At 36.2% G+C, this 72,089-nt stretch overlaps 2 long non-coding RNA genes across 2 annotated transcripts; both read left to right on the top strand.

Annotated features, from left to right (window-relative positions):
- Positions 1-23,700: 23,700 nt before the first annotated feature.
- LOC148132802 (uncharacterized) lies at positions 23,701-37,872 on the top strand. Its single transcript, XR_015746917.1, has 2 exons — positions 23,701-23,781; positions 37,626-37,872. It is a non-coding gene; the product is annotated as an uncharacterized LOC148132802 (long non-coding RNA).
- A 13,972-nt stretch (positions 37,873-51,844) lies between these two features.
- Positions 51,845-62,175, top strand: LOC148132801 (uncharacterized). Its single transcript, XR_015749337.1, has 5 exons — positions 51,845-52,478; positions 53,804-54,354; positions 58,094-58,143; positions 59,584-59,746; positions 60,561-62,175. It is a non-coding gene; the product is annotated as an uncharacterized LOC148132801 (long non-coding RNA).
- Positions 62,176-72,089: the final 9,914 nt, after the last annotated feature.

Genomic DNA, 72,089 nt, shown 5'->3' with positions numbered 1-72,089 from the left:
AAGTCATCCCATGTAATCTCTTTTTATCGTATTTGCTTAGGGCACAACATTGCTGCATCTTCACTTTGATGATTTTGGTAAATTGATATCTGAGAAACTCTCTTGATTATCTATTCACAGGGCAACTTTGAATTTGTGTTCCGTGACTGAACATGCTAAAGTCAGACATTGTGGACAGTGATGGGATTCAAATATTTTTTACTACTGGTTCTGTGGGCGTAGCTTGGTGGGCATGGCAGGGGAAGGATACTGTAAAATCTCCATTCCCACCCCACTCCAGGGGAAGGATAATGCAAAAACCTATTCCCTCCCCATTCCACCAACCTGCTTTCCAGCTCCGTTCTCCTGTGCAGGGCAACAAAAGAAGTCCCAGATCAGCTGGGACTCAGGAGACAGAAAATAGATGGTGATGGGGCCAATCAGAGGTGGTATTTGCCAGTATTTAGCAAGTTCTCTGAACTACTCAAAATTTCCACTACTGGTTCTCCAGAACTGGTCAGAACCTGCTGAATACCACCTCTGATTGTGGATAATCTAGGAGCAATACTCATGGGCAATGTAATTAATATAGAAACCATTGTTGGGAAGCTATTAAGAGCTAGTCAGATGAGAAAGGCTCAGGGGCATGATAATACTGAGTGGAGCTGTTGCATCTCTGGGAGATGGAATCATATCCAGAACTCTTGACAGTGAGTGTTTGTAGCATCCTAGAAAAAGACCCATCAGCCAATTGCATTGCTAACATTTGGTTTTGTGCTTTTAAGAGCTGTAGTTTGGAAAGAGTTGTTCAGTAGATGTACCTTGCTTTTTCCCTCTTTTCCTTTTACAGTGCAACAATGTCATATGACTCCTTTTACACTTTTTAGTAAGAAAGTTTAATTTATTAAATTAGGATTAAAGAACTGTAAGGTCCCTTCTAACTCATATATTTTATAATAAATGTATATAAAATATCAGTTCTGATCTGAAAAGTTTCAGGAATCTGGGAACTAGGTTTCACAAGATGTTACAATCAGAGGGTAAGCCATGTAGTGCAGGGGTCCCCAACCACCGGTCCGCGGACCGGTACCGGGCCGCGGAACAACTCCTACCGGGCCGCTGGCTTGCTGGGCGCCATCTTTTTTTCATGAAAAAGTGCTTCCGGTGAGCTTTTCCGGGTAGAAAGCTCACCGGAAGCACGTTTCATCAAAAAGATGGCGGCGCCAGCGCTTCGGTGAGCTTTTCCGGGTAGAAAGCCATTTCTACCCGGAAAAGCTCACCGAAGCTAGCGCCGCCATCTTTTGATGAAAACGCGCTTCGTGAGGTCACCGGAAGCACGTTTTCATCAAAAAAAGATGGCGGCGCCCAGCTGATGCCAGTACCGGGCCGCGGCGCCCAGCTGATGCCGGTACCGGGCCGCGGCGTCAAAAAGGTTGGGGATCACTGATGTAGTGCAACAACCAGAATCTCACACATGCTAACATTATAAAGAGGTTGGCATTTTGAAGGAAGGTTTACATAAATAAGTAAAGGTAATGGCTAGTGAGGCCTAATCTAATAAGCTTAAGATGCTTACCACTGATATATTGATCAACTTTTTATCAAAATGCTTCTTTTTAAAGAAAAAAAATCCAAAATCATCATTTTTTTGGTAGTTGGTGTGTAAATGTACAGTTGAAGAGATGTGATGATGTGGTAGCACCCTACATATGTGGTTTTACTAACAACCTTGACAAATATCACTCATTCCAGATGAATTTCAGGAAAATGTTTTTCTACAACTTTAATGTAACTGAATACAGAGCCACTGCAGAAATCTTAATTTTAGGCACTTCCAAAAAAATGTATGTTAATTTGAATGTTAAGTTGAATGTTAATTTAGGTTTTGGCTCAAAAATTTATTTCCCTTATCATAAGACATAGTATTAAATAATATATCATATTTCAAATACAAGTAGAGCTTAGTGTGAAAATTAATTGGATTTATGTATCTCTGGCTAATACACTTCTTTGCTGCCTACGCTGAAAGAAAATGTATCTCAGTGGAATTAAAGCTGTACATTTTAACACAAAGAAGTGTAATTTTCAAGTGGTTTGGTTTTGGTGCTTGTCACTTAAAACATTGTAAGCAAATCCTTAAACATACAGCTCAAGAGATGATTTAGTGAATGCTTAAAGTAGGATTGTTCTATCAAGGTTTAAAGATATTTCTAAAGTATGCAGAACATCAGTCTCTAGTATGTCAGATAAAAGACAGAAAAGCTTTTGAAGTCAAGCATATCTGATTTCTTTTAGTCAATTTATAGCCATTTCTTTTAAAAGTGAACAAAATGTTGGGAATAAATTGTATAGAGCAGCTTAAGACTTTCTCCATCAGCACAATGTTCTGAAAACAAAACAGAACATGATCAAACATGGTATTGGGGGAGAAGCTGTCACAAGAAATGTCAAGTTTGAAAATGGTTCAGGTTTCAGAAAAAAAATCATTACAATTTTTCAACGCATCTATATGAGAGAAGCAAGATTGCAGCAGCTCAGAATATTGAAAACTGATTTTAGGATCCCTTTCTTCCTCCCTCCTGGCCACATGATTCAGAGTGGAGCATATGCAAAGCCACTCTGTGCTTCCCAGGGCACATATACACGTACACACACATAGATGTAGCATGAGAGGAGAGCAAGTATATAGACCTATGCATGTCTGTATGTATATATACCTCATAGGCACCCCATTCAGATTAGACATTTACATACAAACACTGGCAATCAGAGGCATCTGCAGAATGTAATGATTTTGTCAAAATGCCAAAATAATCTTTGCAGCTTCATGATGTATGTACAAAAGAGGTGGAGTTTATACTTCAATCTCTGCAGACAATCCAGAGGAATACCATGATATGGAAAACCACTGAGAGATCAACAATTGCCCCAACACCATTCTAGTTCTCTCAAAGTTCATTAATATGGGCCCTTCCATCTCTATATCGCACTGAAACCCAACTGAAAAGGATCCAGAGAGTCTTTCTCAAGGACCTTCTGAAGCTGCAAACAGACTACCTTTTCAACAACTTATTCTAAAAAGGAAAATTGGAAACTGGAAAAACATTACTCAGTACTGCTGGGTGTATTGATGGTTTCTTGAAGACAAGGCTTACCATTGCTTCCTTTAAGAGAGGCAGAAAACTCCCCTCACTGAAAGATGTATTAACTAGTGATTGAACCCAACTATGTATATCACCTGCTGGGCAGCCTTAAATAGCATGGATCTAAAAGATAGGTGACTAGATTAATAGAGGCAAGGGTTCGCTTCACTTCCTCAAGGCATACAAGGTAAAACACTTTCCAGATAACAAAACAAGATCATGCCTCAGTCAACTTACAAGGTTTATGTAGACTGAGCCTAACTTTAGGCAGATCTGATGAACTTTATCTGACAGAAAGTCAGAAACCTAGGATATTCCTCACAGAAGTCTTGAAAATATTCCTGATATTTCTCTCTTTCCAACAAGAAGTTGAGCACCTTAAACAAGGCTGCTGCCCAGCCTTGGACAGGTGGGTGCAATAAAATTAGAAAAACATACTTGTGCTGCTTTTATTGCCATTATGTAATCTCTAATAAGGCTAGGACACAGTGACTCAGTGGATAAGATGCTGAGCTTGTCGATCAATAAGGTCAGAAGTTCAACGGTTCACATCCCTAGTGCTCCTCTTACTTGTGCCAGCTTCTGCCAACCTAGCAATTCAAAAGCATGTAAAAATGCAAGTAGAAAAATAGGGACCACTTTGGTGGGAAGATAACAGTGTTCCGTGTGCTTTCAGCATTTAGTCATGCCGGCCACAAGACCATGGAATCGTCATCAGACAGCGCTGGCTCTTCAGCTTAGAAACAGAGATGAGCACCACCCCCTAGAGTCAGGAACGACTAGCACATATGTGCGAGGGAACCTTAACTTTACCTTTAATCTCTAATGGAAGTTCTTACACATGTATGGTCACATGGTATAATTATTGAACCCAGCTGCATATGAAATTAGATAGACTAGGATTAAGCATTCACAACAATGTAAAAAATTGCAGACAATTTCAGTAACAAGATGGATAATTTTCACTCGAAAACTGGAAAATTCAGCATGTGCTTAATAGATTCATCCTTCCCTTCCCGTGAATAGCTCTGCTCCTTGGAAATACTGAAAAAGCATGGCCACCTGGAACTTTGGAAATGAAATGTGTTTGAATATTAGTAGCACGGGTTGGTAGTTAGGCTGTTGGTTTGAGCTCTGAGGTTGGCAATTTGGTTGCAAACATTTCGTCACCATTTGAGGAGACATCTTCTGTCTCCTCGAATGGTGATAGAACATTTGCAACCAAATTGCCAAGCTCAGAGCTCAAACCAACAGCCTAACTTTGGAATGGTCTACCAGCTACTTTTTACTATAAGAGAGCTGAATGGTATAGTAGAGTCTGAAGTGGCCATAAGTGCCCACTCCACCCCATTTTTATGAGTTATATTAATGTATTTTCTTTTTCTTTTTTATTGTTCTATTATTTTGCTTTCATTTTGTTTAAACTTTATTTTTATTTCTTCGTTTATTATTGTTGTGAGTTGCCTAGAGTAGTCCCATAATCAGCACTGACAAATTCACCATTAGTCAATTGCAAAAGGCAGATTTAATTGGAACAGCGTGCATCCTGCAATGATATCCGTAACATCATCAAACAAATGCCAAATAATAAGTAACAACTGTTGCAGACTTATAGCCAGCACTGCTAAAATTCAATTTGAAATTTCAGTTCTCAGAGATTTAAGAGTTCATTCTCCACTGAGTGCACAGTGTTTCTGTTTTTCAAAGAAACTATTGTCTCATTGATTTTTAAAAAATCATTTTTCCTGTTAACTGAAAATTTGCTAGTGAATGTTAAATTATTCTGACAATCCAAATTGCAATAGATGCAACAGCTGTTTAAACATCAGTATTAATTTAAAGTGCTTCATGAGTTCATACTTAAATACTTAAAGAGGTATTGTTCACCCTCCCAACCTTTAAGGTTCCCACAATTTCTTTTGACACTAGGACACTTATTCAGCTATTAAATAAATGACTTACAACCCTGTCCTCAACCTTAATAGTTACAAACTGAGTTTTAAATTATTATGTTTTAAATTGAGAAGTCTGGTCTCTGCTTTCTCAGAACATAGTAATTCATTGGTAATAAGCCAATCTGAATAGAAGTGTAAATACAACTGCACAGTTTTAGGCAGTTATATTTCATCATTTACTATAGACATGATCAAGGGGTGCGTAAAGCTATTAAAATATGGGCATTTAGATTCACATCTTTACTTTTAATCCAATGAATGCTTCATGATAGTTTTAAAAAAAACTAGGAATTTTTATACATTATTTTAGAGTTAAAAGTTTTCCACAAGTGGTTCACAATAAAAAGCCTTTAAAATTGCAGGAATTGGTAAAAGTAGAGAGTTATCTAGACATTTTCCCATCTGCACTATGAACTTAGTCATAGTAATTATCTTGATGGATGATTAATACTAGGGAAGAGAGAAGGAGAATGTAACACTACAGATGTTCTTGTGTCTCTTGTCAATGGTGAACATCAATGACACAATTTCTTTTGTAGGTATGATTACCTTGCTTGCTATGATCTTCAAAATAAAAATAAATGTTTGGACTAAGCTGCAAGAGCAAATAGTTGTAATGCCAAGATCTCCAAATAAAAAAGAAGAAAACAAAGTATAGTAAATGAGTGCATAAACTGAGGCACAAGCTGAAAGTTTGGGCCTGTTGAGGTATTCCCCATTAGGAGAATGATTGCGCTCAGGGAAACGTAGTGAGAGTGATGTTGAATAGCACACAACCAGCATACAGATACACTGAATAGTAAAATGTAGGTTTTACTTCCAACGGGTAAACAAAGTCCAACAAACAGTCCAAATCATACATGGTTAAAGCAGTTAGTATCAGTCCAGGGATAATTCAAACACGAAGTCAAGTATCATAAACAAAGTTCAGTAAATGGAGTGTGCTAACAGTTTGCAAGACTCACAGCAATTCAAGCAGAATGACAATCAGGCAAAAAACAATAGGGAAATGCAAGAAGAAACAAACCAGGTTTCTGGTTCCATCTTATGGCCGTTGGAGGAAACTCAGCCAATCACAATTACAGCATTCTCTTAAAGATACAGTATTAAATTACTATCCTGGTTTATATATTGCCAACCCAACTGTTAGGTGATGATCATTCCTAACATTCTCCCCTTTGGGTAGGACAATATATAAAGCCTTACAGTTTAAGTTCATATTCCTCACAGCAAGCCTTATGTTTTACAGTGTCTTGGGCTTTCGTAAAATGATGTGCAATGTTATTTTCTGACATGAAATACTCCAGTGTAATCATTTTACTTTGAACACATTGTCTCACATTTAGATATTGTAGATTGGTGTGTTTTGATCTTGTCTTTACAGTGAGATTGGAAGCCATCTGAATTGCTGATTGGTTGTCTTCATATACAGCTATAGGTTCATTTACATTAATTCCCATGTCTGTCATTAGTTGTTTATAACATACTAAGTCTGTACATAATAGAGACAAACATGAGAATTCAGCCTCCATTGTTGATAAGCTTAGATGTTTTTGTCGAATAGACCGCCATCCAATTAACACCTTTCCTAATAACACTACAGTACCTGACGTTGATTTACATGTAGGTATGTCTGTAGCAAAACTTGCATCGGCATATGCAGATAAACTTAGTTCATACTTAGGCTCCAAATATAATGCATAAAGCATTGTTTGTTTAAGATATCTCAACACATGCGTAGCAGCTTGCCAGTACCTTTCAGTAGGCTCAGCATTAAACCTGGCTAATTGGTTAACACTATGTGCTATATCTCGCCTAGACCAATTACTAAGATAAGATAAACAACCAATTAAAGATTGATAAATATCTTTATCAAAAACAGGACTTTGCCTATCACTGTGGCTAAACTCCTGGCTCATCGGTGTTTTAGCTGGTTTACAAAGTTCCATTTTAAAATTCTTTAGTGACTGGTTAATTTTATCTGCCTGTGAGATTTTATATTCTCCCCTAGTTTTATCTATTTTTAAACCAAGATGCTGTTTAATCTCACCTAAATGTTTTATTTTAAATTTCTTATCTAACAGTGAAATAATCCCAGTAGCTTCTTGCTCAGTTTTAGTGATTATGCTATGTCATCAGTAAACAATAGCAACAATGAAACTACACCATCACTTTCCTTTTTGCATAAACATGGATCAGCCATGCCAACTACAAATCCTATCTTTCTTAATTCCTTTACTATGCACTGATTCTATTCATATCCTGATTGCTTTAAGCCATATAGACTCTTTTTTAATCTCCAGCAATCAGTTTTATTATTAGTTTTTATACCCAAAGACTTCTTTAAATATATAGTATGTTGCAACAGTGCATGAAGATATGCCGTCTCCACATCTAAATGGTTTATTGTGTATTTATTCTTTGCTGCCCACACTAATGCTGCTTGTAATGTGGTAGCCTTCAGACTAGGTGCAAACACCTCATCGTAGTCATTGGCTGGCTGATCAAACCCTTGTGCTACTAACCTGGCTTTATGGGTAGAGTCCCATTTACACCTGTCTTAATTTTATAAATCCACTTACACCCTATGGCATGCTTACCTGGTAGTAACCTGGCATTTTCATATACCTCCAAACTTTGTAAAGATTTCAGTTCCTTATCCATTGCTTCCTGCCAAGCAGCCTGATCCTTAGCAGGATAAAGTTTCAGTTCATTATAATTAGGAGGAACTATATTTACTTGGCATACTATGCTAGCGTGATATCTATCTGGTGGTCGTGTTACACAGGTTGAATGTCCAAGTAACTCAGGGCTTACTGGTGGACTCTCCTGTTCCACCTGCTCCTGTTCTTCTACCCCCTCCTGTGCCTGTTCTTCCTCTTTAATGGCTATTGATGGTTTAACTATCTCATCATTAGGGACTACTTGGGTGTCGATAACTACATCATTGTTGGATTCCTGTTCTAGTTTATTCCACCCAGCGTGCTCAAGAAATTTAGCACTAGCGCTACAGTAAATATGAGCTGTGCCTTGATCCCAAAATCTAAACAATCTATGTTTGGCCTCGTAACCTACGAAAAATAATTTCCTAGCTCTATGTTGCCCTTTCAGTCTTACTTGTGAGGGAATATGCACCCCTGCTGGAGCTTCAAATGTGTGTAGATAACTTAAATTTGGTTTTCTGCCATGCCAACGAGTGAATGGCAATTCACCGGTTCTTGTGTTCACCACATTGTTTAAAACATGGTTGCTACACATTATGGCTTCACCCCACAGTGTTTCAGGCAAACCTGAATCAGATAACATAGTGCGAGCCATGGCTTGTAATGTTTGTCCTCTTCATTCCATAAACAAGTTACGTTGTGGCCTGTAAGGTGCAGAACGCTTATGCTCGATACCAGCCAATTTTAACATCATTTGGAATCTATTGTTAATAAACTCAGTCCCGTTATCTGTAACTACAGTAATTACCTTATGTTTCATTTTTCTCTCTGCAAACCTTAGCCAATAAAAGAAATGTTGGAATGTTTCTGTTTTGTTTTTCATTAAATAGCAGAAACCGTACCGTGAGTAATGGTCCATTATACTCAAAACATAGCAGGCACCTCCCAAACTGGGTTTCTTAGGACCAATTATGTCAGCAAACACAACCTCTAAAGGTTATTTGGTCTTAAACCCATTCAGTTTGTTTGCTGGTGTAACCTTGCTTTTCTCCTGGTTACAGGCATTACAGTTTAAGTACTTGCTACAGGGTTCTAATTTTACTCCCTCTGACAATTCAATAGTTTGTTTGAGCATTTTGAAATTAATGTGCCCCAGATGTCTATGCAGTAAATGTATACATTTGTCATGTGGCTTAACATTGTTATAAACTGAGTTAGCCATCTGCGACTGGTCATCATGTATCACATATAAATCATTCTCTAAAGTAGCAGTAACACTTTTACCCAGTTATCTTCCCTAAAGGTTACTACATAACCAATATTAACTAATGACCTTACTGATAACAAATTAAATTTCAGTTTAGGTACATATAACATAGATAAATGCTCATTTACACATGAACAATATGCAGTACCTTCACCAGATGCTTTCATCTTCCATCCATTTCCCAATGATACTTGTTGCTTACTCGTGGACATCTTTACAAACCTCTCCTTATTTCTAGTAATGCACTGCGATGCTCCACTATCAACTAACCACAAATCATGGTTTACAGTTGAATTGCTAGACATAGCTAAATTAACATTCTTCTTAGACTTCTGGTGATTACCAGTATTCTGTCATTTTCTCTTCTTACAGAATCTCGCTATATGCCCCCTAGCCCCATAAGAAAAACATTTCCTAACAGTATAGGCAGTTGAAGACAAATCCTCTTCTTGTGGTTGTTTTTCTCCCAGTTGGTCTCTTTCCAGCCTTCTTCTTGCCTTTTCTAACAATCATCAGGTTATGTCAGTCAATGTCAGTTCATTTCTGGTCAGGACTTCCAGTGAAGATACGTAATCATCATAACTCTCATCCATTGAGGAAAGAATGATGTAAACTTGATGCAGCTCTGAAAAAATCAGTTCCTTTTCATGTAGCTCTTGAAAAGTTCTTTTCATAAAGTTCAAATGAGCTAACATATCTTCACCTTTCAGAAGATTGCTCTAAACAGTTTATGTGTAAGATGTATGTGTGCACCTACACTGTCATGAACATAAATCCTCTTCAAATTCTCCCAACACCTAGCAGCAGATTCTTCTCTACGAATATGGACTAGTGGCTGGTCACTCAGTGTTAGTCCAATTATACAAAGAGCTCGTTCGTTGTTCTGTTTAAAGTCAGCTAACTTTTTGGCATTGTCCTCATTATTTGGATCCCAAGCATTTACATCTGGTGGATTCTGAACTGCAGCCCATAACCCTTCCCTACGCAGAAGTAGATTACACTTCATAGACCAGGAAACATAGTTTGTTCCATCCAACTGGGTTATCAGTGATAGACTTGTTGATGGGTCTTGTGCCATCTTTACCAGGACAGTAACCCACAATTAAACAGTAAACAACTGTCTGTATATGGTACTGTGTATTCACACTAACTCTCAGTTATCTGAGCCTGGGCTCATAACCAGTGTTGAGGTATTCCCCGTTAGGAGAATGATTGCACTCAGGGAAATGTAGTGAGAGTGATGTTGAATAACACACAACCAGCATACAGATACACTGAATAGTAAAATGTAGGTTTTACTTCCAGTAAATGGGTAAACAAAGTCCAACAAACAGTCCAAATCATACACGGTTAAAGCAATTAGTATCAGTCCAGGGATAATCCAAGAACGAATTCAAGTATCATAAACAAAGCTCAGTAAACGGAGTTTGCTAACAGTTTGCAAGACTCACAGCAATCCAAGCAGAATGACGATCAGGCAAAAAACAATAGGGAAATGCAAGAAGAAACAAACCAGGTTTCTGGCTCCATCTTATGGCCATTGGAGGAACCTCAGCCAATCACAATTACAGCATTCTCTTAAAGATACAGTATTAAATTACTATCCTGGTTTATATATTGCCAACCCAACTGTTAGATGACTATCAACAGGGCCCTTATAAGGTCTCCCAAAGTTAATTACGACCTCCAGAATTACTTCACTTGTAATAATTTTTAATGCATTAAAGAAGATAATTAAGAAACACATAGGGTATAGTCATATTCTAAATAAAGTCAAATAAACTTAGTTTTTGCTTAGAATCCACTGATTTCTTTTTCCTAGCACCTTCTCTTTTTTGGCAGTTGGCCTCCCTGGCATGCTACTAAAAGTTATAGGGTAGCCTTCAGACTGAAAAACATGAAGAAACTCTAGATTTAATACTTTTCTCATAGTTTTAAACATCATTTGTATAAGAGTCTTAACTTCAAGAACTTTTTTTGCATATACAGAGAGATGTTTATAGCTCTCTGGAGTGGGAGTATCATTTACCTGATGAAGCCGGGGCGGAAAGACTTCCTTAAGCCAATTGCAACCATCATGGAGGAATATTTTAAATTATATTTTCTCTAGTTTTATGGGTTACAGTCAAAGTAAATGACACGGGGATAGATGGAATCAGACTCAGAGTTTTCAGAAAGTGGCAAGGAATGTGGGATGTACGCAGATCGGTCCATGAAGTGATAATGTTTTGAAGTGGATATTAGTCCCCTTATATACCATGGTTTGTTTGATATATTGTATATTGAAGAAGGCAGAATAAAAGAAAAACCACAGCTTAGTATTTAATTGGAATATGGATATTGTCTCATCAAATGGAGTCTTACGTTTCTCAGAAAGCTTTTTCACAGAGCTTTTCTCTGAGAAACGCTGCTCCTGAAGGTGGCAATTGAATTGGTTTTGATACTGAATCATAGTCTGATATTTATTTTCAATAGCAATTATTATAAACTGAGGAAATTCATCTTAATAGATGCAGCATATCCACTTGTTTGTTTGTTTGGTTATCATCATATAATATTCATTTTTTTCAACAACATTATCAATTATATCTAATACTGGACTTGTGCCCTATGAACTTATGATATCGCAATCTGCTGTCCAGGGATATAAAGGGACAAATTCAAGGTGTTTACCATTCTTTCTTCATATATAGATCTTCATTTTAAAAGCAAAATAAGGTTAATGTTCCAAGCATAAAATGGGTTCAAATAAAGTAAACTGAATAACTTCTAACATGCTGTTTGATGTTGTAGTCAGTTCTGGAGTCCTTGGCAGTCTAGTATTGAAGATGTCTTCTAGTCTGATAATATAACAATGTTCAAACAATCAAGCTCAGATTGAGGTCTCCACAATTCAACTATGAGCCACATATATTCTCTTCTGTAATCAATTATGCTCCCATCTTCTCTAGGTGAAAACTCACAGATTACAGTATTCTCAAAGAGATCTCACAGATGTGCATGAGATTCTGTTAGACTCTTCCTTGAAATGTCTTCATTATTAACTTTCAAAATTACTTAAGGCAGCACTTTTGCAAACTTTTTTCTTCATTACCCAAAACACTTGTCAGAAAGTCCTTATTTAAATGTTCATGGGTGATGGTAATTGTCATTATCCAAACAACTTTGACCCAATTTTGGGTAATTTACTTAGGTTGGGAAGCACTGACTTAAGGCAATTTATTTTCCTCAAATTCACCATCAGTTAGACTCTACGTTCTACCATTGCAGTCAAATTGCTACACCACTGTGTTACAAAGGGAGGTGGGATATGTTTCTCTCTTATTCTTTTCTTGGATATGTTAGTTCTGCCTTGAGACACAAGTTTCATGGAGCAAGCAAGCTACAATTCATTTGTTATTTGTTTGACTTTGTAAACATGAAGAAAGAAATTGAGCTACTGTCACAAGTTTGTCTTGTAAAATCATTGCAAGACAACTCACACTATTATTTCTGATTTGAATTACAAAGCAAACAGAAAACCATACCAATCCCTTAATTGCAACCTGAAGCCAAAAGGTGGCAGTACTCATCCATTCTTCAATGCTTGGAAAAATCCAAAAATCAGTGCCAATAGTTCTCCCCTCAGCCTCACCACTTCATTAAGGTAGAAAACATGTATGTAAGTTTAATTTGTTTTATTTTGGTGTAGCAAAATACTAGCATTTATTGTATGTTTTGCAGGCACACCCAAGATACAGCTCTGTGACTTCTGCTAGAGGATTTAATTTGTAATGTATCTTTAGTTGAGGAGAATACTATTTTAATCTGGCTAAGGCAGATCGCATTGTAGATCCTCTGTCCTGCGATCATGTGGTTGAGGTAATTAAGGCAAGGTTTTTGTATTGTAAACTATGAAGAGAGCTAAAATAATTTAAATAGGTTTGATTGTAATCTTTCTTCTGCACCATATTGACAGATTCAGAAATCTTTCGTGAACATTTTCTAGAAGAGTGCAGCAACGCCATGCCATGCCGTGCCATCCCATGAACTAAAATCCATTAAAGCAATATAAAACATAACCTTAGATTAGGGATGGGGAACTGAAACTGACTCAAGAACTTTACTGAATCTTCCAAAAATTTTCCAGACTAGATTATATCAGGGAACATGGCTCAAAGGGATTTATTTGGCTCGCCTTTCAATAACATTTTTCTGCCTTCATGCCTATTGTATCTACCCAAAGCTATAATCTAGATGGATAGCTTATAAATGTAATTAAAATGAGTAACAGAATTAATAAAACAAAATTAAAAGCCTTATGTTCTGAGAATTCCAGCCTTTCCTATCACTTTGGCCTACTGCTAATGGGGGAGAAGGCAATACTTTGGGCAAAGGAGAGATCCTGTTCAAGATTCCTCTATTTTCCCCCTTAAAATGAAGTCTTTCTGTTAATTGTGCAGTTTCTGTTCAAAATTCTGACACCTACATCTTTTGAATGGATGGTACTGTTTAAAAGTTGCAGAGGGTTATGAGGGATGGCATAAAGCATATTCTCCCCACAGAAAAGATTATTTCTCTCTCTCTCTGCGTGCTTAGAAAGAAAGAGAGAGAGGTAGGCCACCACTATCAAGAAATCTGTTTAAAATCTTATTGCAATATCTTCTAGTCTTCAAATCCTTAAGGCATCTGCTCCAACAAAGTCTTAGCATACAAATATTTTCTTTTTAATCCTCTCTCTTCCTCATCGCTTAAAACCAATTTTCACCTAAAAAAAATAGGTTTCTTAATATCCAGTTATTTATTCCGTAGGAAAAGAGGAAAGCTATCCTTTCAGCACCATCAAACAGCCGCTTTTTTCCTCTTCTGGCAGGTATTATTCAGAAAGTCATATTTTTCAGGAATTTTATTAAATATGTCTTAGAGTCCTAGGAGCCAAGAAAAACTTTCTCCTCTCAAGCACTTTCTCCACTTCCTCCTGCGCATTCTTACCCGGCTGCCAGCTTCTTTGTGGCGGCCATTACGGACCGCCGCTGCACCGTCCTGGGAAAAGGGGTTCTACCGCCGGGGAGGGGTCTGCAACACCCCAAACCCCTCTCCGGATCCCCCTACCTTCAGCTGCCCCTGCAGGGCAGCCTAGCTCGCACTCCGTCTGGGTCGGAGCCCCAAGCGGCTAGCGCGGCAGGGATCGCGCAGCTTCACAAATCCCTGCCGCTCATGGCCGACAAACCGGAAGACTTTTCTTTCTCTTTGATTGATATTACCCCAGAAGGAGAAAGTGAGAACTCTGCCTTGGTTTGGACTGACTGATAACTTTGGGACTGTTTTATTTTTTTATTTTCTTTTGAATATTCTGGTTGTTGTAAGAAGAAAGAAAGGGAAAAGAAAAGAAAAGATTTATAATGGCTCTTTCTGTTGAGGAACTAAGAAAAGAATATGAACAAGCAAAAAAAATGGTAAAGATGGTGTGGAAGAAGCTTTCCTTTTTTTTAGAAATGGCGCTTACTAACTATCAACAAACATTACAACAGATGAAGACAGCAGAGGAACAAGAAAGAAAGGAAGGAGCCATTTTTAATGAATCTCAGAATTTGATCAAGAAAGAAGGAAGAGAGAGAAAGAAGAAAACTAAAGGACTTAAGATCTAAAAAAACATTTAAGAAAGGGAAAAATAAGGTGCAAAACCAATATGATGATTAGTAAACAAAAGGGAAAAGGAATACGACAGAGAAGGGAAGTCGGTAAGGCAGAGGTTAGAAGAAGGGGGTAGAAAGGTTTGTTGGGAGAAGAAAGAAAGGGAAAAGGTGGAGAAAAGCTACAATGTTTTGAAATTAAATGGAAAAAGAAATTTTTTATGGATAATGGATAAAGTATATTTTTTTTAAAAAAAAGATTTTGCAAGGTACATAAGATGAGATGGTAGTATTGTAATGGTTTAAGAGTTGATAAGAGATTAAAATGTTAAAATGTTTAAAAATGATTGGCTTTAAAATTTAATAATAGGGAGGTTTAGAATACTGTTTTAATTAAAGAGTTTAATAAGATTATGGTATTGATGTTATTACAAAATTTTTATTATAGTATCTTTTTTAATATTTGGATTTATTGTCTAATTATGTACTTAATTATTTTGGATGTATTAGTTAGATAGAATGTACCAAGCAAAATCGGATTGGGTATTGGATATTATTTTAAAGATTAATTTGACTAACTTAGGGGAGATAGAAAGGCATCATACTCTGATTAATGATTTCAGGAGAAACTTATTTTCTTCTTTTTATAAGGAATGAGACAAAGGGATGATAAAAAATGGACAAAAGATACAAATATAATGATTCAAACTAAGATGATTAATTAAGATAGAATTAAGAAGGGTGAAATATGTGGAGAAGTTAATATAGAAGGCTTAGAATGGTAAATAAAATAAGTAATGATATGTAAGATGAGCATGAATATAATTGAAGTCCATGAAGAGAGAGACACCTGGGTCCAAGTTACTTTCAAAAAGATTTTTATGTTTTGTGTGTTGTGTGTATATGTTTTTTTGGGGGAGAATTAGTAAAAACTTATAGAAATATAGAATGAGAATAATGGTAACTAAGTCAGAAAGAAATAGATGAAATAATAATAATGATATTGAATAAGAGTAAAGAGAAGTAAAGAGAAATTGAATAAGAGGTTTTGGTATGTTATATGGAAATGGTTTAAAACAGAATCATAATTTATCTGACTTGTTAAATTTACAATGAAAAAAGGTTTAAACATGTAATGAATAATGATAATTTGTGTGTTTTAAAAATTAATAAAACTTGTTTTTTTTTTTTAAAAAAAGAAATCTGTTGTATATTAATCAGAAGACAGCTATCTAACTATTGCAGCAGGAAGGGCTACTGGATTTAATATTGGTTCACTAAAATGAAAGAATGTTCTCAAGTGTGGTAATGAGGCTTTTTTCGCAGGCGAACAATTACCCAGGAGAACAGAAATAGTTAGGCCTTTGTAAAAAAAACCATGAATCTTTTTTTCCTGAACAATCTAAGTACTGTGTAGATCAGATCAATCCCTTCTTGACTCTAAAAGCAGGTTATACCCTCCCGCCTTGCAGACCCATTATGTCAAGAGTTACAGTTAGTTTTACTAAAAATTACAGTATATATAGTTGTGTAAAGATAGGCAAGAAACATAAAACTAAAACCCTGCAGCAATATATATTATTTCCAGCAATTTGAGCAAATCACTTTCATATACAACAGACAGTAGGTCATTTTGAAAAACCCTTATCTTCCACCCTCTAATGGGGAGTTTAAAAGCTCCCCCCCCCACTGTAATTAATTAAAATCATCACTGTCCTTTTCTCCAGAGGTTCAAGTAACTTGCAGGAGTGTTCCATCCTCCTTAATTCTACTTCCAGAACATCAATCCTGAGGAAAGTTGCATTGTGAATTGTGAGCGTAGCCCAAAAATCAGCCAGTGAAATATCATGGCTAAGACTGGACTTCAATCCATATGTTCACAAGCCAGGTTTCTTGCCTTAACCACTGCCCACCCCGCTAGTACTGAAAAAATACTTCATATGTGAGACCACTCCATCTCATATGCAAATAAGATCCTGATCTATTTGCACAAGACTGATTAGACCCCAGATATCTCTATATACATTGATTATCCATGAAGATGTCCTCAACGAGTTGCTGATTTTTTTAAAATTAAAAATATGCACCTCTCTTTTACTTAGAACACTGCTTTTCTTTTTCTTTTTGTCTTTGTCATTAAGTCCAAGAAGGAAAGATTCACCAGTGTGGACACTGAGTGCTGGAACTTCTTAAACACTAAGAGCTGCAGCAGTGCTTACAAAAGTAAACATAACTATAAAGAGAAAAACAACTCTATAAAAGCAAGCAAGCTTCACTCACAAGTGAATGCACAGTGCCTGATCCATGCAAACAGAAGGTGTGAGCATGATAGGTTGTCATTATTCTGGAATATGAATCTTCTTTTGTTTTATGTCGATATAATCCAAATATACTGATGGAAGCCAAATAGTCCAATGGTCTTAATTTTACTCTGTGTTTTTTTTCCTATGGTTTGAGCTTCTACTGTGGTCAGATAAATAACCTGTACATTGCTCTGAGGGAGATAGGTGGTTTCTAAATATGATAAATAACAACAACAGGCTTGGGAGACACTAGTTGCTATAGACTTACTGCAATATATGGAAGGATACTCCACAGAATGTCACAAGGTATGGAATATGAAAGATTCCTTCAGCAAAGGTAGTTAAAGGAAGAACTAGTTCCCCATGTACTCCATATGGTCATGAATGATATCAGTTTTACTAATCCCAAAAGTAAAAGCAGGATTAGTAACACAGTAACCATAAATGGTGCAAACCTATTCTGATGTTAAACATCAAAAGGAAATGCTTCTTGTGCTAATTTTTTTTTCTTATCATAAATGAATATGAGTGAATCTGGATCCAGAGAGACCAGAAGCTAGTTTATGAATTGCTAAATTTTGTACTAGATTTCAATGAGATGCTAAAAGCTTCATTCTTTTCTGCATAATGAGATAATAACCATAATTCTGTGTATCATACAAGGGAAGTACAGTGTATTGGGTACACTTGGCTATCTGCTATGATATATTTTGGTCTCCAGGATTAAAGCTTTTTAATTCCATCCCCACCCACAAAAGATCAGATGTAGCAAGCTCTGGTTCTGCAGAAACCCACTTTTTAAAAAAAATGAGAAACCTTTTGTACCATATGCTTATCAATAAAAAAATATGTAGTTTATATGTTTCTTTGCAGTTATCAGCATCAAAAAGTCCTCATGGGATACAGTCCATTGGAAGGAGCAGGTGCTAGCTTTCCATGAGGTTGAAAAGGTCACTTAAGAACCTATATTCTTGTCTAAAGAACATTTGCCCTGGAATGAAGCTTTTTCATCTTTTAGCAGGAATCTACTGTGCCCATCTCTCCTCTCCTTTTTTTGTTTTCTCCCCCTTTGTGTGCTCTATGAAAAAGTTTGTATGGTAAATAATGATAGACTGTGTTGTGGGCTTTGCTCTTCTGCCAAACTCCTTTTAGTTTTGGCAGTGATTCTGTTTCCCTGTCATCATCTAATGTATATTTATTTTACATAGCTACAAAGCAAGTGAAATTCCCTCTTAAATCCTAGGTTGCAACAAGAAGCAAATCAATTTCTTTTATTAACATTCCCTAATTTCTCTATCTGCCTTCTAATTAGATTCAAAAAGGTTTTTTTGGTTTGAAAATTTCTGCCTTCAGAACTCCACCAAAAACTGATAGACATCAGAGGCTATCTATTGAAAAAAGGGCTGTTCACTAACTATTCAATCCTTATCTTTGATTAAGCTTAAGGAAGTATTCCCTGCAGGCAATCAGTTCTACAACTATTAGCTATATGACTTTGACCCTTCCTCAGTGGGCATGTTTGAGGCTATGTGGTATTATGCTTACATTCTCCTTATTAGTTTGAAGTTTGACTCTGGATTTGTAATTTCCAGGGGCTCTGTGTGTTTAGTTTCTTGTTTAGGGCTACTTAAAACAAGCTGGTCCACTGGAACATATAAGTGAACATCTAATTCATTCTCAAGCAAAGATGTCTCCACTGAAGATATGACACTGGCAAGTTAACATTTTAGGCAAAGAGATCTGATTTAAAAATATCATAAAGTCAAAAGATTTAGTGAGAACTTTTCTCCAGTGTTTGGTAGGGTGGGGGACTGGGGTGTCATCTTTAATTTGGACTTCACATCCCCTTGAGACCTAAACTTTTTTTTTGGGGGGGGGGGGGAAGGGGAAATCTAAATAACTTTGGGCAAAAGTTGGGATCAGACATAAGGTCAGGTAGGTCATCCTTCCAAAATGAATTTGAGACCTAGTTTATTTCTTAAAAAGACTTATATGGCCACCCATCTTTCATAAAATAATTTGGGGGTGAGTCAAGTGCCACAAAAACAGTAGTAAAAATACTAAAGCTAAATAAAAACACTTCCCAGCTCTTACTATCACCATTACTAGGCTCCAACCTTAGCAAAACATTTGGTGAAAAAAAATAAGCTCTTCAAAGTTTTCCAGAAGTTTAGAAAGGTTGGGGATCTCAGGATGGAGGATATTTCACAGAACAAGAACAGCTACAAAAAAAATAAATAAAAAATCTGTTGCAGTTATCCCACTGGGTAGTGACCAGGATACAAGTGATTGTTGGCACAGCCTCCTGGTCCAGAAACTGGTGCATTTAGCATACAAGATTAATCTGTGCAAAAGCCCTCTAGCTATGGCTGCCATCTGCCCCTTGAACTGGAACTGTAAACCCAAACTGCTTATCAACTTTGTCTAAGGAAGTACTACACCATTAAGTGTAAAAGATAAGACCACACCAGGTGTCATCTATCCAGGGTTGAGTTGGAGCTGGTTTCTTCTCATTCAGGCTATCACCTGAATGACATCACCCAACTGGCCAGGGAAAAGATGCAAAATTGGTATGCTGATAATACCACATCCTGTGCCATTGAATGATCTCACCCAACAGTTTCCTGAAGTTATTAAAATAGAGTGGCAAGAGACCTGAGCCTTCAGATATAATGAATGCAGGTTAGAGTTAAATCTCTCTCTCCCCACAAAGTTTGAACCACCTATGGACAAAGGAGGAGAACCACCGAAAAGAACAGTTCTCCTAATCCTCAAAACTGGTCCCGGAAGTAGTCAATGTTTATTAAGCGAAAAAGAAACTACTATGACATCATTGTGAATGTGCATTATAGGCCAACCACTAAGCATAAAAAAATTAAAAGAATAACTTGGCCATCTGCAAATCAGTTGGTCAAGTTATCCAAGCAATACACAACTGTGATAATTGGGATTTCAAGTACCCAACAATAAAAACCTCTGTAGCAGATGGGAGATCCAAACCAGTTTTTTTTTTAATATAAATGCAAATAACTTCATTGATGGAAAAAAGTACTAGGAGATCAGCTATATTGGACTTAACACTTACAGAGAAGAAGCAGTCTAAAAAGTGGAAGTGATAGGGACCTTGGGAGAGAGGGACCATATAATCCTAGAGTTTATCAACTGAAGGTAGTCACAGCAGTGTTTCAGATTTCAAGAGAACTGACTTCACAAACTAAAAGTAAATGTAGGAAGGATTCCATGGATGGAAATCCTGAAGGAAAAAAAACAGTTCAGGAGAGCTGAGAAATTCCAGAAAAACAAGTTACTGGTAATTAAAGTCCAAACATAAACAATACCAAAGAGTAAACATGAGTCCAGCATAGTTGCTCCAAGAGCTTTCTAATAAACAAACGAACAAACAAGCTAAGTTTTAAAAAATGGAAAGAGGGTCGTATAATAAAAGCAGAATATCAGGAAACAATCTGAACCTGCAAGGATGAGGTCAGAAAGGCAAAGGCTCAGCACGAACTAAGGTTTGCTATGTAAAAATGTCAGAAATAACAAAAAAATGATTCTTTGGTTGAATTCAGAATAAGAGAAAAATGGGAATGGAAATTGTTAGCCCAATTATTGTTTGGAAATGAGGGCAAGATGGTGATGGACAAGAGGGAAAAAAATTGAACTGTTTTAATTCCTGCTTTTAATAAAAGGAAAAAGTAGTCTAACTTGAAGGTGCATTTGGGGGAGCAGAAGAGAAATACAAGCCCAGCCATCTTTTGCTTTGTCCCCAAGCAATAATCACAACATAGACAGCAAAAAACAAGTTGCTGTTCTTCAGCCTTTCCTTTGGCTGAGTTACTGCATCTTCGGGACCTAGCCAGGCCCTGCTCATCAGCTGAGCCAAAAAACAGGGTACCCTGGAACTTCGCTGATCCCTGCCTGTTCTCCATTCAGTCTCCACAGCTGAAAAACCACCGGTTGGCAATGGCTTCCCTGGATAAGTTCATATAGGGCTCTTTCTCAGGACTTCACAACAAAAAGATTAATTTACAATCCAAACAAGATACAAATGAAAACTGTTCTTCCCACCTTAGAGATTTTGGCTTCTAGCCTGTTGCATTATGAAGGTGGGAGAAAGAGGCCCAAGACTGTGAACTTCTGATTTCATTATAAAAGTATCAGGCAAAGAAATTGCATGGATATACTCTTATAAATTACCAGGAATCAAGCTTGAGTCAAAAGGAACTTTATGTTTAAATGTGCTCCCAGTGGTGTTCCCAGAAAAAGCATATGCTTTTGCCAGTAATTAACTTGGGCAATTACGTTGATATTACCTTGATATTTAGTTGGTGTTAAGGCTAGTGTCCAGACAAATACTTTTTCGCTATTAATGATTGTGATTAATCATCCATTTTAGTGCACAGCAGCAAGAATGAGAAACTTAATCCTCCTTTATAGTGATGTGTCTGAATGAAAGTGAACTAAAATAAAATCAGATTATATATATGCCATGATCCAAGTAAAATTATGTCCAGAGTAGAACAATCGCCTTTGGCTTCAAAATGAAGTTTCCATGCATTTGAAAGCCAAACCAGTTTGCTTGCTCAGGTTTTTCATTTGAATCATGACTTCTTTTGAATATTGGTGATTCAAAGCTGAGTAAGCAACAGCCAGGAGGGCAATAGTCCTGCAGAAGTTGATGTGTCATAAAAGCTAGAAACCCAGGAAAACATTATGGAGGAATCATAGTTATCTGATATATCAATTCTGCAAAAGAAAACATTCCTGCCTGTGTCCTGAAGTAGGGAAGTGACAAGTGGTGGCAATCAGAGAACCTCCTGCAAAGAGGGACTGGAGAAGCAATATGTCAGCCTGACAGAGAAGTTTTAAGTTAAGAAGTGTGGGCTTTCTTCCTGGGGTTCATATTTGAACAATGAGGGAAGCAAATAGCTGGTTATGCAAATGTTATTAAAGGGAACAATTTGAAATCTGGATATTTTCTTTAACTATCATCTGAAGTTCTATTGGAAAGAGTTCATTCCTATCTCACTCTGAGATAGCACGCGAGTCATTCCTACCCACAATGAATCAGAGAGACATGTTTTAGATTTCCTTAGAAACTTATCAGATAGGCTGAATGTGAAATTATGGCTGCATTTTAGCCAACTAAAGAAAAAAAACCACTTCTGGCAAGGAAAGACCAATCTAATAATTAGACCCAAGAAACAAACAAACAAAATGACAGAGGAATGGCTGACCTATTTTTTTGCTGTCCCCTCCCCCATAATAAATGATTGAATATACAAGTAAACTTGTCCAGATATTCTCCATGATCACAATTCTCTTATGCTTCCCAACTTGTCTGTGGAAAGTGGCTTGAAATGGCTGAAATCAAGTTCCAAAAAAATGGGGACAATTATATTCCCTTGCATTAAAATTGCCAACTTGATATTTTGACATTTAGCTCTGAAGGAGCCATTGAAGTAAATATTTTTAGATGTTTTTCAGCATGCCTCTGGACACTTTGCATTTCCAGCTGGGTTAGAAGTCAAGGGAAGTCAAAATACCTAGACAGGAACCGAAGTGCCAAAAGGGTGAGACATGAACATATAAAGGCCAAAATACCAAGACAGTACAAAATAATAATGAGAAATATTGGATGCCCTACAAGACAGATTTTGGGTTGTGAGATATGTGCTGATAGGTGAGTTCTAACTTATTTTAATAAGCTTTGAGTAATGACTTTAATCTTGAGATATTTATCCAAATTAAACTCAAATTCATTCTGAAACCTTTGGAGTTGACCCATAATTAGTAATATCATTGGAATATTTTAGTACTCTATTTCAGAGTTTGTTTGGACTCTAACAGTATGGAAAAATACTATTTAACTATACCCCAAAGAACTAATCATGCTGACATTTGAATCACAACGTATTATATATCCAATATAAGCAGAACTGCTTTTTTTGGTTCATTATATTTTAGGAAGACAGTCTGTACAACTTTGCATATAGACAAGGTTGGAAATATGTGGAGAGAATCCTCTGGGTAGATTTTTTTTTTTAACCAATAACAGAGATATTCTTATTGAGATACATTTTCTGAATATAGGAATGGTAACATACCCTCTGTTGTTTAAGGTCATAAAATAGGAGGCGGGGCATATTCTGTCTGCCATAGTGTTGAGTTCTGTGGTGAGGGGTCATATCAGAATAAGCATTCTGAAAAGATTCTGGTACAAACAGAATTAAATTCTTTCTATTCTACCAAAAGATTGGTTTTTTAAATTTGTGCATACAAAGTTTACTTATCAGAAGGGTAAACTGTGTATAAGCTCTTAGAAGTGAAGCTATGCTATCTATCATATTAAAGCTCCTATGTAGGTGAGATTCCTATACAGTCCTTATTGAACAAGCTAGTCATGGTTCAAAGATGTCTGTGGAGAGAGCATCCAAAAAGTCAAGATGGCAGCAGTGACTGCACAAATGAATGCACCCCTTTGTACAAAGTTCTGACTCCTTTACAGGCCTCATTCACAAAAAAGAGAGGAGGTCTTCCGTTATGCAGTTACAGCTGCTATCTTGGGGTTTTTTGTTTTTGTTTTACTTAGGGATATTTCTGTGATGGTAGTTTTCTGAGTAGATCACAAATTGTATCATTGTATACGATAGCTGAACTAATGGGATTAATGGAATAATATTTGTGCACTCATCTACCCAGCTTTCGGAACCATATGTAGAGATTCCATCGGAAGGCGGACACATATTGGCATACTGATTCAGGTTTCTTTCTTCCAGATCATAGACTGAGTACTTCAATTCACTAGAGGAATGAGTTGGTTCCTCCTTTCTCAATTATGTGTGTGCTTCACTAGGTATGTGGAATTTCCCTATAATATAGCTTTCTCTTGTTCTGTTTGTGAGGTTTGTTTGCAAATGGGAAACTCTTTTTGCTGCAGAAGCAACTATAGCCTTAGCTGAATCACCACTGCTTATCTCCTGGCCATAAAGGACTTATTTGGACGAAATGTTAGCTCTCTGCCAACACTACAGATTCACAGGACAGAAAAAAAAAGAGACCACAAACATATTTTTCCCCCTGTGTGAGGGGGGTGAAGACCCCCCCCCCCCCCCCCCCCCCCCCCCCCCCCCCCCTTCTCTTTTTTTTTTTTTCTTAAGACCATTCAGACCACAACTGTAAAAAATTGGCAAATCAAAAAGATCAATAAATTCATCTCAAATATGCAATTAGAACACTGGGTGATGATAAGCTTCATTATTTAGAAGTGGAAAAGGAGGGAAGGAAGGCAGGAGGGAGAGAGATTGGTACAGGAGGGAGAGAGATTGGTACTCAGCCGAAAACTATAGTATTTTAGTAGAGATATTTTGTTTATGCTTCCATTCCTGATCCTTATACTTTGCCTCTGTTCCCTGTCAGTGGCAGTAATGGGTAAAACAAAAATTTAAGAGATTTTATACACCTTATATTTATTTATTTATTTATTTATTTTTATTTATTTTATTTTTTATTTGTCAATTGCTTACAAGATAATAGGTATAAGTAAAAACATAGTTATGAATACGTGGATACATATAAGAAAAATAAAAAATAAATAAAAAAGAAACAATAGGATAGGGACGGTAGGCAAGTTGGTGCACTTATGCACGCCCCCTACAGACCTCTTAGGAAAGGGGTGAGGTCAATAGTAGACAGTCTAAGATTAAAGTTTTTGGGGTTTGGGGAAGAAACCACAGAGTCAGGTAGAGTATTCCAGACATTGACCACTCTATTGCTGAAGTCGTATTTCCTGCAATCAAGTTTGATGCGATTAACTTTGAGTTTGTATCTATTGTTTGCTCTTGGGTTGTTATGGTTGAAACTGAAGTATTCATTGACAGGTAGGACATTGCAATGTATGATTTTATATACTATACTTAGATCGGACCGAAGGCAGCATAGTTCTAGATTTTCTAGGTCTAGAATTTCAAGTCTGGTGGCATAAGGTATTCTACAACGAGTAGAGGAGTGGAGAATTCTTCTTGTGAAATATTTCTGGACTTTCTCAACTGTATTAATATCAGATACGTAATGTGGGTTCCAGACTGATTTGCTGTATTTGAGTATTGGTCTAGCAAATGTTTTGTATGCTCTAGTTATTAGTGTAATATTACCAGAGACAAAGCTATGTAAGATTAGGTTAACAACTCTTAACACCTTTTTGGCTATGTAGTTACAGTGGGCTTTAGCACTTAGGTCATTTGAGATGAGTACTCCAAGATCCTTAACAGAGTTTGGCTCATCAACAAGGTCTTGACTATTCAGCCTGTATTTTATTTTCTGATTTTTTTTGCCAATATGTAGGACAGAGCATTTATTTGTTGAGATTTGAAGTTGCCATTTATTTGACCATTCTGATACATAGTCAAGGTCTTTTTGAAGGGTAGCAGTATTATCTGTGGTGTTGAATAGCTTTACATCATCAGCAAAGAGAACACAGTTGCTCTTGATGTGATCACAGAGGTCATTTATGTAGAGTATGAAAAGAGTTGGTCCTAGAACACTGCCTTGGGGGACACCACTGTTGACAGGTATAGAATTTGATAGGACGCTCTCAATTTTGACCATTTGTTGTCTGTTTGACAGGAATGCTTCTATCCAGTTATGCAGGTGTCCAGAGATACCATAAGATTTTAGTTTTAGGAGTAGTTTGTCATGCACCACTGAATCAAAGGCTTTACAGACGTCTATGTAGATTGCGACTATTGCTTTGTCCTGATCAAGTTGTGTAGTCCATATGTTTTTGCAGTGTAAGAGTTGCAGATTACATGATAGTTTTTTTCCTAAAATCGAATTGTTTATTAGAGAGTAGGTTGTTTGTTTCTAAGTGGAGGATGATGGATTGGTTAATAATTGATTCCATGACTTTACAGGTGACGCAGCATAAAGAGATTGGTCTGTAATTTTCAACTAGGCTGGGGTCTCCATTTTTGAAGATGGGGTTGACCATGGCTTGTGACCATAGTTTTGGTAAGGAGCTGGTCCTGAAAGATTTTTCAAAGATTATGCTTAGAGGTTCAGCTATGGCAGTGGATAGCTTTTTTAAGAAGTAGGCACATATTCCATCCAGTCCAATAGATAGAGATGGTTTTAATTGCGTAGTGCTTTTTCAACATTGTCTTCTGTAAAATCAATATGTATTAGATCATTGCAGTTGTCTGTGGTTCGACTAGGAAATACTGAGCATGATCCATTGCTGTTTACAAATACTGAGCCAAAGAATGTGTTAAAGAGGTTGGCTTTAATAGTGTCGTTGTTACAGTCTTTACCATTAGGTTCTTTCAGGGGTGGGATGGACCTTGAGTCTTTTAGTTTGTTGTTTACAAAATTATAGAAAGCGCGGGTGAAGAAAACTACTTACTACCTTAGTATTGATACAATTATTTTTTTTAAAAAAAACCCACCATAAGTCTGTCTTGTTCACAAGTTGGATGAGATGAATGCAACATTGTGAGGATACACCAGGAAAAACAGGGCATTGTGGCTAAGGGTTAGTGGGGAAAGATCCCTGTGTGCTTCTTGGTTAATTTGTCCTGAGTTCCTTTCACTCTTAGATGACTCAGCCTGTATGAGTTGCTGATTCAGAATATGGAGAGACTCTATGGAGATTTAGCAAGTCAAAAAAACTACAGTATGCCTTGCATTTTCTAGCACCTTAACAAAGACCAGGTAAAATCTTATTTAATTGATGTGGGAAATATAGGACTTGCAAACTAACAAAAAAAGGATTTCTTCTTCTTCCCCAAAATGAAATAAATACATATTAAGTGTCTCATAAGAGCTTTGCGCCAGGAGGAAGAACTGCCTGTTTAAAAAAAAAAAAAATCAGAGAAAGATTTTAGTATGCCTTTATTGCCCTTTTTATTTTCAGGAACTATGTAACCACAAAATTCCTGTTTACTATATTTCTTCAGGATAAAGTTTTCTGTGGTGTGAGGTACCTAAGACTACTCAGCACACATACTAGAGATCTAAAGAAAGTCTATTTATTGAAGCTTCCAGGAAAAATATTGACTGGATAGTAAAAATACTTTCCTTGATTACTCAGGCTCATATGTTAAACTTAAAATTACAGGAACTTCTTTTTTTTTACTGATTTATTTTTAGACTTTAAAAATAAGTACTGGATTTTAATGGGAGAAAACTTACTTTTTAAATTGCTTACTTTCCATTGACCCTGCAGATCCAACTAGATTGCTTTAGATCTGCTAGCAATGGATAAAATGGCCATGGCCATCAATGACATCAATTATCATCTGCTGGAGACTTCTGGGTTCCTTGTTCTTTAAAAGAAGTGTTTGTCAAGGAGTGCAGTTCTATCTCATACATTAGGCACAGGCATGGGACTAACTAATATTTTTTTGTTTTCCCTTATTTAGGATGTGATGCCAGTGTTGAATGTTCAGTCCAAAGGGATCACTTATATGAATCTTGTTCAACTCCCAGGGATTCTTTGAGATGTCTATTGATATTCATTAAGTTAATTCAGAAGCTAAAACTTTAAATTAGAATGAACCAACGTGTGCAAATTTAGATGTTGTTAGACCAATTTTCATCACAACCACTGACAGTGAAGGAGGTGATGCATATAAGATACTCACCCCCATTTATTTTATCAACAGCTGCTTCATTATTGTGATAATTATATGCTAGAAAAGCAAGAGATAGGATGACTAAGGCCATTGGAGAGCTCAGTTTGAAACATTCCCCCTTTGGTATTATGTTTGGGTTTAGGCACAATAAATGTGTTGCAGGTGGCTATTTTCAAAGATGTGCAATGAATAAGAGATCTCTTTTAGCATCAATATGGTGCCATGCTAGATGCTTCATAGAATTTGCATGCCCCTTACTTTTTATTGCATATTAATTCATCTCCAGTCTTGATGAATAGGGTGAATTAAAGCAGAACAAACAGTTCTAGGTCATATCCTCCTTCCTTTTGAAATACTAGGCAGATAGAAGAAATATGTGGTTGTTAGAATCCCAGCTCATCTGAGCCAAGATTCCGAAATATTTAAGGAAAAAATTAAATTGAATGCACTGAATTTATATCACTCTGAGTTACTTAGTATTTGCCATTTTATCCATACCAAAATAAACATGAAGAGATTTTGAAAGCTTGAACTGATTTATATCTCATCTTCAGAAGTCAAAAATTTGTCTGTTACACCTACTGGTACAAGGAATAAGGAGACTTACAAGGCTGAATAGAAATATCTCTATATTTCCACTCTTATATGCACCATTTCCTTCTAGGTTTGGAAGAGTCAGTTAAATGGAATGTCATACCTATAAAGATTTTAAATTTTTTAACTTTAAGAAATCTGTTTGAAGTCAGCTCTGAGACTTTCTTTCTGAGTCTCACATATGGTAAAAAAGACGAGAAGCTTGGGAAAAAAATCAGGGACACATAAAAATAGATTTAATAAAATGATCTTAAGTACTGAAAAACCACTTGGAAAATAGTTTATTCTGCAGCTTTTCCTGTATGTGGCATAAGTAGAAGAATGTGGTCTGAAATAGGGGTTTTACTGGCACAGCTTTATGAGAGCTGCATTACTCACCAGCAATCAAGCTGGGAGACAGTTGCATAGAGGAAGTTCCAAGTAAGTGGCAAAATGCCCTTTAGAGACACATCAGTTTCTCACCATACATTCCAATGGGCCCAGTCAAGTCATGCTCCAGTAACCAATGTGATGCATTTTCCTTCTCCACTTAACAGGATTGTGAATGCAAAAAATTGATTGTGAATTAAAACAATATTTATTTTCCCCTAAATGTTGGTTTCGAAAAACAGATCTAGTTGATTTCTTTATGTCATTGTGGCTCTGTGGAGGCAGGTCTTGGAAAACAAAGAGGATTGTTTTATTATCAGGAACTTTGTTGGCCTAAGGAAAAAAAGTGAAGTACTTTATTTTGCTTGTGGAGTTGTGCTCTGATCAGCTTAGGCTTTGGCTGATCAGAGGAAGAAAGGTTGTTGAGGGGAGAAGGACCATTAGGTCCTACTTGTCTTACAGACACCAGGCAAAGAAGCTGAAGGACCTATTGTGCAGCCAACTTGTTGCATCTGCAACTGAAAGGATCAACATTCACAAGCTGAGCAAACTAGAAGACCCCTTGGCTCAGTTTCTCTTTAGTCTCATAGCCTGTTTTTCTCCTTATCACATGGACTGTTTGAAGGAGGATACCTCTCAATTTTGAAGCATGAATGGATTGTTGTTAGGGAACCACACGCTGCCTTCTAACATTGTCCTTTGGTTGAGTCTCCTCCCCTTCCCTTTCCATTCCTCTCCATTTCTTTCTGAGCTGATTACTTGCTTCAATTATTTTGGTATCAATGTTAACCTCCAATTTCCTTTCTGGAGTTCTCATTTCTCCCATAAAATTGCCCATTTTTGCTGTTGAGGTCAGTAATGACAAGTTGATCCTGAAATCTTGGGATAGTGGTGAGGAGTTATTCATGCAGCATTTAATTTTATTTAAGTATCAAGGCCATTATTTACTCTTTTCTGGTTTCCCAACATTAAATTTAGGTAACAGGGAAAAATTTGCACTTGCAAACCACCAATTTATTCTTAAAACTGCCCACAGTCTTCTCTCATCTGTATTTCCATAGTTGTGAGAATAACCACTATGCTTTATACAGCAGCCTTTTAAGGCTGGCATCTCCAGGCAAGTTAGAATATAATACCCCAAATTCTCAGCCAGCATGGAAATTGAACACTAGGCTGAAAAAGTTGTTTTACAATTAAAGTAGCTGTTGAGATTTGGCTTTTGTCTGACTATAGGCTCCATGTCTTATATTATGTTTTATTAATAATCCCTACATGTTCCCAGATTCATGAATATATTAATTAGTATATTGCATTTTCTTCAGGAACTCAAGGTGGCTTACACAGTGCTTCCCCCTCCAATTTTTCCCTACAACAATTTTGTGAGGTACATTCTTTACCCAGCTTTTCAATTGATCTAATATCTGGGCCTGTGTTTAGTCTTTCACAGAGTTCTAGTGAAGTTTTAGTGAAAATATGTGCCTTTCTTCTTTTTTTCCTGGATCTACATAATGCTTCAGACATACTGATCAAAGGTATTATTTTCCATGTCAGTACTCCTATTATTCAAAACTGGGGAGTTAAAATTAGGCCATTTAATTAGTTGTCTCTCATCTGGAAGCAGGCTACAATTTAATTCATTTATTTTTGGGGACTAATATCTAACACTAGGAAACTTCTATTATACTATGGTTCTTGATTTTTGTATTTGGTTAATTGATTTTAGCAGTGAAACTATAATGAACAAATATTGTTTGGCAAACTACTTTGGAAATATAAAGTAAAGAGTGGAATAGAGTATTATAGAACAGACCAACCCCAAGTTCTAACCCAAGGCACAAATGAAGAAGCTCAAATCATCCTATTTTGGACACATTATGAAAAGACCCAGCTCTCTGGGAAATGGTCTAATGCTGTCAAAGATGGAGGTAAAACAAAGAACTACCAGCAGAAGGGGGATGGACTCTGTTACCTGGCAATGAATGCACCACTGGGAGACCTGAAAGAACAGGTGAAGAATAGATTGTTACAAAGAAAAGTCTATCTCTGTGGTCACTGGGAGTTGAGAACAACAGGAAGTGCCATGAATTATCTTTGCCAAAAGCCATTCATATTCTGCTAAACGAGTCCAAAGAATATTTTTCCTCAGCTTTAGCTGTTTTCATGCACTTGTTTTGCTTCCATTCTTTGGAATAAAATTTGTACCTTATTCTTATTTTTTGTTTCTTTAAAAGGATAGTATTTCAGATAATTGAAAAAAAAATTAGCTCAACTCTTAAAGTTCTCTAAACTATTAATTATGGATTATTTAATTAAAACTACTCCCTATTTATAAAACTGACCTCAAAATGATTATCAAAATAATGCAAGTTGTACCAGAGTGGCTTGGATTTGTTTTCCCTTTTATGTTCCAATCAAAGAAGAAACTTTTTAGATCCTTGATAATCCACAATTTACTGGCAGTGCGGAAAAAGCAATCAACATCCATAGAAAAAAAGAAAGGGATAAAAGAAATCAAATGATGTTTTGTGAAGGGGCTGCTATTAAAAGAAACTGTTGAATGTAAGTATTTTAATGAATAGCTCTTTGCTGTTAAAAAGAGGAATGAGAAATGCGGTAGATAGAAAGGCATAAAACATAAGAATATATAAAAGTAACTACTAATTTCTTAGTACCCTGATTGTATTAGGCCTTCTCAGAAGAAAATAAAACTGATTATTCAGTGCAATATTCACATAAGAGTTTATGCCAGTGGGTCTGATATTTGATGTCTATGTGATTTAATATTTCTTAATACATTACTTCTTCTTGTACCAATTAACATCAATTGAAAATTCGGTGTCCTCTTGGCCTCATGCCAAAACTAACAATGATGGTTCAGCCTTCTATTTCATAGGATATTGTTACAATAGAGAACAGTCACACCATAATATCTTAATACATAAGCCACTTCTTTGCTCCTTTGAACAGTAGACTATATTTTATTTTATTCTTTCAGTCCTATCATTTGCTTAGTATTTGATTGGACACCCTAAAATGCTGAAATTAAGTGGCTCCTTTTGATTTATTAACACTTCTTAAGTGCCTGGTGGAGGTCACTGTTCCAAAACATTAAAAATATTCTTCTCTTTTGCAGTAGTGCCAGGAAAATATGAGCTTCTATATATTTAAGAAAGCCAAGCCAGTTTTAACAATTCACAAGCCAGTTCTTCATGTCTGTCTACTGTACACAGTCTTTTGAAACTAATGCTATGCATTCAGCCAGATAAATGTGATCTGAAATCTGAACGTAAGAATCTGTCATTGATCCAAGACCTTCCAAGTTTTCCAAATTAGTTTTCCAAATTTATTCCACTAAATTCATCCAGAAATTGTGGTGATTTTCAACAACTATCAGATACAAATCACTTAATGATTGGGGAAAAATACCTCTAAGAGCAACCCCCCCCCCCACAGGCCTCTGAAATTGCCTCAAGAAGAACCTTTTATTAAACAGCTGGGTCTAAATTAATGACTAGTGATAAAAGAAGAAATATATTAGACTCCTAAAGCTCTATCAGGTGATATGATGAAAGAATATACATTCTGATACACCATAGTTTCTAAATAGAGGATGTTTCCCATTTGGCTGTTATTCTTTATTGACTTCAAAATATGCATAAATAAAATGATCAATACATTGTGATATTCTTCAAACTCTATATTATGTGTCTATGGAGATTCTCAAACATTCTGGTCCCAAAAGTGCTTTTTTTCTTGTTTTTTTTTTTCTTGAAAAAAGAAAAAGCTGAAGTAATGAACCGAAGAAGCTTCTTGAATGAGAAGCAAAATGTTTTCAAGGAAAAAAACCCCAAGAAAGTCCAGTTGCCTTTTGAAAAGCTTTTTTGGGTTTATACCAAAAAATGCAAACATTTTTAACCATAAATTATTACCCATACATTTTCAAGATGCATTCATATTGATGCTATCTTTTAGTATACTTTTCTACAAAACCTCTTAATACTTGCTTCCTAGACAAAAGTCAACCAAACAATATGCATTTTTCTCCATTCTAGAGATTGAGCAAACATTTAAAACAACAACAACAGAAGTCTGACTTTATTTCTTAATCTGAGATTCATGTAATGATCCCTCAGTTTTCTCAGTTGTTCATGTGACACTTCTGTTGACAACTATGGTCTACTTCTAGTCGAATTACATATCTCACGGTCTGTGTAAGGGCTAGATCAGGCAAGATCAGAAGCAACTGACATCAGATAGGTTTATTATGATTCTAGTGCATAGGTGATTTATGCATGTAAAATGTTAGGACTATTATGTATCTAGCTTGAGTCTTACAGTTTGGGTTGCTAGTGCTAGTATCTATTATAAAAGGCTCTTATCAAATACTGTGTCGCTGTGAGCCTTATTGTTCCAGTATTGGTCTGAGAGAAGCAAACCCCTCCTCTTCCCAATTTGTGCTGCACTGCCTTATGCATATATATTTACTTTAACAGGTACGTGGCTAAAAGAAATAATAAAGGAGGGAATGCTGATAAAAATTCTGGCTTGAATTTTGGATTAGCCCTTCTTTTTGAGGTAGGATGTACTTCTTGAAATCAGAAATTTATAACCTGGGACAGTTCCAAGTGCTGACTTTCTTGTACTCACAGCTGTGAATAGAAGTTTTCTTCTGCACTTTAGTTAGTTCATTCATGTAGCTTTACAGGAGAAAACATTTCTTGCTATGGGTACTTCAACTCTATGGAAAACTACAGGTCACTCAGTCTCACATCAATACCTGAGAAGATTCTAGACCAAATTATATGAAGGCTGATTCACAAGGGTTTTGAAAATTATCAGAAATCAGCAAGGATTTGTCAATAATAAATCTTACCAATGAATCTTTTTTTTTTCCAGCTGGTAATGTCCTAGTAGCTGTAGGCATTACTACATTGTGAATTATGAAAAAAATAGAAAATGTTTCCTATGAGAGATTAGCAAGCTAGTTAAGTGTGGGCTGGATAGCATTGACAATTAAATTGATAATAGTTGCTTCAAAAATCATACTGAAATCGTTTATTAATGATATCAATTCTGGGTTCTCCAATATTTTCACTAATGTATTTGATTGAAAAAGAAAAAGGGAAAACTTAATATGTTGCAGAGGACACAACATTGGATATGATAAATGCTATTGAAGGCACAAATAATATTAAAATTGATATTGGTAGATTGGAGAAAGTAACAAAATCAATTTTAACAGAGACAAATGCAAAGTTCTTTACTTAAGACACAAGTATAGTATGGTGGATACTTATTTGGATACATTAAAACAGAAGCTGCTATTCAATTGCAAATGGAATAGGAGCCAAGAATGTGATGTGAAAAAAGACTCATGCAATATGAGCTACATCAGCAGAAGGAAACACCTCAAATCAAAGAAAACAATTGATTCACTCTATTCTGAGTTAGTCAGATCCTACCTCAATAACTGTGTCCAGTTCTTGGGACACTACTTTACAAAGGATTCAGAGAAATTTGAAAAGGCCCACAGAACGGCAGTAAATATGATCAGTGGCTAGATCTATGAAAGGACGTAGAAGAGCTAAATAGGTTTAGCCTTAAGAAAAAATAATTGAATGGGGTTATGGGGAGGACCCCTACTTGCTTGCTTTGGGGAAGGATTAGAAGTAACTTACATAGCCACCATGACAAACATGTACTTGTCTAAGGTCATTAAAAGTCATTCCCTTATGGGAAATCATAGGCAGGATTTGTTATTTGTCTCAGAACAGATGTCATGAGATCTTAGGGTGTGGGATAGCTGCCTGCTGTTATGGACAAATTACTCTCTGATTACTCCAAAGCTAACCAGTATCTCTAACCTCTAGGATAGACCTATTTGATTGCTCTGCTCAGGCTTCTGTAGGAGTTCCTGTTTGTTTTCCTGAAGATACTTGGAGAAATTCAGAGTCCTTGTTGGGAAATGCTGTTAACGTCTTGGTTGACTTCTGGAAAGGGGAGGCAACTGAAGCGCTTGACGGGATTGCAACTGAGTACCCTTTCTCTGATTACTAGGTTTATTCAATTCTGTGAAAAAAAGTGGCATAGAAGATACATAGGATGATGTTACCAAAAGGTGAAGATAGAATCCAACCAAACACTGTCAAGAGTTCAGGTTCAAACATACATCTTCTTGTTACCAATGATGGAAGGATAATATTTCTTCACTATTGCCTTCATAGACAGGGTTTACTGTGGTATGCAATAGCTATGCCACATGAACTTTGTATCATTGATTTTCTTGGTTGGTAAAAGGAAGCTAGGTCACAACAATGGTTAACCCACCCTTGGGAGATTATGTGCTGTTGCCTGCCTGGAAAAAGGCAGTGGTACAGCCTCTGGATCTATTGCTTGACCCTACTTTAGATAATTATTGGCTGATCTCTAACCTCATCTTATGTAAAAGTTGCTATGAATGTAGTGGACCTGCAAATACACACAGCCGGTATAAAGCTGAGCTTGATATAGAATAAAAATATAATTGATTTTCTTAGCCTGCCATGCTGGAACCAAGATGGGGATGTTTGACCCTCCTGATTCAGTTGGATCTCTTAGCTCACGTTGATACCATTCAAAGTGCATTTGAATTGGCCTTTATGATTTTATCCAAAATAAATCACTGCAATGTTGTTCATTGTATATTTAGACAGTACAATGTTTTGAAGAACTTCAAAGACAGTTCAAAATGCAGCAGTACAGAAGCCCAATATTTGCATTCTAGACTTTTCCCAAGAATAGTTATTAATAGATGCAAAAATTCCAAAAAGTAATAGACCTGTAGGCTAGACTATGAAGTTAAAAACATATAGAAGGTAAGGGAGAATTATCCTATATTTTTGCCAAGAAAACAATGTGATTGACTCAGACATTGCTTTTTTAAATATCAAAGTTATGACAACACAACTGATTAAGAGTTTGATATTTTAAAAAAGCAATGTCTGAGTCAAACACAAATTATGGCAACATAACTGATTAAGAATTCTTCCCAGGCTCCAATCAAAGTGCAGAATTTGACATTTAGATCTTAATAATTTTGGAACTGCTCATTGGAGAAGACTTATTGGATGACTTGCTATATGACTCTTCACTGTCTATAGTGCTCCAGATGAGGACATAAGACAAGGACTTCTCAATGGCAGTCTCCAGACTGCTTTTGAAATCTGCCAGATTTATTACCACCATCTAGTTTCCAAAGTTAAAATGACTATTTTAAAATTTCTATTACAGTGTGCTTTTTGCATTATGTGTTAGCAGTGGTAGTTGGCTGCCTTGAATCTCGTTTTGGCATTGTTTGGTAGGATAGAAATATTTTATTTTTGTTCAGAAACAGCATGCTTGTGTAAGCTGTGGAAGTACAGCAACCACTGATGAATCTAAGAGTGTGATACACATGCATTTTCTCTTTAATTTATCATGCCAACTTGTAGAGAAGAATCTTCTGAACGAATGACTCACTTTATATTTCTTTGGCCTTGGAATAAAGCAAACCTTATTAACAACTCATCCTTCTGACATATGCTTAAGCAGATTCAGCACATGGGAACAATAGAATTCTGGATGAGAGGCTCCTTTTATTTATGAGAGAACAGGTCAGTTTCCATAAAATGAAAAAACAAAACAAAAACAAAGCTTAAAGCATGGCAGCACAAACTTTTTATTGTTTAATACAGTTGCTGTAATAATTGTAAGACCCTTCTCCCAAAAAATGTTTAGGTAATTTTTGTTAACCACAAACCAATACTATATTTTATTTTAATTCAAAAGTACCTTTATAAGAATTCATAAAAAAAAATATCTCAGTAAAAGAGTCTGAAGACAATCCGAAATGGCAAATGTTTAAAAAGGGGACCAAACAACCAACTCAACCAGAACCTTATCCAGCAGCAAATGCTAACAAATAAATCTGAATGTGAAGAAAGACGAAGAGGAAAGATGTGACCATTCATTAGCAAGATTGGTGTTGCCATCAAGAAACTTGCACAATGATGACTAAATCTAACTTGTTTTACAGCATGGTATTATAAAGTAGAGATATCTGAGGATCTCCAAGTTTTGCTGAACCTTAGTTCCAAGCTGTCCTTGAATAAATACTTTAAGGACCACTCTGGGTATGGGGGACCTTTATAATAAATAACCCTTGTATATAGAAGAAGGCAGACATAATCACAATCTCTATTCAAAGGGAAGACAAAAATAGCTTTTCCCAGCTTATTTAGGTAAATTAGCTGCGGAGAGATGATGATGGCAAGATGGCCATGGCGAGATGGCTGTGGCAAGATGGCTGTGGCAAGATGGCCATGGCAAGTTTATTTATTTTATTTATTTTATTTATTTGATTTGCCAATTGTTTACAAGATAATAAGTATAAGTGTATATATAGTTGTGAATACATGAAATGGGTACATATGAGAAAAATAAAAGAAGAATAAGAGAAACAATAGGACAGGGACGGTAGGCACGTTGGTGCGCTTATGCACGCCCCCTACAGACCTCTTAGGAAAGGGGTGAGGTCAATAGTAGACAGTCTAAGGTTAAAGTTTTTGGGGTTTGGGGAAGAAACTACAGAGTCGGGTAGAGTATTCCAGACATTGACCACTCTATTGCTGAAGTCGTATTTCCTGCAATCAAGTTTGGTGCGGTTAACTTTGAGTTTGTATCTATTGTGTGCTCTTGTGTTGTTATGGTTGAAGCTGAAGTATTCATTGACAGGTAGGACATTGCAATGTATGATTTTATATACCATGCTTAAATCAGACCGAAGACGGCGTAGTTGTTCTAGATCTTAGTGTTATAGTGGCTATCTATGTATCAAGGTTGAGAAATGCTGTCTTAAAATATACAGGATCCAGGCCAAAAGGTTTTCACAGTTAAATCAAGAACTACAGCTGGAATAACTATTTCCCTTCAGGTTCTGTTGTAAAGACAGTTAGTGATTATAGCTTGGTTGACTCTGATTCTAAAACAGCTTCATGTAGCTACAATGAAATTACTTTGGGCAGAGATCGGTTCATCCTATTTTGTCTTAAAATGAGATTTGTTTTTTTTCTTCTCTTTTATTGCACAGGACTTTTCCTTTTCAGAAAAGGAAAACTGAAGTCAAGAAGAGCTTTACACAATATCATCAAGAGAGTAAAAGAATTGAAATGGGAATGGGCTGGTCACAAAGCAAGAAGAACTGGTGGCAGGTGGACTAAGGCAGTCATAGAATGGATTCCACTTGATAAAAAATGTCCACAAAAGAGAGATGGAGCAATGACATCAGCAAGTATAGTGGGCCCAATTGACAAAAGAAAGCTTGAGACTATATTGGTTAGAAACATGTGGAAGAGGCCTTCATTTATTTATTTATTTTTATTTATTTTTTATTTGTCAATTGCTTACAAGATAATAGGTATAAGTAAAAACATAGTTATGAACACATGGATAATATAAGAAAAATAAAAAATAAATAAAAGAAACAATAGGACAGGGACAGTAGAAAAAAAAGCTGCAGTGAAAATCTTCATTGGAGGTCCTGGGGTTTCTTCCTATAATCATTATTTTGAATTAAGAGTAATTCCATAGTCAACTTCTTGATCTTCAGAAATATTTCACTGAAAAATAAAACTCTGTCAAGTACATAAAATCATTGGAATGTATTCAAGGTGCCCAACCACTTACTTTTAGTATTATATCCTGATAGATCTACACAAATCAAAAGAAAAACAAGAAGATAACACTTTTTTTGGTACACAGTTTAGTTCCAGATCCTTGGCTCATGGGCTTTGTACTGTCTTAAAATAGAAAGCTGAAGCAATGTGCCTTAGGCTCTACCAGATAGACCAGAAAATTGCCTAAAATTATTTTCATTAGTATCAGAACCTTGCAAGTCTGATTGTGCTTCTTGTGTTCCCTGTTTTATATTCTGGGGCCATAATTTCCATCACTTGTAATAGTGCTCCTTTAAAAGGAGATGAGACATGGCTCCTGATCCTCCCTCAAGTGGCTATAAAGTGTACCAAATAATGCATTTTTCCATCAAACCATTTGTATGCTTTGTGATGCAATACCCTGTGCACTGTCAAGCTCACACTGCTGCAGACAGAGACCAATCACATGGCTGTCTTTCCATTCTCTAGTTCCTTATCAAGCTGTGTACTGTTCTCTCTATCCTCATGAAAAGGTGATGGGTGGAGGCTATCAGGTGCAAAGAATACTTGTTATCAGCTGTCTTCCTCTCCCTCCATTTTGTCTTCCTTGAGCTTCATTGAAGGCAGAGTAATATAAATATTTGGTGGCTGAAGAACAATAGGTCAGAAGGGGAACATACAATTTGAATATGGAATGTTCTAAGTTAATTGGGATCACCAGAAAAAAAAGAAAAAAAAGAACCTAGTCTGGAACTCTAAAGAGTCACTAAGCATGACAATCAAGGACATTCCTTACTGGCAACTTTTTCACCCAGTAATAGGATCCCTTATATACTATATACCAACGGGCTTCAAACTTGGCAAGTTTAAGACTTGTGGACTTCAATTCCCAGAATTCCTGAGCTAACATGACTGGTGGAGGAATTCTGGCAGTTGAAGTCCACAAGTCTTAAAGCTGTCAAGTTTGAAGACCCTTGCTGTATACTGTATATACTGTATGAACTCAGTATAACTAATATGACACAGAATCCTTTGTTATGATGCACACAAGACTGAATACATATCTTGACTGTTTTTACAATTTCCAGTCATCCTAGAATTGTACACTTCTTATGTCCTCTGTTGCTATCATCTATCTTTCTATCCACCCAATTCAGTTCTTCAAATACACATTTTTTTAACAAAAAAAGAGTGTTAAAGATGCAAATCTCAGTCTTAATGTGAAACAAAACTATGGGGATATGATACAGCCATTACATCAGGCTCAGAACACCCTGTCAGAGAGTTCCCTTAGTGGGAAGAAATGAAATGTTTTTTTCAAAAAACCCTGACAAGATATTTCCTGAAAAAGGGAAAAAAAACAGAAATGAAAAGGCTCCTAAGGTACAATTTTAAAAATTAGGCAAAATATTTATCTATTTTGATTTCACCCCCATTTCTTCTCTTTTAATTTCCAATGAAAGGTATCAAGCCTGATTTGATACTTGTTCAAAGAAGATTGTGGATTGGCAAATCTTAAAGAGCCTCATAGCCTGGTTAAAACAATGCAGTGACATTTGTTTATTGAAGTGCTACAATCTATTCTACCACCTGGGAAGGATCACCTTATTGTGATCTTCCTCTACTCCATATGTTGACTGTGAAGCCTGAGCTGGGCACATTCATGGAGGAATGCAGTGGAAAAACACCTATAATAAAATATCAATAAAATTTTTGGATGGCTGCACGCTTTGTGAAGCCGCAATGGCAAAACTGAGGTAAAAATAACTTTTTAATACACAAACACATAATACTGCATACCATTGTTTGTTTCTTTTATCCTTAATACAGAGCACTGACTTTATGGATTAGAGCCTTTAAACAGTCTATTGTGTTTGGATCGAACAATATTTTCATATTCTTTTCTTCAAAGTGTGCTCACTCTTGGTTCCACATGACTGGTTTTTATCTGGTATTTAATGAAAACCAAAGGACAGGAAGACCCAAGCAAGAAGGGGAAGGGATTAGAGAAAGAGAAGAAAAAATAAAAAACAAAGAAAAGACAGAATAGAACTGGAAATGAATAACATGCACTGATTTTTCTGTCATTGTGTTGATCCAACTGCTGGATGCTGAAATACTCAATGAAAACACAATTGGTATCTCAAGAGACTCTGTGTCAACAAAGCCTCCTTCCGTTGCCCATTACATTATCTGTTTAACTAATCAGGGGGAAATTTATCATACAGGATTTGGTGGGGCTGTTTGGGAGTCTCTAAGCACAATAGTGCTGAATGTTCAGATGTCATCTGTGCTCCTCTAGAGACAAAACACCACATCTGGTAGGAAAACAAAAAATTTCCCGAAGTTGGATTTCAAAATAAAGGATGCTCCTACAAGAATGTAATTTTTAACCATACATAATGTGCCTGTTTGTTTATATATGTATGTATCATTTAGATTGCATGATAAAATAAGCCAAGACAAACTAAACAAAACTTGCACAATGACTACCATAAAGTTATAGGAATAAGTGTTAATGTCAAATAGCTGTTTAACATCTCTGAAAAGGGTGTGATATTTTTTCAGGCAGCTGAACAACTCAGTAATGAATTCCTCTTACATCCTATGAACTTACAATGGATGATAGTTTGGGGCAACTTCATGCATTTCTTTTTACATGGAAATCTCACCATGAGGCAATAAATAAAACATATACTTCTGTGGTTACCTACGCTTACAAATAAAACTTCCAGTGGAGTGATATTTTAAAAATAGAAATAGATATAACTATGTAAAAAGTTCTGCTTTGAAGACCCTTTCCAGTGAAAGCTGTAATTTAAAAAAATGAAGGAATGAGAGAAGAAATCCATAGAAATACATGAGTTCTGGGGAGCTGGTGGAGTGCCAGATGGCTAGTGGAGAGCAAATTTTGTGCTTTTCTTCACATAACCTTAACCTTACCTTAGTGAAACTACAAGAAGTTCAGAAAAGGGCAGTGAGGATAATTGAAGGATTAGAAATGTCCTATATAGAAGAATTCATGGAGCTAAGTTATTATGAAAATGTATTTATTATCAACTCAGATGCTCAGAACCTTTACTATTTTTATAAATAAAGTGGTGAACATATCCAACATATCCTCTTCCTTTTTCCCCTCTAACAACAATCCTGTGAGGTAAATTGGGTTGTAAGAGAATGACTGGGCTGAGGTCATCCATCTGGCTTTTATGGCTTATGTGGGGCTAGAATTCAGAGTCTCCAGGTTTCTAGCTAGTGCACTGCACCAAACTGGGTCTCAAAAAGAGTGAGCTGGGGATATGTAGGCCTCTTCAAAAATCTGAAAGGATGTAATGTAGAAAGTCAAAATCCATGCTCTACTATTCTAGATTGCAAGTCATGGGATCATGGATATAACATATAGACAGGCAGATTATTATTAAAAGTTAGAAAAATGTCCTAATATAGGTTTATGACCACGATTTATGGCCACAGTTGAGCTTCAAATTTGAGACACTTCAACCATCATAAATATGAATCAGTTGACAAGTGTCTGGATTTTGATCACATGACCATGAGGATGCTGCAACAATTGTAAGTGTAAAAATGTTCATAAGTCACTTTTCAGTGCTTTTGGAACTTTGAATGGTCACTAAATGAACTGTTATAAGTTGAGGACTTATTAAGAGCATTGGAACCAAAATTTCCTAATTTCTTGGAAAGCTGCCCAGAAACACATTATTCAAGTTGAGTGTGTCAAGCATGGAAATTGAGAAACTCAGGTAGTTCAAAGGAATATAAAGGTTTATTTCAAGCTTAAGCTCTCTACAAGATCTGAACTACTAACAATTAAAGCAAATTTGTGGTAGATAAAAATCAATGGCATTCAAGGTGCCCTGGGCTTAGATCTCTTGTGTGTACAAAGGGACTCGAGACTTATGATGCATTTGACCCCTTCCTCAGAGTCAGCCTGGCCTCTATCTCCTATGGAGTGGCCATACAAGTTATTTAAACAATTAAATAAACATAGACATACCATAGAAACAGAGATGGAGGATCAATAGCTTGGAATTAGCTCTGCCCACTGAAGTCTCTCTAACTAGCAGGCCTGACAAACTCCTCTGTCTTTCTGAAAGGCAAAGTTTGGAAGAAGGGAGAAAAATGGATAAATAGACCAGATGGATTTATGTATGAATTAGAGATTACTGTAAATAGGAGAATACCAATGACTCAGCCTACTACTTGCAAACAAATGTAGAAGACTTTCCATGAAAAAAATGACACCCTAGAATAAAAAAGGATTTCTAACCTCTTTATTTTTAAAGAAACCCCTCCCTGTAAACGTCCTCAGGGAAATACTCTGCAAGTAATAGCTGATTTTTCAACATTCCACTATGGAATTAAGTGAGATAATGGCTTGGATGAGTTTTCTATCAGCCCTTCTCTACCCTTTTCATGCTGTTGCCAAAGGTTTCAGCCACAGGGGAGTAGATCAGGACACAATCATAGAAAAAAAGAAATGAAGGCTATTTTGTAAAGGCTATTTTCTATTTGAGATAGCACTAAATGCAACCCTAATTTTCATCTGGAACTTACCCTGTTTTAAAATGCACTGTATTGAAAAGCTAAACATTTATAATCATGGCAGAGAATTCAGAAAAATAATATGATTTAAAAGTGGATGATTATGTGGGGCATAAGTTATTATGCAGAACATCAAATATACCAACTCAGCATTTTTAAGTAATGCAGAAGAATGGTCTACAGTGTTTAATCTACAGCACACCAGCTCTCCAACTATGACTCATAGCAAAAGTTCAAAGATAAAGATCAAAGAAGGATAATATTCTTTGTGTGCCCATGAGATCAGATGCTCAGAACAAAATCTATTTAAAAAAAAAAACAACAGTGAAAAAGAGAGGCCCATATTTTGGTTTATAGGGATGAGACAAACATTTCTGTCTGGCAATATGAAATATGTAACGTGGCATAAGATAAATCCTTGCATATTGCTATTCTTTAGCTGCATTCTGACCATTGATGCTCAGTCTGGCCTTTTACATTTTTTTTTACAGAAAGTCCATTGCTTTCTGAACGAAACCAAATGACTGGATTCCTCTCAACAATGGAAATCCTTTTTTATTAATTTAAAAATGATTTTATTTCTTCTTGCAACCATTTGTAGCCATTGTTTTCTTTTGCAATAAGAATAAAAGATTTTATATATATATAAAGTTAAATCTGCTTACAAGTCAGCTCACTGGCTACACTAGGCTGATTTAAATGCAATTTAGACCATGGCCAAGAAGATAGCAACTGGCATCTCTTCCTAACCATGATGACACCAACCTAAAAAAATTGCGCAGTGAGCAACAAAATACAAATCTGTCCTTTTGTACTTGAGTTGCAATGTCATGTGCGAATAGATAAGGAACAGAGATACAGGATATAGAAGAAATATATAAGGAATGGACATATAAGGAGCCTCCGTGGCACAATGGTTAGAGTACAGTACTGCAAGCTACTCCTGTTACAATTTGGCAGATCGAATTCCACCAGGCTCAAGGTTGACTCAGCCTTCCATCTTCCGAGGTGGATAAAATGAGGGCCCAAATTGTTGGGGGCAATATGCTGACTCTGTAAACCACTTTGAGAAGGCTGCAAAGCACTATAAAGTGGTATATAAGTCTAAGTTCTATTGCTATTGCTATATAGACTGGCCTCCTCCCCCCTCCCACTGAACGCTTAAGAGAGTCATCTATGGCTCTCTGAATAATCAGCTGGATCATGTAATCTAAAGCCACCCTGAGTCACTTTGGCTGATGACACAAGCAGTTATTATTTATTATTATTTAGTGTGTGATGAGAAGAAATACAGAAGAGAAGTAAACATATATAAACAGACCATGTAATTATAAGTTAAAAATTTTTTGGGGGTATGGCAGTGGCCTCATAACTGCATGTCCAATTCACCTATCCAAGTGATTGCTTCTGGTGTTGTTTCCTGAATGTTCCAGATCTTCTATGGAACCAGAGAATGCACACCATAGGCAATCTTGCACAATATGTTTAATAGTTTGTATATCAGGACCACAATAGCAACAAGGGGAATCTTCCCATCCCCACTGATACAGGGAAGTGGCACTTCTTCCAGGATCACATCTAAATTCAATTTTGACCAGACAAAGTGAGATAGATCAAAATTAGGGGGTTTGGTAAAGATATCATTAATGGTCAGGCTATAAGAAGCTACTTTGGATCATTCCTCTCTCCAGGCATTCTTGGGGTTAAATTTAATAAATAAATAAAAGTAAACAAAGGTAGTGACAGTAGTCTTTTTCTACCTTGCAGGGAGTTCTTTCTTTTCTCTGTTCTGGTTATTTAGGAAATGGATCTTTGGAGTTGCACTCTTCAAACCTACTTTAATACTCTGCTCCATTTGTTGTTCATGTTATGGTAGAGCTGCACAAATTGCATCACATTCAAGTGCCTTGTTCAGTTGTGCTGGATATTGTTCTTTGAAGTGCTCCCACTTTTCTCCTTTCCAAAGTATCTCTGAACCTTGCCAATATTCCACCCTAGGTTTTCATGAAAACAATGGGACAGCTGGAGGTACAATTGGGATAGATTTACAATGGCAGAGTAGCAGAGATGGAGGCCAGTGGAGCATCTCAGCCCTACAGAATGTCCCTGAACCCTTGGGAAAGAGTAGGTTAGAAATGAGGCAGACAAATGAAACCAAAGTATTGGAATTAGAATCTACAGCTATGGATAATTTACTAAGGAATAATTTTTTTATTTAGCAGTGTCCAGAACTTGTTTTTTGTACCCTCTTGCAAGAGTAGAGTTAAGTTGTTCTTAGTATATGCTTTCATTTTAGCATGACACAGAGTTTATATACTTATAAGGAAGATAAAAACCGGATTATAGCTAGAAGGAAAAAAGAAAGGTCAGCCTGCCAATATAGTAAGTTTTAAATTTAAAATATATAGGCCTCTCTTCACATCTGTTCAAATGTGCACTTGTGGAATGTTGAATAGAGCCAGATATGATGTATTGTTTGTACAACATCCTAAAATGGAAATTTAAAACTTACTGCCTCACAATATTTGTTCCCCTCTTTCTTTTTTGAAACAAAATAAATGTGCTGATATATGAAACAATGACCCAAACCCTGACTGTGGATCATGCTACTGTACTGAGCTTGCTGTGCTTAACTATCATCATCATCATCATCATCATCATCATCATCATCATCATCATCATCCAGTGAAGCACAATTGGTTGTGGAGCTTGCATTTTCTGAGGAGGATGAGAGCTACTCCAGAAATTCAACCATACTGGTCTCAGAGGAGCCAGACAAAGAGTGCCTCACCCATAAACAAAATGGTGAGATGTAATTTAGAGAAATCCATACTGAAGAGCACCTAGAGCCAACAGTTGAAGGATGACTGGAAGAAAAGAAAACTTACCTGTCACAAATATACAAGGACTGAAAACAAATAATGACAAGCTGGCATCCAGGAATGATAAATCTAACATCATCAAATACCAACTCGATTCTTGGTAAGGACTCAATAAATGGATAAAAATGCCAAACCCAATCTCAACATCTGGCTGACTATGTGACCAAGCATCATCATCATCATCATCATCATCATCATCATCATCACATCCAACACAAAAGGCAACATCAGGCAACGACAGCCCAATTACATGCTCGTCAACAAATTTCAAATTGCTTAATGGTGTAGTAGCTGATGCAGTCAAATAGAATCTATGGGTAGTCCTTGACTTGGGCACTGAAAAAAGCGACATGATAATTTTTCACATTTATGACCATTGAAGCATCCCCATGGTCATGTGATAAAAATTCAGATGATTGGCAACTGACTCATATTTATAATGATTGCAGAGTCCTGGGATCTCATGATCAATTTTTGCAAGCAAAGTCAATGAAGAAGCCAGATTCACTTACCAACCTAGTTACTAGCTTAACAATTACAGTAATTCACTTAACAGTTGTAGCAAGAAAAGTCATAAAATGGGGCAAAATTCACTTTACAACTATCTCACTTAGCAACAGAAATCTTGCGCCTAATTGCAGTCATAAGTTAAGAACTACCTGTAGTCGAAAACAAGCGTTTTCATCTGAGGAGGAAAAAAAACTGCCCAAAGAGCAGAGGAACAAAAGACCAGCTCCTAATTGACAAAATGAGTTTGGAAAACTGCAAGAGAAGGAAGACCAGCCTGAATGTAGCTTGGATTGATTACACGAAGGCATTCAATTATCTGCCACATGATTTGTTAATCAAGTGCCTAGAAATAACAGGAGTCAGTAGAAACATTAGAAGCTTTGTGCAAAGATCAATGGCACAATGGAAGACATTTGCTGGTAAATGGTGATAGACTGAGAGAGGCTAATATCGAGAGAAATTTTTCAAGAATATTCTACTGTTTGTCATTGCATTGATTCCTCTGTCAATAATACTGAACAAGTGAGGCCATTGCTATAAACATTTGCCAAGCTATTCCACCTCCTTTACATGGACAATCTGAGTCTATATAAAAAAACACCATACAAATGGAATCTCTTGAAGATTATCTGAATATATATATAGCCAAGACAGTTCAGCTACTTGAATGTGCTCAAGCAGAACTAAAAGCTATGCACAGGAAGACCAGAAAAATAATGACATGAATCATGTCCTTCATTCATGCAGTGATGTCGATAGACTCTATTTACCAAGCAAACAGATTGCATGGAATGTTGCAAGTACACTAATAGTTGAAGAAGACAAAAGGGTATTGGAAGAATATCTGAAGGACAATGAAGAAGAACAAGCACTGAAGCTAGTATATTATGAAAACTTATGGAATACCGAAAACACCAAACTGGCCTATAAAACTTGCAAGCAAAACAGACAACAAGACCTGACAAAGGCTAAGTGCAGGAAAATTTAAGAAAGAGATTGTGGATGGGGAGCTAAGCTAATTCTGGCTGTACAAGATCAAGTCTTTAAGAATAAATACATACAAAGCCAGAGTTGAGAATGGACAGAAAATGCCAAATCTGAAGTCACAGTGGACAACCTAGTTAGCTGCTACTGGAAGATCACAAAGACTGACTATAAACAATGGCATGACATAATAGCAACAATGGTGCACTGGAATATCTGCAAGGAATACCACTTGTTGGCAAGCAAGAACTGGGACTGGGACTACAAAACAAAGTCATAAAAATGAAGAAGCTAAAATGGTCTGGGACTTTACATTCAAAAATACAAACACCTGCCATTACTTAACAATTTTTAATAAGAAAGACAAAAAGTCTGGATAGTGGACACGGCAATACCTGGAAGCAGCAGAAGAGAAGAGAAACACCTGGGGAAAATTACAAAATATAAAGACCTACAAATAGAAGTAGAACTACTTTGATAAAAGAAAGCAAAAATAATACCAATAGTAATGGTTTCTTGGGTGCAATTCAAAAACATCTGGGGCATCATTTGAACATCATCAGTTCAATTGCATCATTTGACAAAATCGCCATCAGTCAATTCGAAAATGCAGCTTCACTTGGAACAACTTATTTCCTGCTACAATACCTCTAATATTATTAAACTGCAATATCTGCTTATCCTTGGTACTTGGAAAGGACTCAGTAGATGGATAAATTCAGTCTAAATACTGTGACCAACCATAAGAATAGCAACAACAGCCACAGTCATGTACATTATTTGTTTCTTTTCATTTATATTCCACCTTTATTATTTTTTAAGTAATACAAGGTGGCTAACAGATCTAATACCTCTCCCTCCTCCTATTGTCCTCACAATGAGCTGGGTGGGCTGAGAGAGAGTGACTAGGACTCACAGTCTCCTGGTTTCAAGCCTAACTACCATAATGATAGACAGAATGATGTGAATTTTATCCTGGCAAGTTGTAAATAAAGAACAAAAAATCTATGCTGACAGTCTAGCAAAGGAATTAGTTTCTGAGCCTTACTGAGAATATCAAAGACAAAGTTAACATACAGTTGCCAGAGTTTATCTTTACTTAAAGGGAAATGCAACAAATAGATTTGAAAAATGAATGGCTAGAATAAAAAGCAAGGATTGAAAGAATTTTTTTTTTAAAAAATTGAAACACCTGTGTGCAAACATTATCTCACCAAATAAATGAATAATGATATCCATGTACATAGTGAATAATAATGTGTTTAACAAAGCAAAACTAGAAGATAAAGTGTCTGTTGTAAACAGTATAATTCAAATCAATCTAATTAAAATGTCAATAGCTGTATCAGCTAACCTAATAACCAGATTAGGATTGAGAAGAGTGAAACGGGGTTGACATTTTTGCTTTAATTGAGATATGCAAATTAATCAGTTCATATCATAATTTAGCTTCATTATGACTACAATTTAATTAGCAAAGGGAATAATATGAACAAGTCAATGTGGATTGAAAATTAAACTTATATAAATGGCACATGTTTTTCAAACTGCCCTGGGGAAACATATTAGCATTTCTTTGAACCCACCCGTATTTTCCTCTGTCGAACAGCTCCAACTGTTATTACCTACATGTCTTTATGATTGTCTGTCATTGGGAGAAAAGATAGTGATTTTAATTTAAAAGGGGATGATTCAAAATTTGCCCAAATTTTTGAAGGAATTCTTCAATTAAACATAATTTATACAAATACATATATTAGAATTAATACATGCAAATATTAATGAACTATGTGCATTATTTGTGAAAAATGGGCCAAAAATATTGAGTTTGAGACAATGTTCTATTAGAGAAAAATGCACACAGCAAAGCATAGAATAGAATAGAATAGAATAGAATAGAATAGAATAGAATAGAATAGAATAGAATAGAATAGAATAGAATAGAATAGAATTCTTTATTTGCCAAGTGTGATTGGACACACAAGGAATTTGTTTTGGTGCATATGCTCTCAGTACATAAAAGAAAAGCATATGTTAAGTGTAGAGAAAATTGCATATTAGTATTTATATTGTTGTAAAATATGAATTTTCAAATGGATCAGGAAATCAGCTGACCACGAATTAAGACTAAACATTTCAGAAATGAAGAAAATTAGAAATAAAAACATGTAGCTAGCATTAATATGGGACCTTAGGCTGAATTGAGAGGTCCAATCCCCATGAAATTCCTATCATAGTAATACTACTTTTTGAGCATAATATGAGATGATAAAGGGTGATAGGATGTTTAAAAATATATATTATTTCTTTCTGACTTCAAGTTACTGTTTGGGTGTCCCTGTGTTCTAACTTCTTCTCTGCTTGCCTGGCCTCAATTTCCCAATACTTTCTCATCTTCCAAATGACAACTAATCTCCACATATCTTCTGGGAATACTAAACACCTTGGATGTGGTCCCAGAATCTTCAGGAAATTCAAAACCCTTCAGAGATGGGCCTCTGGATTGAAGTTTTATCTCTCAAATTTTACATAACCGCCTTAGTGAGTGTTTTGTAACAGTCATGCAAACTCAGCAGCAAAAAAAGAAAAAGAAAAAGAAAAAAAAGGAGAGGAGGGGGGAAGGAAAAGGCTTAAAATAACATCAGTCAAGAGGGTAAGTGAGTCAAAGGCTGACATGGGCTGGAATCATTTCACATCAGCAGTCTGGGTTCTGCTCATTTTTGCATTTCTTTACCACATCAAATCTCTTTCCATCTGCCAGGGTTCCTTTTGTATTGCTTTGCTTTACTTATATTTATTACCTTTTTTTTTTTTTTTGGAAAGAGTAGTGGTAAGCTGATTAAATAGCTGCTTACTTAAGACATCTTACTCCACTGCCATGTAATTTTACTTTGAGAACCTGTCTCAAAGTCGAAGATGATTCAGCATGGGAAAAGAATAGGATCAAAGAGACTTTTCCTTCTAGCAGCCTACATACCTTGACTCAGAGGTTCCTTCTGGGTTACCGCTTCCAAAAATGTAGTCATTTTTGTTCCTATTAAACTCAAAATTGCTCTTATGAAAAAGCCTTCTGCATTAATGTTGGCTTATAACATCAATAACAACAGTTTCCTCTTTTTTGCCACCATCTCCTCTTCTTTGCTTTAAGGCAATGTGGGAAAAAATTTCCTGCCGCTGCAGAAGGAATTATTTTTTGCTTGTCATAGGAATAGTTATGTGCTTGAAATGTCTTAAACCAGGCATATACAACCCTGCAGGCCTAAACAGCAAGTAATGCGGCCCCACAAGATTTATACAAAATAAAGGAAGTTTGTTATTTATATACATTAACCACATTATATTTATATTATGTACTATATAATTTATATGTGGCACAAGACAATTCCCCTTCACTCAATATGGTCCAGGGAAGATAAGTTGGACATACATGTCCAAGACCATGTCAGCACTATGCCAGCTATTTTATCTTGCATCAAATCCAAGTTCAGTGAGAGTCCCTAAAAGAGGACTTGTCTGGGCTGGAGTATCCAAAAAAAAAAAAAAAAGTAGATGGCAACATATGCACTATTCAACTTCCACTATTCAGCTATGATGGTTGTTTTTCACTCAAAGCACCTTTACTTTTAAAACCCATAGACATTGAAAAATATTTCATCGGCAATTAAAATTGTGTTAGCAAGATTCTTTTTTTCAATTAATATTTGCAAGCACGTGAGCTACGAAATTGCAGCAAGATATCAGCCAGCCATTAAAAATTTTAAAATTTCATTTTGTGTGTCATTGGAGTATTCCTTTATATTAAAGACATAGAAAAGGGCCTTAACATGCTCAGAGGTATTCAGAATCAACTTGTCAACTTGGGACTATGGAACCCTAACTATACTATGAGGAAGGAGCGCAAAGCTGGTAGACATATAAATATTGCTGAAGTATGACTCTTAACTTTCCCCAGTAATTGTCATGTACAATAGGTTGGAGCTATTGCAATTTGAAATTCAGGAACACCATTGGGCCACAGTTTCATGGAATGTAATGTGGAGAGAAAGAGGGCTGCAAGAGATGCATAAATCAATAAGACCACCAAAGGATAAAAAGGTTCCTAATTTTCTCCATATTACGGTATTCTCTATTTGCTTTCCCTGGGCATTGGCAGGTGGGCTTGCAACGCAAGTAAAAATAGTGCAGAGCTTTGATCATGTTACTGCAGCTGCTGTCTTAATTATCTGAACTTGTCCCCAACATGCAGATAATGTTGCATCTTGTCTTTTTTGGACAAAGAATTAAGGTGGTCTTCTCCTGGGATCAACTTTTTATTCTAGCTTATAAACCTGGTATTTTCTACAGATCTTTTATAGTAACCAAGTAGTAACCAAGTATCATTTTGTTTAGTGTCTTGAGCTAAGCCAAGGTTGGCTTGGTGACTAACTGGCTATGAGAGATTAAGCCAGTTTTAATTCTCACAACACAGGTGACATTTTGTTTCTTTCTTTCATTATTTTTTATCCCACCTTTTTTTTTCTTCAACTCAAAGCAACATACATACCTTAGTGGTCCAACTTCCTATTTTTCTGACAACAACAACTTTATGGGTTAGGTTGGACTGAGTGAGTTTGACTGACCCAATGTCATCTAGCCTAAATTTCTTGCCTAAAAGAGACTAGAAGTCAGGGTTTCTAGGCCAGCATGTTATCTCTACACCAAGCCAGCTGTTAGCTGTAAATACTTGGGAACTCTAACATTACTACTACTACTGCTACCAACAATATATTTAAAGGTTTAGCATTAATTGTGCTAGATGAACTATGGGCTATGAGATATTTTTGTGGAAAATGTACGTTTTGGAGGAAATACGATTATCATTTTGTTCTTCTGCTTAGAATTACATAGTAATTAAGATCCTGTTTCATATTTATATGAACTGGGAGAGATCATGCACTGGTTTCAGATGAGGCATCAGCAATATGCCAGTGATATGTCATTGTATATTTTACCTTGGGTTAAATGGGGGATGCAGTAGAAGTCCTGATCCATTGCTGGAAAGCTATCCTGGTCCAAATAGGGAGAAACATGCTCATCTCAAACAAGACTGAGCAGCTATTCATTCAGAAGTCTTCTGATTACATGATTTTATTATCTTTGGCTTTCTGTGTGCTCACCAATGAAGAGCAGACTCACAATGTGGGGTTTTTCTAGATATAGACTCCTGCCAATTGTAGTCCACCAACCCAATTTCAGTGAAGTGGTAGAATGCCTTATTACAGACTCCACTTACTGAAAGATATGATGAGAGGACCCTAAAAGTAGATAGTCTCTGAGGGTTAGCATTTTGACAGCAGCTTGTTCTGCAAGGCAAGTGACTGCTTTTCCACGTTTTTTTGAATGGTTGGCTGTTCAGGTAATCTAACGGGTGTGGAGTTGCTGGCCCCAGATGTCTGAACTGTTTATTGAAATGTCATTTCTTAGGTTTTATTGGATTTGTTATTATTTACTTTGGCTATGTCACGAGTGCTATTAGTGTGCTACTTAACAATCCTTCAAAATGAAGATGTTTATAAATTTAATAAGCAAACAAAACAACAAACAAAATAGCAGTACAATTGGAATCAAGGAAAATCATTAAGGTGCAATGGGTAGAATGGTGGATTAGAACCAGAGAAACTGAGATTCAAATTCGGACACTACAAGCCACAAGGAAGAGAGGGAAAAATCTTACCAAATCGTAGTTTTGATAGTGCATTCTAATGTCAAAATCTTGTACTCCTAAATTGCATGTTGAAGTGCTTATGAAAAGCACTAGGAAGAGAAAGCTGTTTCAAAGAACCATGATTCATAACAGAACACATCATCTACACTGAACAATTTAACATCGTTTTAAAAATGAACATATAGTATGAGCTCTAAAAGTCCAGTTCTGCCATCTATTTTCTATGAGTTACCTCCCTTATCTGCAGGAGTGGGATTCAAATTTTTTAACAACTGGTTCTGTGGGCATGGCTTAGTTGGTGGGTGTGGCTTGGTGGTCATGTGACTGGCTGGGTGTGGCCAATTCAATATCACTCACATTGAGGTGCGCATCTCCTCACCTGGCCTCTCATAACTGTGGGGATGCTCCAAAAGTCATAAGTGTGAAAAGTGGCATGTCACTTTTTTCAGTGCCATTGTAACTTTGAATGGTCATTTCACACAAGCAAAGTACCAGCAAAGGAGGAAAAAAAAAACATCCAGAGATGTTCCTGCGACAGGAAGTCAAGTCCTGCCAAGAATGTAATAAGGGTTAACAGAGAGGCAGTTTCTGTAAGCAACACCAGAATGTTTCCTTCCTGCCTTCCTTACAGGATTAGGCCAGTAATTTCTTCTAACAACCGGTTCTCCGAATTGCTTAGAATGTTAACAACCGGTTCTAGCGAATAGGTGCGAACTGGTAGAATCCCACCCCTGCTTATCTGTCATGCTGTTTGTTTTTTTGGATTACAGTAATGTAGGATCACACTATGATCTCTGGCCATTAGTATATCAGGGCGCTCCAGAATACAATATATTTACAGCCCCCAGAATCTTTAAATGTAAATTGTGTTAACTATTTAATTATTCCATTTATTGTTATGATGTATGCTGAATTCTGTTAAATATAGGCTTTGTCCTGGCTGTGCTCGTATTTTAGTCTTATTCTGCAGACCAGCCATGTCATTAATGAGTGAACTATAGCTTGAAGAAAGTTATACATTCCTCCATGATGGTTTCACACTACACAGCAAGTTCCTGGAATTTCTCTGTGGCAGATTGCTCTAACTTTGGCATCCTTCAGATACTTGGATTTCCTGAACAATAGAGATACGGCTGAGAATTCATGGACTGAATTATGGGAGGGTTATATTTATGTAGCATTTACAAACAGGGCCACTAGGCCATAGTGTATTGAGGTCCTTATAGAATTTAGTATCTTTACATGTGCAAAACATCCAGAGAACATCACTTGATCTGCTCTTTTTTTTAAAAAACTGATTTTCTCAGCTGACATGGCTGCTTTTGTGGTAATCTATTCTTTTGACCAGACCTGGGGGTTAAAGTTCTGCCAGATATTCTAGCAGTCACCAACACAAGACCTGCCAGGAGCATGAGTGCTGGCAATCACACACTGAAAACCATACCCTGAGTCAAAAAGAATAAGTAGCTGGCCAGAATTCACAAAGAGGGCTTGTAGCTGACATCCTTTCTGGTGCCATATGTAAGTACTGAATATAGAATTTCCACTTGGTTATTTCCTCAGCACTTTGCTATCCCAGCATGAAACATGCTATTAGAAACAAAGTTTATTGCAGCCTTGCAAAAATTTGAGCTGGTGTCAAGTTATAGTAATACGGTGTTCCGGGAACTTCTTGGAGGAACGTTAATGTTTCAGAGAAAACTCCACTGGGAATTCTTCTGTTACTGGATTGAAAGGCAACACTGTGTACAAAGAGCTGAAAGTAAAAAATGGATGGTTGAACCAACTGCTAGGCTTCCCGACTGAAAGAGGTCTGTTTGCTTAAGCAGAGAAAACCTTGGCTTCAAAAGGAAAAAAAGAAAAGAAGGCTCAGATGCCCATGGCAGTTTTGGCTTATACCCATCACATGAGATAAAGCATAAAAAAGACATTAATTGGTCATGATCTTTTAACAGGAGGAAAAAGTTATGATTCTGGTCAAATCTGGAGGTGAAATATAGTGATATGTTTGTGTGTCTTGCCCTCGCACTCCCCTAAATTACCTTTTAATAATATTCCTAATTCTGCAACAAACTTTAGCTATAGCATAAAGACTCTTCCAAAGAGAAGAGGACCACAAAGTATCTCTCTGTAACAGAGAAAATGAAATAAAAAAACCTCACTATATATTTGCCATTCACCAGTATTAGTTGTTATGGTGCTTCAGATGAACCTTGACTCCAAGTCTACATGTACAGGTCCATGCAATTTTCTTGATAATATTTTCAGGAATGGTTTCTTCCTAGAGCTGAGAAATAATTACTGGACCATGAATACTCAGTTCATCTCCTCACTCCTAGCCTAACATCTTTAATCACTGCAGAAAACTGGCTGTCACGAAGCAATTGTTACATGAATTAAAAATCAGCAGTGATGTTCCTGTTTTGCAATTAGCACATATATGTCTAACTCTCCTACAGATGCAGGTTCTTTTCTATCATTTTTTTTTCTAGTTTTGCCTGGAACTAGATGTATGGCACATTTAAAATTCTCTGCCCCTTGAAATCTGATGAAGATTACTGCTCTCCCATAAAATGAAAGATTTACTATGGAATTTGTTGCTAGTTTTTTCCTAGCTCAGATGTGAGCCTTCCGGAATAGCAAATAAAGCATCTATCCAATTAGCTATATTGCTGGAGTATATAACTATCAAATTGGGGGGAAAAAGTAATATAGGGATCTAATGTAACAACATTGGATGATTTATCTTAATATAATATTTCTACCAACTTGGAACCCCAAAACAAATCAAGTGAGTTAAAAAAGAAATCTCACCATTCTGACGAAAAAGAAAAGAGAAACAAAACAATATTAGTGGCAACCACAGAACCATCAAGTATAGAAAATGCAATGTGTAAAGAAATTCTTGACTTCTTTTGTCCTATCCATTTACTGGCAATGAGGCACATATATGTTAGGATGCTTTACCTAATATAGTGAACATCAAGCACACTGATGTTTCAGCATAATTTCTCTTTTAAAAATGAAGTGTTTCTTTAGGATATTTGATGATCTCATGCTCTCAGTTGGTCTCAGATTCATCTTGTAGGTATCCTAATCACAGAAACTTGTTTATATTATACAGCTGACTTCATGGGGGTGAAGAGAGAAAGAGAGAGAAGAAAGTCATGAATCAAGAATAGATATTCCCCTGATTTTCTACTCCAGCAAATTAGGATCAGGCAATAGAATACCTATGGCTGCACTAAAGCATGACAAATGCTTTCAATGCTTCTGAAAGTCTACCTATCCAACTGAGCAGAAGATAGAGCACTGTCCAAAGCATGGAAGAAAGTGAACAATTAGTATTTTTATAGTAAATAGTATGATTGTGAGAGAACAATAGCATGGATAGAATATGAATGAAGAAGATAAAATGGAAAAGAAAGAAAAATAGGGTGGAATCAGAGGTGGTATTCAGCAGGTTCTGACTAGTTCTGGAGAACTGGTAGCAGAAATTTTGAGTAGCTCAGAGAACCGGCAAATGCCACCTCTGACTGGAGATTTTACAGTCTCCTTCCCCTGCCATGCTCACCAAGCCACGCCTATAGAACCGTAGTAAACAATTTTGAATCCCAACACTGGGTGGAATAGAGTACTTTATTTGGCCAAGTGTGATTAGATACACAAGGAATTTGTTTCTGGTGCAGAAGCTCTTAAAGTACATGGAAAACAACAGAATAATCATTGATAATAATAACACCAATAAGAGGGGAAAGTAAAGGAGATAATAAGAAAGATAATAATACTACAGCCATACTACATGGATAAATATATATAGATCATACAACATGTTCTGGGACAATTCAACAAATACAAAAGTTAAATTAATTTTGATGGAACCATGGCCAATAATAATGAAATGAAGAAAAACAATCCAGAAATACAATGCAAATGTGGTCACCAATAATGAAAGTAACAGAATGAAACACTTAATACAGCATTGAATTGTCCCATGGTGAGTTCTCCCACCAGAGAGTTGGCCACAGAAAGTTGTCCTGTGGTGAGTTAGCTGTTGTGAATTGACCATGGTGAGTTGGCTGCAGAGTTGTCCTATATCTCTCAAATGAGGTCAGTGAGCATTGTATTACCTGCAAATTTCAGCACTTTAACGGAGGGATCCTTAGAGATGCAGTCATTGGTATAATCAGAGGAGTAATGGAGGGAGCACACACCTTTGAGGGGTGCCTGTGCTAGTAATCTGGGTACCAGATGTAATTTTCTCTAGCTTCTCCTGTTCTTCTTATCTGTCAAAAACTAATAATCTACCTACAAGTATGGACAGGCACAGAGAGCCAAATCAGTTTAGAAAGAAGAATTTCTGGAATGATGCTTTGAATGCCAAGCTAAAGTCTACAAAAAGGACCTGCGCATAGGTCCCTGGGGATTCAAAATGTTGCAACATGTAGTGCATATTGACAACATCATCTGTCAATGTATTTGCTCAGTAGGCAAACTTTTCTGAAACTCATTCATTGACTTCATCAGGACTTCAAGCAGGTTTTTTTAAAATTTTTTGCATGTCCCTCAATTTGGATCAATCAAATGCATTGGGTGATGCTTTTAGAATTTTAATTCAGAAGTTATTCTTCCAAACAGATTTTCCGAAATACAGAGTCTTTCAGCAATATTAGAGTTCTATCTCACCAGTAAGCATGACCAGTGATGTGTGACTTGGATGATGATGGATGTTGTAAAACAACATATCTAAATGGAGCCAAGTTTTAAAAAAACAATCTGCAGATCCAACTGTTCTTTAATTCCTCAATTTCTGTTTTGATATGCTCTACAGTTATCCTACAAAGTTCTTAAAAATATGGTGATTATAAAATGTTCTTTGCCTTAATAACTATTTGAATAGCCATATATCTAATAACAGAAGAATTCACAGATCAGTAAACTAATTTATTCATGCTGCTACTAGGGAATTAACAATATTACACATATACTGATTGTGATTTCCATGGAACTATTATTATTAGCTACTCTGAGAGGAATGAACTAAGGAGTGAAATCTGAATTATTTTAGGTGAGAAAGAGAAAAAAGCTTTAATTCTTACATATGATTTTGGAAATTTTTGCATCATAACATTAAAGACAAATTGGATAACATTGGCAGCTACAGTCAAATATCAGATGGTGTTCAGATGCCTAGGAAATAAAAAACATATGTGGATCCGGAGTATTATGAGACAAGGAAAGATGTTACTTTTCTTTACAGTCACTCCATCTGATGTACTGGTTAAGCTTTACTGGCAATTCATCATCAAGGTTGTACTGGTTAAGCTTGACTGGCAATTCATCATCAAGGTTAGTTATAAATTCCGATATTCAATGTAGAGTTTTGAGAATTGTTTAAAAATATTTGTACTGCGCTTACTTCAAAACTTCTGGATTTGGTAGACACAGGCTATTCACAGATACTATCACTAAAAATGGAGAGAAGTCATATAAGAACAGAGAGAATAAAAAATAAATAAATCACAACCTGCTTTGCCCCATAGGTATTCTTGATTTATTCACAATTTTCCTCATCACAAGAAGTTTCATAGGCTAGATGCCATAAGAAAGAAGCCCCCTTCCAAAATGTCCTGAATCTGTATTTTTGCCATAATGCATCAGGGACAGAAATCGAGAAATCAAAAGAAAAGTTGAGAAATTACTGTAAATGATAGTTCTCTTGCTGGAAAGTGTAGCTGTTTATTTCTGCCAATAGGGAAAGTTTAGGGATAAAATTCAGGAGTGATGAAAAGTACTGATGAGGAAAGGTTTTCATCATAGACATCTCATGACCATGAAGCTACATAAATTGTATTGTATTGACTATCATCCCTGTATTAAATGAAAGTTTAAAAAAGGAAGGAGAGAGTGGGGTGGACAGACAGACAGATAGAGACAGAGACTTGCATTAATAGCACCAGTGTTTTCTGGTGCTTTTATTTTTTTAAATAAAAGAGATTCATAAATAGAGATATATAGAGAAGGTACAATACTATAGAGCAAAGTATCAGTTTTCAGTATTGTCTTGATAAAGTTATATTTGGATCATATATATATCTAGAAGGCTTTTCCAGGAAATAATGGTGGGTGATTTCAGCACAACATTTTGTTTGGCGGCATGGCCACAGCTTAGGAAAAAAAAAAGATAAAAGTGATAGGGATTAATATAGAAGAATTTTGGAGTTCAGTGTGGAAGATGGAGAACATCCTCACTCAGTTGGCTTATTAATTGGATTCCTTGTGACTATACGAGTAGCACATTAAACATTTTGCAAAAGCGCCCAAATATGCTCACACCATTCCTGATATGTCCATTGGCAACAAGTGGTTGTCTATCACTTTTTAAAATATGTCTACATTAGTGGACTAATTATATATACATGTAGATAATTAATTGCATATTTAACCTACTATGGCTAAAATTGGCAAAATACTTAATATAAATACCATAATATAAAACAATAGCTTGTAAAACATAGTAAAACACTATGTTCTTATGACTGAATAAGTGAGTTATTCAAGAAAAAAGGAAGAACACAAGCATGTCAAAAAAAAAAAAGCCTATATAATTGGCTTCTTTTCCTTGGCAAAATATTCACTTGTGTGTCTGTGTCTCTGTGTGTGTATATGTGTGTGTTGTTATTGTTTCAACATGTTTTATTTTTTAACTTTCTGCTTCTCTGTTTTCTGTCTTTCTTCATGTGTTACTAGGGAGTTCACATTATTCCCTTCATATATATGGCATAAAAATGATAAGGAGAATAACACGTACTGTTTACTTTCACTGCTGAAACATCCAATGCATTTGGAAGATATCAGAAGAGTTCTATGTACATGTGAATGCATCCTCATTTGACATCCTTGCCTAACTAAGGTATTCCTTTCATCCTAACAAGCTTTATACATTCAAGACTATGCACAAAAAAAAAAACAGTCTTGCATTTCCATACATGCCAGTTCTCTCTCTATATCAATTTGCTGGCTAGGGAATTCTGGGAGTTGAAGTCCAGGCATCTTAAAGTTACCAAGATTAAGGAACTCTGCTCTTTTAGGAATCAAAGCTATCAAAATGGCTTCCTATGTTCCATTCTATGATTAAGAAAGCAACATCCTTTAGATTACATAGAACCTGGCATTTGAATTTTTTGAATGTTTATATTTTTTTTCTTTCCTAATTTATCAATGATGTGAGGTAAGAATTTGAGTTGATTTTGCAAATGAGAAAAAGCTGCCTACAGGTTACAGGTAAGGCTTATGAGGAAATATGAGATATGTTGCTGTGTTTCTGTTCTTACACATACAATATACATCCAGTGTAGATAGTTGAATAACACAAGCTCCAGGTATTCTGAATCAGTCCATAACAATAATAACCTCAAATAATAATAACTGTTGGAAGTGACTGTTTTGAAAATTATTTGAAACAAAGATTTAAAACTTGTGTGTAGCAACCTTTTCAGCAGGAATGGGGAAGAAATAAAGGTTATACAAATAAAGATTCTGAGATGCCAAGCAAAAACACTGAAATTTCAAAACATTTGGGCATCTCACAGCTTTTGGCCACTAAAAGTTATTTTAAAACATGCTGCTCCCTGTCAGTTTACTATAGCTTCTTAAAGTAGTTCCAAAACTATAGATGTAAGAAGTAAGAAATATATATATTTCTATTCTTTGTTTTTCTTTCCTAGAGGCTGAAAGAAGGTTGTCCAGAATCCAGTGATCAAAAAATTATGGTTTCAGAAGCTACTGAGTGTCATGGCACTTTTTGAAATATGTGATTCCAGTAGTTTTTATTAATAGTAAAAGTAACTGTTTTACATACAACATACAGTTTCTGCAACATTATTACGGCATTGCCTATATTGTACTTAATCTGAACAATTTTGCTAGAGTCACTAAATCAGGAGATGTACAATTTCATCTGTGATTTTCCATAGTATTTGATATACATGAAATATGTTTAATTTTGGATTTGTTTTCATAGCCTGCTCTCTAATGGTTCATTCAGTTCTTTTTATAAGAATTCTAGTTTTCAACCACTGCTGTCAAATTTTGATCTGATTTTCCTTCAATGTCATATATAAGTTGATTATGATTATTATATGTCATATACAGCAATGATAATAAGTGACTGACTGATTGGCTAACAAACTATATACATATATATAAATATATATACATATAGATAAACATATACATACATACATGTTTACTTATTTTATTGCTATGTCACATTTCTATTCATTCCAAACACTCTCTAAAATCACAGCTGTTAACTTTAGATCCATGGAGGCTTAGGAGCCAAATTTGTCTTTACACTTGATTTGCTTTGAGTTACTTCATGCCATTATCCTACAGTTTTAATGCTGTGATTCCAATCTTTGAACGCTGTGAAACATTTAATTTTTTTTAATGATCACTCCCTTGGAGTGTGAATGCTCTATTGTGACACAATGTAGTGTCTTCCTTGCCAAAGGACATATTTCATCCATGTCCCAGGAAACAATTTCTGAGCCATTTAATGGCTATTCACATCTGTGAAAGGGAATGAATCCAGGCTAAAGTATACATCTGGGAAGATGTTATTTGTGCAGTGCTAAAGGATGTGTGCCTTTCAGTGTAATGAAACTTTGGGTAACGAAAAGGCCATTGGAATGACATCATTTGAAAAGTCAGAACTTTATAAACTAAGAGGAAGATATAATGAGTAATTTGGATTGTATTAGCCACACCTTTTTTTGGTTTAGAAAATAAAATAAGCTGTGTAAATAACCTATTCATCACCAAATCTACTGACAGAATTATGATATCCTTATTTTCAAACAAATAGCTAAGAAATGTATATAACATATGAAAGAAGAAACATATGAAGAATAGTTGCAGGAATTGGGTTTGGCTAGTCTAGAGAAAAGGATTAGGGGTGATATTACAACGGTATTCTAGTATTTGAGGGGCTGCCACAAAGAAGAGGGGGTCAAGTTATTTTCCAAAGTACCAGAGGACAGGACAAGAAACAATGGGTGGAAACTAATCAAAGAGGGAAGCAACCTGAAATTAAGGAGAAACTTCCTAACAGTGAGGACAATTAACTAGTGGAACAGCTTGCCTTCAGAAGCTGTAGGTGCTTCATCACTGGAGGTTTTAAAGAAAAGACTGGACAGACATCCATCTCAAAATGGCATAGGATCTCCTGTTTGAGCAGGGGGTTGGACTAGAAGACATCTAAGATCCATTCTATTCTGATTAATTAATATATGTAGCTGTGGATTGTTCATGACAAGCCCAATAAAATGAGCATACACCAAGGCTTAGTAGCTATGCTTAGTAGCTATGCATGTACCATTTGTGAATTCTGAATTTCAAACAGTATAAATTAGGACTTTTAAAGAGAAGACATCCATTGCCAGAACAGATGGGATTGTTGAGTTATGTAGAACTTTGATGGCAGAAAATGAAAGGTGATATGATGAAACTTGAAGATGTGTCATCCATCTTACATTGGTAAAGACATTATACCAACAGAACTTTTCTACTTAGGTAATGTTTCTACAGCGTCATCCATCTGCCTACTGTAGTTCAATGTAATTTAGATTTATTTGGGGAATGATGGATGAGAAGTTCTGCCTTAATGCTATTGCAACTTATTTGCAATATATATTGATAATAAATGACTCACATTCACACATAATTGGACACATTAGTGACACAGTGCATTGAGATGTGTGGGACAACAACTTGCAATGTGATCTGGATTTTTTTTTGAAAGGAAATTGATAAAATCCTCTGTATTATTTTCCCCTGGCTGCTCTGAGCAGCCAAATATGTTGATTTTTTTTTTTAAGGAAGGGGATACAAATGCCCACCATTCTTTCTGAGGAAAGATTTGTTGAGAACATGGTGCTGGTGTCATCTACAAAATCCAGGAAGAAGTAGTTTCTATTTATTTCCATTTATCCTTGGTAGTTGGGAATGGATCAGAAATGACATTGATTGCTCTTATGGATGTCCTGTGACAGGATTGGTTAGATCTTTTAGTAGTGTCCAACACTATCACCATGTCTTTCCAGGCTGCTGTAAAGATTATCAGAAATCCAGAAATCAATTTCTGCTTAGAAATCCAGAAACAGTAAAGTTTCTCTGTAAAGCTCTCCTGGTTGTGTTTGCCACCTGACTTTTCAACTGAAGTTGTGAATCTAGGAGCATCCTCAGATTGCCACCTTCAGGATAGTATAATCCAGTGATGGCTAACCTATGACACGCGTGTCGCTCGTGACACGCCGAGGCACTTTGACTGACATGCCTGTTGGTGTGGGGAAAACCTGCACATTTAGAGGCTGCCTGTGCTCTGCTCCAATCCCTGCTCCCTGCTTGTTGCGTGGAGGCGTGGTGTCACCACTGCCGCAAGATCTTTGCAGCAGAGAACCAGTTTTAACTGCCATAAACTGAGGTTTGTCAGTTTCATTACCTCAGGTACAGGAGGAAAGGAGATCCATGAGGTTCACAGCCCTGTAAGGTGGCCTTCCGATCCCTACATCCTGCACCTGCAGCCCTGAGACCAGGGAGACGAGTTTCACAGCCCTGTGTGATCACCCCAGCCCAGTCCGTCATAAACCAAATTATTGATATTTCTTGAAGTGACACACGACCCGAGGAAGGCTACACTTTTTCCCGATTTTCAACACACCAAGCTGAAAAGGTTAGCCATCACTGGTATAATCCCATGTAGACTTCCTGATGGAAATAACCTAGAAGCAACTTCAACAAACAGCAACTCTATCTTTCTGGAACTCAATTGAATTGAAGAAGCAATAATAATAAAGGGAAGAAGCAATATTTTGAAATCCCCTAACATTTTAAAGCTAAAGAAAAAAAGTTATATAATCTTCAATCTTCTCACCATGGAAAATGACGAGTCCTGATTCCATGGAATCCATTTCCCTAAACACATAGCTCCTCGTATAAGGAAAATAGCTGTTGTTTTGTCCTGTATACTTTTTTTCTCCCTTTTAATATCCAGGCCAGTCTAGCTCCCCAAATTGTAGTTTAATATATGTATCCTTCATTATCCCAGTGATCATCCAACTTCTGAGCTGAACCTGATTCTAAATCTTTTTAACTACAATTTCTATCCCTGCAAAAATGGTATTTAAAAAAAAAATCTGAAGTCATCGCAGGAGACTATTTGTAAATGACTGCACTAACAACATGAACTATGCATTTCTACTCATATTGCAAGGTATTGATTATTTTTATTTTATTTGCTTTAGAAAGAACATTGATGCATCCTGGGATATAAGTTTGTGAATGATTGCTTTTGTTAAATATAAAGTCGTTATATCCCTTGGTTGGGAGAAAACAGTCTTTCTTTTAGAATGGCCCCACATTCCCTTCACCATCCTTAATATTAATATGATTACATTTCTAGGGACCTAGGATTTTCATTTACAGGAGCCAAGTCTTAACAGTGCTGTAGGGGGAATGAAGGAATCTATATGACAAATCTTGTACTACAAGTTTTTGTGGTTAACCAGGAAACGTGCTATGAGTCAATCCTTTGGAAAGAGTTTAGTAATTAAAGACAAACGCTATGACATAATCATTTACACATAGCAGAAAGATTTTTAGATTAAATCTGCCCTGACCCCATTGCTCAGCAAGTGTTATCTAGTTTTCCAGAGAGTCGCTCATTTATTTACGTTCTAATTTAGTCCACATGTTTTATTATAAACAAGAGTTTGCCTTTGCTCCATGGAACCTGCTCCAGAGTCCAGACCAATTGTTGATAATTAGCTCAGTTGACCTAGATCTGTTCCAGTGAAGAAATCTATAAAATAACAGCTCTGAGAGAAAGCTCTCTCCAACAACTAAACCTGTATTCTTTCTGAAAGTGAAGTTACTCAGCATGCATTATTCCAGATAAACAAAACTGAAATTAAGCTCTTCTTTTTAATAAGACCAATTGTTTCATCATCTCGTTATATTTTACTGGTCTTTGAACATGAACTTTATGCTTTTAATGGCTGAAAATTTGCTGTTACATCACAGGCCTAGAAGAAAATAAAGTTGTTTAATCTCAGAATAGTTAAAATGCTAAACATCCAGATAGTTCATAAATCTGGGTTGTTTTGACACATCTGACATAGACTAAAGAGGATATTTTCCAACAATCAAATCTGTTAATAGGAATTGTAGGGGGTTTCTCTGAGATGATTATAAAGCAGTATTTTTAATGGATATAATTTAGAAAACCTAAAATTAGAAGGAACTTTTGAACTTCATTATTGTAACTTTTAAACTCAATGCAGAATAACCCTTACACTCATGGCTGGCCTTTGACAAATATGGTTCATTTGTTATTAAAAATGACATGTTTGATTAACTTCCCTTTTGTCATGCAAGATTCTGGGATGCATTTTTCTCCTGTCTTCTCAGAAAACCAACTTTTCAAACACATTCTAGGTTGTCCTGGAATAGAAAAATATTTCATATTCCTGTTTTCTATGCTTGTTCAATCTCAAGGAGCACTATACCTTCACAGGAAACCTGTAGCTTATCCATTAGTTATCTCATCCCAAATATGATTTGAAATAAGAAAATAGAACCCTTTAGTGCTTTGTTTTCATATACAATCCTCACCTACCTGCCTGATATTACCTTGAAGGTATCCTATCTATTCTGCAAGGTAAATTTTGAATATGAATAAGAGGAGAGAGGAAAAAAATGCATGCACTATATATATTGACAGTAATAGTAAATCTAAGTGCAGCAGTGTATGACTTTTATTTATATTATATTTGTAAGTATTGAAGATGGAAATTTAGGTGATGAACCCTAAATTTATTCTGCCATGATCTCAGAAACCTTTTTCTGAGACCTTTTCTCAGAAACTGCCAGGCACATAAGACTAGGTCCATATGTGAAGATCCAGTTAGACCGATTTATTGCTAAAAAGCATATGCATAGGAATCTTCTCAATAGTTGGAATGCTTAGAATTATATAAGAGTCAACAGATTTTTTTGGGGGGGGGTGATTGAACTTAGTCAACTTGTGCCTAGGTAGGAAATCCAGGCTGATCCCTCTTTTAACTCTGCCCCTCATCCATATTCTGCCTCTCCTTCTCCTATGCAAACAGTTTTTTTTTTTTTTACCAGATCAGATTCTTTGCTTATGTAAATGCTACTGGCTCTCCTTCCACAGGCTCTATTATATATATCCCTCCTGATCAGAAAATTGAATCTGGGATTTTCTGTGTGAAAAAAGCAAGGCCTCTAATAATGAATTATGTTTCTCCTCATAGCCAAGTACTTGACTTTAGCAACATGTTTGTACAGGATAATTCATCAGCCATGCCAATATATTATTTTTCTTGCTCCAAAAAGAATGCACTTAGTAGACCAAGGAGGATTAGTCAAAGTATAGAATGATGCCTACTTAAAATATTTTCCCCTTTTTCTGATTCCCTCAAGTCAATCTTGATTACTGGCCTAGATAAGTTCATGAAGTTTTCCTGGCAACATTTTGCAGAAGCGGTTTGCCATTGCCTTCTTCTTGGGGCTGAGAGGGATTGGACAAAGTCTCCCAGCTGGCTTTGTGTCTAAGGCAGAACTAGAACTCTTGTAGTTTCTAGTCTGGTGTCTCTGACTGTTACACCAAGCAAAGGTAAATATTGGTTCTGAAAAAGTTATACATTACAACTATTGTCTTTCATTTTCAAAAATAGATTCAACTATAGTATAATATTTTTCATTCCATCCAACAGTCAAGCAATAAAAGGGTTTTGACATAGATCTTATTAGAAGTGCATTTAAATCCATGTGGGAATGAACAGAAGCAGTTATCTTCTTCCCTTCCCCAAATAATCTGACTCATTAAAAAAAATGAAGCTGTTAGGTCTTGCTATTCTTGTTTCATAGAAAAAGCATATTTGTGTTTAATGTGGTGTGAGATTTTCCACCAAGCTAATTTCTTCTTTGCAGCATCTCTTACACTGGCCGTCACCTATACAAATGTACTGAAATTATGACTCCCTGAAGTATTACAAAGGTTTTGAAGAGAATATTGTGTTGCTTTTAAGTAATATAGGGCTACTTTGCAGAGAAGTAAGAAATCTGGGAACCCTTGGTCTCCTCCCAAGGCCCCTCCCTCTTCACATTGCCCCTCCAACCCCAACCCACCCATCGCAAGCATCCTGACTCTTCCCTCACTGCTCCTCCCAGCTGCCTCACCCTGGCTGATCTGCTGTGTGGGACAATTAGTTGCGCATCTCAGCAGCCACTACACATACCAAGTGGTGGACCTTTCCTTCCTATCTGACTCGGTGCGCAGAGAGGGTGCTAGGTGGCGCAGGCAGTGGCCTCAGGCGCTGGGCCTTTTCAAAAGACTGCTGTAGGATGTAGTGGTTGCTCTGTGAGGCAACTGGCCAATCAACTCTACCAAGCATGCCTTCTTGAGGTCGTACACTGTTTTGCCAACCCCAAAAGGGAGGGTACTGGGCTCCATCCTGCCTTGCCATGGCCACCCACTGGCCACTACTGTGCCACCTCCACTATAAATGTAAATGGCCAAATTTTCATTTTTTACACGGACAGAATTTCCTTTTGGCTTATAGAAACAAATTTCATGTTTATTGCTTAAGGCAAATGTCAGTGTCAATGTCTTTTAGTTTCTAGAAGAACAATGCATGTGTGCCAAAATAACTGAAACTAAGGTAACACCAATTAAATTCTCAGTTGTCTTGTTTAAAATATGTATCTGCTTAGGCCTAAATCAAATATATTTTTTACCATTAGCAGTTATTTGGATGCTTATATATAGTGCAATCTAGAGCTCTTCTATTTCTGGCCATATTTATCTTTTCCGTAAATCTGTCAAGACTTAAGATTTACAAGGTAATCAGCTTCAAACAATCTGTAGAGGATGCCCATTGCATCAGGGATTGCCTTTTTGGTTCATGGAATAACTCAACTCTTGTAGAGATTACAGATTCAAGCTGTCTGAAGGCAGGTTATCTGCTGAAATACTTATTCTGCTTTATGAGGATGAATCCGGAGTGCATTATGTAATGCATAATAAAATTAAGGGGTGGGGGAAGAGGAAGGGAGCTGAGCTACAGGAAAAGATAACACGGTAAAATAAGCTCCAAATGACTTCACTATTCAGTAATGGCTCCTACCAAATAAGATCCCTGAAATTTTATCTTTCAAAACCAAGATTGTGTTAATGCTCTAAAATTAAATCTCTTGTGAAGTTATCTGGAATTTCTCAACAAGTTTAAAAGGGGGATTATTTTTTCATCCGAGGTCATGCCTCAAGAATTTGTAGGAATTCCGCCTGGAAAGTAATAATCAGTGGAAACTGGCAGTCAAAGTTAATTTATATTACTCTTCCAGATAAAAATTCCTTCCATCTTAGACCTGCATTTCAGAAGAAAAAGGGAAAGAAAAAGAAAAGATTATTATCACACAGGAGAGAATAGATCCATACAAAAATAGAAGAGAATGACTTAAGAGAATATGCTCTATTTGTGGCATTTAAAATACAATTACATAAAGAACAGTCCTTCTAAAATGTTTGAGTAATGAATAGATTGGTATGGGAGAGTGAACAGTAAGTGGGGGGAGAGAATGAGTCCTATAACATTATAAAAATAAAGTTATTTACAACTGTACAATGTAAGGTTTACAAACTCTAGACCTGAAGTAGTGAAATTATTTGAGTGTGTTGCAATGGCAAAAAGCCTTTTTGCTAACTAAAAGTTGATCATATATACACACACATATATTATTTACTTCTGAATATGTAATGGCATTTGCAACTTCATTCTTGAAGCCAGATATAAATTAATGAATAAAATTGGAAGATTTGTCCATTCAGTAAGTTTTCTTATCTTGCAATTTCTTCTGTCACGAAACACCAGCTAAATATCCCCAAATTCCAAAAGGTTTCCAGACATCCACCAAATATGGACAATCTGTCTTCATGTTACTTTGGGAAGATCCCAGTTCTTGCCTTTCCTGTTACAGTTCACAATTCTGTACATCACACATCCCTGCTATCTAGGCCAATATCAGATTCCGAGAGATAGGGAAGGCCTACTATATCATTTATTGTTAAGATCTTTATGCAGGCAGTTTCAATAGATTCTGAAACCCTGCATTATTTTTGCTAGCATCACTTTTTCCAAATTCAGAATCAAGGTGATAAGGGTCGCTATAATGTCAATGAATTCTTTTGGCAGAGATAATACATTGTAACATTCAGTAATATTTTCCAATGATATTTTATAGCAACTAATCTTGCTACATTGCTGACTTTAGACAGTGTTAGTGGAGGTCACATCTAATTTCTTAAGCTGTTGGTGATGTCATGAGTTGCCACCAGTACACTTCCAGTTGAAGTTGATTTTAAAGAATAACATTGCCAAAGTTGCAACTACTTAGAAAACCATTGTGGACTCCAACAAAGTATTTATCTAAGATTTTGGTTATTTGCCTCTAAATTATTCAACCTGGAACTGGTGATCAAAATGAGACTTGTACAAAATTCAGTTCTGTTATGGATTCCCCTCCCCCTTAAAAGCTAAAATGGCATAATTTTTTCATTCTAGTTTTTAATACTATGAAACACAAAAATAAATTCATTAAAGTTACATTATACTGCAGCAACATTAAGTAAATAAAATGATAGATGAATCACACCTGCCTCAAAGCTTCTACAGATTATTTTGTATTATATATCTCAATTTATAATTCTGTGAATTTGTATATACAGATATGCATACATAATAAATAGGCGGGTACACATAAAACACATTTATATTGTATCATTTATTGCTAAGATAAATGATACACACACACACACACACACAAACAAACAAATACACAGAGACATATAGAGAGAGGTAGAATTACTAAATATATAAAAGTTATCTAGATTGAAAGGTATATACCAAAGTGTGTGAAAGTCTCTTCTTAGAAATGTGGCTGGTCTTGATAATCAAAACATATCTGTGGGACTAGATCAATTAACACTAAAATTTACTTTTAGCAGCTATATGTTTTTCAACAACTCCAGAGTTACACATAAAGACTTAGTGATATAAAATACTTACCCTAGTAGATATATTCTCCCTTTTATCCCATCCAAGACGGAATGACTCTTTTAAGATTATGTCTGTAATGACAAATGAACTTTATTCCATTTAAAGTGAATCCAGATCTTCCAAACTGGGAGTCTGAACTCACTGTTGCCTTTTCTTTTTCTTAGTTTTTGCAAATAAAGACCATAAAATTGAGTGATTAAGGCATGCCAAGAGCATATACTGCATATCATAGCAAACAAATCCTAGAAAACCAATCATGAATACAGTATCTTAGCAATAAACTCCAGGTTCAGAAACTGAACAATTCTTATTCATTCATCTATGAGTAGCCAACAAGTTTATGATACCCAGAGATTGGGTAGAATTGTAACTCGAATAGAAGAGCTACTGCAAAATCCTTGATCTATACAATAGAGCTAAAAACTAAAATGCCTTGCTACTCAGGATCATAGTTGGCAGTATTCACACTATTTGCTATGCCAAAAACTAAACAAATCATGTTACTAACATGCTACTGGAGTAACAGTCTGTTTCAGGATAAGGCAGATTTCTTGTTCTTAGAAAACATGACATCATTTGGGTGTTTTAATGAACAATTGGGGTATTGCCTTGTTAAGATTACAAATGTATTGATGACTGGATGTCTACATAACTTAAAAATTAATTTATAAAACCCAGGTTCATGCAACTAAGTAATAATATGGTTTACTTAGTTTTGGCTTAAAATGTTGCATGAATCCAGTAATTGTGATTTGTTAATCATTCTTTAAGATTTAGTAAAAGGTATTGATTGACAAATTATGGTTCAGTTAACTGAATATTGTTGAGAAAAATATGATTTAGTACTAATTTATTAGTTTGATTGCTATGTCATTCAACTCCTGAAGGCGGTGAGTGGTTCACATCAACCAATAACATAGATTTAAAAATCAACGAACCCACAAACAGTAACCATTGCAATGTAACATGAATCAGATGTGCTATCAATTTGGGATTGACAATCATTATTTTGCCCCAGATAGTTTCCTAGGACTCCTGGATTGAAAGCCAGCTCTCTATGAGGGAACCACAACTAGAACTGATGCTAAACCTGGATTATCACTAGAGTCCATCACTCTGAATCCCCAGCCACACATTTTCTTAGGATTCAGCCAAAGTCTAATATTCTCCATCAGTATCCTGACAGGCTCCACAAATTAGATCCGCATCTACCTTCAGCCAGGAGATATGTGTAACTGGTATTTGGATATGTAAATCCATCTATTTGCACATGGTATCATGATATGTAAGCATCTGTCGTCAGATTTCAATTAAATATACACATATTTGCTTAATTTGAAGCAATATAAGAGATTTTATTTTTTGAAATGTTTTGTAATTAGAGGCCTGCAGGCTATGTGGCCAATCTTAAGTGGCTTGTTGCTTGACTAATAATTCAACAGCCATTATCCTTGTTCAGTGAGAGATACTGTAGAATTTATGTTTCTTCGCTTCCAGGTAGTCTGGGAAAAAAAAAAGAAATCAGGAAAATAAATGTCTAGAGAGACACAATTTCCTAACTGGACCTGGAATGCAATTCCAAGGCCACAAAGTCCCAAAACAACTGGTAAGGAAAAATTGTCAAGAAATCAGAGGCAGAAATACAATGGATCTTTTCTTTCTGTTCAATACTACTTTATACATATTCTAATCCAGTGTTTCTCAACCTTGGCTGCTTGACGATATGTGGTCTTCAACTTCTAGAATTCTTCTAGGTGAGTGATTTCTGGGAGTGAAAGTTCACACATCTTCAAGTTGCCAAGGTTCCTGGTATTTGCCTGACCACTTCAAGTTGGCAGGCTTGGCATGACTCATATTCCTTCAATGAAACAATGACATCTATTGAGACTCTGGAAGCACACCATCTCTGTAGTCCTGTACATAACTTTTCCCCAAGATCTAGATAGCCCCCAATCAGTTGTTCATTTCATCAGAACAATGATGAATACCTGGACCTTCACCCAGGCCTTTGGTGAGGGAGATTGAGATCTTTTATTTCATTCCATCAGTCTGTCACATTTGCTATCATTATTGATATTATTGTTGTTTCTTTGAATGTTGTGAGCTACCCAGAGT

This window comes from Notechis scutatus, chromosome 1 (assembly GCF_049901735.1).
Source record: "Notechis scutatus isolate UNSWTSFEM ecotype Mainland chromosome 1, rNotScu1.2, whole genome shotgun sequence".
NCBI lineage: Eukaryota > Metazoa > Chordata > Lepidosauria > Squamata > Elapidae > Notechis > Notechis scutatus.
The sequence above is the reverse complement of the archived record's forward strand: the minus strand, read 5'-3'. Positions and strand labels throughout refer to the sequence as shown.